General features: G+C 41.2%; 1 long non-coding RNA gene across 1 annotated transcript; it reads right to left on the minus strand.

The window, feature by feature from the left end:
- Positions 1–4,648: 4,648 nt before the first annotated feature.
- On the minus strand, positions 4,649–37,048 carry LOC310763907. Its single transcript, XR_014548908.1, has 3 exons — positions 36,886–37,048; positions 33,364–33,478; positions 4,649–4,704 (listed from the first exon to the last, which is right to left on the minus strand). It is a non-coding gene; the product is annotated as an uncharacterized lncRNA (long non-coding RNA).
- Between the last annotated feature and the right edge of the window lie 35,041 nt (positions 37,049–72,089).

Here is a 72,089-nt window from a genome sequence, read left to right on the forward strand (position 1 = left end):
TCTGCTTAAAAATAATAGAGCAGCGCTGCAGTCGGGTTTTCTATCTTTGACTTGTATATACAAACTTTATGAAAATAAGTCCCACTTGTGGTCTGGATTACACGAGTTAGCCAGAAAGGGGAAGGGGAGGCAGCTGGAGGGCCTGATCCTGCCTTGTGATGGTAGTTAGACTGGATGATCCTTTGATTCCTTCCAGTTCTGTGATTGTGATGATGGATCTGTCTGCAGAGAAGCAGCAAACGTAATGAAACGGAAAATTATCTAGCTTTGAACACAAAAACAAACATGTCCAACCATGTGATTTCTCAAATTACATGCAGGCATATCTCTGTAATTATTGCTCAAATTAGTGCAGAGATACATTTCAAGGACTTCATAGGACCACAGAATTGCTGAGTTGGAAGGTACCCCATAGGGTCATCTAGTCCAGCCCCCTGCAATGCAGGAATCACAGCTCATTTGTGATACTGTGCTTTGCTTCTCATTTGTTTTTAATCAGCATTTTCAAAAATTCCTTGCTGTCAGGCAATCTGGGACTTGGGCAATCTGGTAATGCTACCCCAGTTTCCCTCTAACCTCTTCAGAAGAAATGCTTACCTTTTATTTTATTTCATGTGGTTTTTTTACTAAATAATATATGGCGGTCACAAGCTCTGTTACCATTTTTGCCTGCGAAGCATGAATAATAGTATGGCTATCAAAGCATTTCGATTAAGGAAGGTATGGATTAATTCTTTTATATATCCAATTATGTCAGCTGTTTGTGCAACCAAAATCTACTATCGCAATGAGATGTCTGGTTCCTCTTCTCCTCCCTCCAGCTCCTCCACCTCCAATCTAGAGCAGATTTTGTGGGATATATCGGAGTTTTGCAGTGAGAAGGAGAGGAAGGAGAAAGCATGTTCCACTGGCAGGCACCCACTTGCATGACATTGGATCTCGCTCACTGTTTGCAGCAGGTGTTGGCATTTACAAGTTTGTAAGTTTATAAATTGCTCTTAACTACAGCATAACTTGATGGGCTCATAACTGACGACATGCAGAGGGCCGGGAGGCCAGCTGGATAGCCCCAGCTGGGCCTTCTCCTTCCAGCCATCCCACTGCGAAGACCCATCGCCTCTGCTGCGACGTAAATCAGCGACCTGGGCTTAAAAGCCAGGGCACACTATCAGCAGATCAGACTGCACACACAGAATAGGCGTGAAGCTTGTGGAAGCATACTACAACTACGGATTTATTAATCATAAATCAGGACAAAGAAACATGTTGTCTCTCTCTCTCTCTTGTTTTCTCAGAGAGAACAGGAAAAGCAAAAGCTATACACAATGGAAGTTCCCAGCAAGCTGTGCTTGAATGTACACAGACATGTGACACACAACAGTTCCACACGTCTGCTCCTTAAGGTGAAATGGAAATCTCAACATATGTTATTGAAAGGCTGATTAATAAGAATGTTGCCCGACCCTGAAAATGCCAGTTGCAGGAGGACCGAGATACAAGATTGTCTATTATTTATATTGGGATGGGGGCAGGGTTGAGATTGCATGAGTATTGCCTAGAAAGCTGCTGGGATTTGGGTCCTTTCTAGATCTTCAGGTGTCTTCAAATAAGGGTACCCATTTGCCCACCTACTTAAAAACGCACCACCAACGCAACGTGACGTCATGAGGTCACATTACAGCACGGGCGCCATTGGGCACCCATAACCTAGGGCCCAAGTCAGCGCCCCTGTCCTATGACATCTCACATGAAACAAACACACACGCACCAAGTGCATCATTTTTCAGCAGCAAAGAAAAGTCTCTATCGAACAGTGTTCTGGGCCACTGTGACATCAGCAGCAAAGCGACCAATACTCATTTTCTACCCTCCCCCCTATTTGCATGTTAGGATTTTTGTTTAAGGTTCAAAAATGGCAATCACATCTATTCTTCTTATAAATGTAATCTCTTGTACAAGCTCAAGGGTCTTCCCTGGGGTGAGAGTTTCCACCTTTTGGTAAAATGATACACTCACAGGACTGAACAAACATGACCCCTGATGGAGATAGAGTTATTAAAGTAAGGTGACTTTCTTGAAGCTGTATTCCAGAAATGGAGGCAATGAACCATTAAGATTTTTTTTTGTTAAATTCTGATTAACATTGTAAATTGTTTTAACTGATTTTTAATCTACTAATTGTCCTGGAAATGTATGGCAAAGGCAGGTAAGCAGTATCAACACCATCATCAAGATTCCCCATGAGAGACTGTGCCCTTTGGGTTGCAAAAGGTTGTCTACCCCCCCACCCCCCATTTATTTTGTGTTGCATTCAGAGCACCAAAAAAAATACTTCATTTTTATACATTCTGTAAAACTACAGATTGTGTGACTCTAGTTTCAAGTCTTATTTGTGTCTTGTACAAAACAGTGATATTGATACAGATAGTTGTGCACTCCCTTGAACTCCATTTTCCCCTCTATTTAATTCCACAGGCCAGTTGGGAGTTGTAATATTTTCAAGAGTTTGGCTTACAAAAGATCTAAAAATAAACCAACGTCCATGAAAGGTTTGGCCTCTCAGTCTCCAATTTCAGAGAGAAGGATACGTCTGGTCTTGGCTTTAAGCTGCCAGGAGGTTCAGAGCTAATATAAAGGAGTCACATTAGATTGGGTTGGGAAAAGACGAGAAGATAAAGTGAATTCAGCTTGAGCTAACAAAGCTTCTATTGAAAGTTTTAGTTTCATCTTTCAAGGCAGTGGAGGAAAGGAAAGATGTATTTAGATACAAGAACCCATTTCCCCAAACAACAATTCTACTTTGACATCATTGCAGCTCCACAGTACACCCACAACTTCTCTGCAAGTAGGAAAATACAACCTCTATATGTGTTTTAAGAGCACAGCCAATTAGCAAGTTTCCTTGATTTCAGCTGGATTTATAGACACACTTTTTGTGGTTAGAATTAAATACACCATGTTAAAACAGCCAGTTTGTTGCAGATGTTCACCATCAATATAACTTTGTTCACATATATAATGCTCAATCCCTAGTTGTGAGAGCAGACTATCATGTTCAGAAATATAAACATTTAGATACATAAGTAATCCATTCTAATGTCACTGAGAGCAAGAAGGCTGTCTTTGTGTTTTTTTGCATCCTGACAGCTTAAATTGGGTTGCGGAATAACTGGGTATAAAACACAATAGCAAACCTGTCACAAAAGCATGTTAATCACTGTGCAACTGATACTTGACATCCACTGGTGAAAGGCATTTTTTACAGTGTTTCATTAAAACTAACAGGAGGATTAAGAGCCTTCTCCTTGATTAATGTCTTCTATGACTGCAAGATGTGAGCTCTAGATATGACTGGAATATGGTGGATATGAAATTAAGTATCTGCCAGTGGAGCCTTCTAAGCACATACATGAGTAAGCACTAAAATAATTAGTTAATTCATCAAGGTATGAGAATTCTTTTTAAAGCCATACCTGCGGCACCACAATCTAACTTCCTCACCCACTGTGGAACCAAACAATCTTGTTGCATGACACAGAGTACAATTGGTACCCCACCACTACCCTCTCACTAAGGTCAACACCTTAAAAATAGAAGTGTTCATCCACTTTGAACAAAGCCAGCTACAAAGCTGACGCATGACACTTTGAAGATATTTGGGTCTCCTCCAAAAAGAAGTGGGTTTTGTCTGAAGCAAAGTAGGCTCTTCCCAAGGTTTCAGGAAAGTGTTGGGGAGGAGGTTCTGGTCAATACCTGAAGCTCCCCTAAGCTCCCCATAAAAGGAAAATGCCAGGCAGAAGGAAAGGACAACCACAGAATAACCTTATCAGGGCTCTCCAATCACTACATTTGGGAGGAACAGTGAAGAAAAACAACAAAAATTATTCCCGGGTTTCCAATACCCTTTTTCAAGTTGCGTCTCCCACGAGCAACAACATTGTGGCGGCTATGTTTGGGTTGTGTGACCTTATTGCAATCCAGGCCAATCCTAACCTAAAGCCCATCCTAAAATGCAATCCCTTGTATCCAAAGCCTTGTTTGCTCTTGCTACTCTTTGTGCTTGCTTTGAATCAGTTATCAGGTATGTCATTTCCCTTTGCTTGGCCCCCACCCCCACATTTGAGCCTTACTTGATAGTGGTGGGGATTACATTTATATTCCACTTTTCCTCCAAGGAGTTAAAAGATGACATACCTGGTTCTCCCCCTCTCATTGTGGGGAAGGTTCAGTTGCGAAATGTTGACTGGCCCAATATCACCCAGTAAACTTTATGGCTGAGGTAGGATTTGCTCTTAACTGGATACTATTTCCACTTAAGAACACAACTCTGCCACTCTCCAAGTCTATGGTCTCTTTAACATATTCTGGAAGGTCGTATGTGATTCCCCCCACCCAATATAATAAACTATAATAATCTGAGGTTAAGGACACATTTATTATTTCGCAAAGCTCTTTAAAATGTTAATCACTGTACACACACACACACACCATTAGCCACTGCAAAAACTACCTGCAAAATACAAGGTTCCAGGTTTTGTGGAGTGGTGGCACTGAAGTGAGAAAATTAATCACTTTGGTACCAGAAATGGAACATCCTAGGTTCATATAGATTAACAGGCTGTTTTGAAACTAGTGATATATATATAGCCAGTGCTCAGTCACAGATTCTTTCATGCTGTTTCTCCAACTCTGCATTGCAGTGACCTAATGGGTGAAAAGATTGAGGAGACAAATTGGAAAGAGAGGAGGTCAAGCAGGCTGAACACTGTCAGAAAAAGAAATAGTATGACAAAATAGTCTGTTTACCCCAGCTATTTATTTCCTATTTCCATCGCTACGATTCTTCTCTGCTCGCCACCCAGAAAATAAAACAGGGCTGCAAAGTGTTTTCAAACAGCAAAAGAAAAAGCAGCCTAAACTGATACAAAATTATCTAGACAAAAACATTATGAATGTTTTAAAGGGTTGGAAAAGAACACCGTGGTCAACCCCAGGGTGGGAGATCCATTTAGTGTTTTAGATGCTCTAAACCTCCATCTGTTGATGCAGTCACTATCCTCATACAGATGCAGAGGGGTTAAGGAAGGTCTCCACCAGCTATTACAGAAGATAATTGTGCATAACTTTTCCCCCCAGACTCACATCCTATATATGACTAGTGAATACTCTCCTAGTGCCTATCCCAGTATAGCCAAAATAACTTCTAATATATTTAAATAATTTTTCATGGATGGTCTTGATTTTTTTTAGGAGAGTTGTACAAGGTCCCCCCACTTCACTTCTGAGCACACTCAGTATTGGCCCCCTATTCACTTCTGATCATTTTGGGAGGCCCTTTCATCCAAAGCAAAATTGAGAAGAATAAAATGTCTGTGATCCCTTTGACTTGCATTGGGAAACCAAAACAGTCAGAGCTTTCTGGTTTCTTCATATAGGTGCATGAAACCTGCAGGTATAGTAGCCTCACAAGAGAGGATTAACCATACCAAATTCCAGACTGGTGCAGCCAGGGGTTTCTTTTCTTTTTTTTAAATACATATTTATTAAAGTTTTACAAAACAAAGAATTCATCATTTCAAAATGTATCATTTCCATACATAAAGCTCAAGAAAGACAACAATATGTAACAGAAAAAAGAAAAAGATGAAAGAAGAAAAATAGAAAAACAGAAAAAAGAAAAACACTCTTTCTTAAATTTATAAAGTTCCATGCCCCTCTGTCTTGACCTCCTCACATCCCCCTTTTTTGTGTTCCACTTTACTCCAATCAGATTCAGCAAATTCAAAACCTTGTTTCAACCATACTTAATATTATATTCTAATTATTATGTCCCCATTTTCGATTATTTTAGTCCGTACCTCATCTTATAAAATATGACATAATATTGTTCTGTTCATAACCCCTTATCCTTTTTTTTCTTAGATTCTTCTTTTCACACACCTTTGGCCAAAGTCACACAAACCCTATTACTTTTACTTCCCACATCCTATTGACACTCAAAGATTTTACAGTATTTTTGTAGATAGTCCTTAAACTTTTTCCAGTCCTGTTCCATCGATTCTTCTCCCTGGTCACGGATTCTGCCAGTCATTTCAGCCATCTCCATGTAGTCTATCACTTGCGTCTGCCATTCCTCCACGGTGGGTAGATCCTGTGTCTTCCAATATTTAGCTAAAAGTATTCTTGCTGCTGTTGTTGCATACATAAAGAATGTTCTATCTTTCTTTGGCACCCATTGGCCAACTATGCCCAAGAGAAAGGCCTCTGGTTTCTTGGGGAAGGTACTTTTAAGTACTTTCTTAAGTTCATTATATATCATTTCCCAGTAAGCCTTAACACTTGGGCAGGTCCACCAGAGGTGAAAGAATGTTCCCTCAGCTTCTTTACATTTCCAACATTTATTGTCAGGCAGGTGGTAAATTTTAGCAAGCTTGACTGGGGTCATGTACCACCTGTAAATCATTTTCATAATGTTCTCCTTTAAGGCAATACATGCCGTAAATTTCATACCGGTGGTCCACAACTGCTCCCAATCAGCAAACATAATATTATGACCTAGATCCTGTGCCCATTTGATCATTGCTGATTTGACCGTTTCATCCTGCGTGTTCCATTTCAACAGCAAGTTATACATCTTTGACAAAATCTTAGTTTTTGGTTCTAACAGTTCTGTTTCCAATTTCGATTTATCCACCTGGAAGCCAATTTTTCTATCCAAATTATAGGCCTCTCTTATTTGATAGTAATGAAGCCAATCTCGCACTTTGTCTTTTAATTTTTCAAAACTCTGCAGTTTCAATCTGTCACCTTCTTGTTCCAAAATTTCCCAATATTTTGGCCATTTAGCCTCCATATTGAGCTTTTTCTGAGCCTTAGCTTCCATAGGTGACAACCACCTTGGGGTTTTACTTTCCAGCAGGTCTTTATATCTTATCCAGACATTAAACAAAGATTTTCTGACAATATGGTTTTTGAATGCCTTATGAGCTTTAACCTTGTCGTACCAAAGATATGCATGCCACCCAAAAACATTATTAAAACCTTCCAAATCCAAAATGTCTGTATTTTCAAGAAGCAGCCAGTCTTTCAGCCAGCAGAATGCTGCTGATTCATAGTACAATTTAAGGTCTGGCAGGGCAAATCCACCTCTTTCTTTTGCATCAGTTAAAATTTTAAACTTAATTCTAGGTTTCTTGCCCTGCCAGACAAATCTAGAGATGTCTCTCTGCCACTTCTTGAAACAATCCATCTTGTCCAAAATTTGCAAGGATTGAAATAAAAATAGCATTTTAGGCAATACATTCATTTTTATAGCTGCAATTCGACCCAACAAGGAAAGCTTCAAGTTAGACCAGATTTCTAAGTCTTTTTTAACTTCTGCCCAACATTTCTCATAGTTCTCTTTAAATAAGTTCAAATTTTTCGCCGTCATATTAATCCCTAGGTATTTCACTTTCTTAACCACCATTAAACCTGTTTCATTCTGAAACCTATCCTTTTCCATTGGAGTTAAATTCTTCTCTAATACTTTAGTTTTTACCCTGTTTAGTCTAAATCCCGCCACATGACCAAATTCTTTAATCAATTCCAAAGCTCTTTTCGTACTGGATTCCGGCTCCTGTAAAGTTAGAACCAAATCATCTGCAAAGGCTTTCAATTTATATTGTTTGGCTCCGACCTGAATGCCTTTTACAAATCGGTCCCCTCTTATCATGTTTAGCAGCACCTCCAGGACCGAGATAAATAATAATGGAGAGATAGGGCAGCCCTGACGTGTTCCTTTTTCTATCCTAAAATCTTCAGTCACCACATTGTTTACAATCAATTTCGCTTTTTGTTCTGAATATATTGCTCCTATACCATTTTCGAACCCCTGACCCACTCCCATCCCTTTCAAATTTTTCTTCATAAAACTCCAAGAGATATTATCAAAGGCTTTCTCCGCATCAATAAAGACTAAAACAGCTTTCGTGTTGATATTCCTTTGCAACAACTCCAGAATGTCAATTATATTCCTTGTATTATCAGACAAGTGTCTGCCTGGGAGAAAGCCTGCCTGGTCCTTATGTATTACTTCCATTAATACTTTTTTAAGTCTGCTAGCTAAAATGTCTGCAAAGATTTTGTAATCCACATTCAAAAGGGAGATGGGACGGTAGTTCTTTAGTTGTGTCTTTTCAGCTTCTGTCTTGGGTATCAATGTGATGTATGCTTCTTTCCACGATTCAGGCGCCTTTTTCCCTTCCAAAATCTCATTACACACCTCCTTTAATGGTTGAATTAAGAGATCTTTCAAAGTTCTGTAGTATTTGGAGGTTAGTCCGTCCGGTCCTGGAGATTTGCCCAGTTGCATGTTCTGAATGGCACCTTCAATTTCTTGTTCTGTAATTTGCTGGTTCAATACTAATTTATTTTCTGAAGATATTTTTTGTAATCCATTGGTTCTTAAAAATTGGTCTATCTCAGTTTCTTTCTGCGGCCCTTGCGTATAAAGTTGTTTAAAATATCTCTGAAAGCACCTTCTAATCTCCTCGGGGTTCTGTATGTTTTTTCCGTTGATCTCAAGATTTGTGATCGTATTTAACTTCTGTCTTTTTTTCAGTTGCCACGCCAATAATTTCCCACATTTATTAGCTGACTCAAAAGTCTTTTGTCTCATTTGTTTAATTTTCCACTCTATTTCTTCATTAATCAATTTCATATATTGCACCTGATATAACTTAATCTCTCTTAGAATCTCTTTTGAGTTTGGTTTAACTCTTAACTTCTTCTCCCCTTGTTTTATTTTTTCCAAAATTTTCATTTTCTTCTCATTTTGAGATCTCTTTTTTATTGCATTCTGTTGAATCAAGAACCCTCTCATGACCGCTTTACTTGCGTCCCAAACCGTTCTTTTTTCAACCGTAGTTCTCATATTAATTTCAAAATAGTCTTTCAGAGTCTTTTGGGCCTTCCTTACGATATCTTGGTTTCTTAGTAAGGTGTCATTCATCCTCCATCTGAAGGAGCCGATAGGTGTTAGTTTCATTTCCATCTTTACCGCATTATGGTCGGAGCAGGTTTTTGGGCAGATTTCCACCTTTTTTATTTTAGGTGCCAGGCCTCTAGTTGTCCAAATTTGGTCGATCCTTGTCCATGTCATTTTGGCTTCAGAAAAGAATGTTCCCTCTCTACCTAGGGGATTTTTAGTCCTCCAAATATCAATCAAATCCATATTGTCAGTCAGTTCAAAAAAGGTTTTTGGTAGTCTGCCCTCTTTCGTTATGGTCTGTCTTTGTGCTTTATCCATGTTCGTGGACACCACTCCATTCATGTCTCCCATCATGATAATATTGTTATAGTCAATAAAGTCCATCAACGTCTCATGCAATTTCTTGTAAAACTCTGATTTCCCCTCATTTGGTGCATAAATTCCTAAGATCAGAAATTTCTCTCCTTGTGTTTGGATTTCTATTGCCAAAATTCTTCCTTGTTCATCTTTAAAAAGAAGCTTTGGTGATAGGCTTTCTTTTGCATAAATTGCCACACCTCTCTTTTTAACCTTGTCTGATGAGATAAATTCTTGGCCTAATTTTTTATTAATTAACACTTTTCTGTGCAGCCTAATCACATGTGTTTCCTGCAAGCAAATTATGTCCAATTGTTCCTTTTTTAATAAATGAAAAACCTTCTTCCTCTTTTCCGGGGAGTTTAGACCGCTGGTATTCCAACTTAGTAGTTGCAGAGACATGTTGAGATGGTGTTATTTTCCTCCTGTTGCTCCCGGAAGTGGCGTGTCTTTAGGATCTTTCAATTCCCCAGGTGCAGGTATTAGACTTGATGATCCCGATCCTGGATCGCTTGGCTCTTCAATCCCTTTCTGAAGGTCTTCTCCGTAGTCGTTCAAAAATTTGTCTTTATCTTCCACCGATTTGATTTTAACTTTTTTCCCTCTGAAGGTAAAGGAAATCCCTTGGGGGAATTCCCATCTGAAGATAATCCTGTTGTTTCTCAGAAGTTGCACCAGATCACCGTAATTCACTCTGAGCTCCAACAAATGCTTAGGAATATCCTTATAGATTTCCAACCTTGATTCTTGGATCTCTAATGGCGTCTTGAAGTGCGCACTCAGGATTTTGTCTCTTTCCTCCCTCGTTCTGAGGGAGATTAGACAGTCTCTCGACTTAATCTTCCTCCCTCCCTTTCCCAGTCTGAATGCGCTCACAATTTTAAAGTCCTTTTCTTCTTCCAAGGGCCAAGATTGTGTAAATTCCTTCGTGAGGTACTCAGTTAGATTTTCATTATCAATTTCCGGTACAGATCTGATCCTTAAATTGTTTTCCTTATTTTTCAGTTCGATCATAGACAGCAGTGCCTGGTGTTCTCCTATCTGTTTGCGCATAGGTTTAATTTCTCCCTGAACTTCTTCAACTTTCTGCTTTGCCTCTTCAGCAATTTTACGGTTTGCGGTAGTGTCTTCCACCAACTTTCCAATAGTTTGTGCATTTAAGTTTACTTGTTGAGTCAAGTTATTAATGCTTGCGGTGTTTTGGTCTATCTTATCTGACTGGTCAGAGACTTGTTTACTTAAACCTTCCAACTTTTCAAATATTTTATTTAACACTGAAGTAAAGTCCCCACCTGAGGCCATTCCTTCCGGCCTAGGTTGTTCTATATCTTCCACTTGTGCCACAGGGATTGTGGGGACAGAGGATCTGCGCAGCTGAGAAGTTAAAGTAGTTTGCAGTGTTTTGGCTTTGGCTGATCTTGTCCTTCCGCTCATAACCCTTCTTATCTATGCGTCAAGGTCGGTCTCACAGTCTGTCTTTCTCATGGAAATCCCCAAATCAACAGATGGAAAATTCCCCCAGTAGATTGCCAAACCAAATTATTCCACTAGAGGGATACTGTAGTCAGGAAAGCTCAGAAATGTCGCAGTTCATAAAAGTTAAAAGTTCCCTCTAGACGTTAAACAATATCCAATTTATATAAGACCTTCAGACTCCTCTTAAATTCCTTAAATTTCCACAGAGTTACTCTTTGGCAAAGATGAGTTGTCTCAGCAGAGTGCGAGATATAAAGTAACAGTTCCAAAGTAGCCTTCAAATTCCAAACCCTGGCAGCTCAGTAGCCAGGGATTCAATGTTCTACAGTCCCGAAGTTCAAAGGAATCGGCTGGAAAAAGCTGATTTTTCACCCCTCCTCCCCTCAATAAAATTGAGAGGGGGTCTTCAAAGCTTGATGTGAGAGTTTGCAACTTATTTATCCCAAAGTCTGGGGCTTGGGTTTTTAAAGAGTCTTTGCTTTGTTCTTGAAACAAAACCCGGGAGACGGACTTCCTGGTTGCGTCTCCCGCTTGTGTGCCAAATTCTTAAATTTATCTTCATAAATCAAATAAAGTCCCCCACTTACGGGTTGAAATTTGTAGCCGAATAGTCCCAGGAAAAGGGTCAGCGCTCACCGGCAGCAGCTTAGCGGCATCACTCCGCAAAAAGAGCGATCGACTCACAACGCCGCGCCACCCCCGACACGATCCGGAGCTCCTTACGGGGTCCCTTCACGTAGCGGAGGAGCGCTACAGGCGCCCGCCGAGTCCCACGACCACAGGCTATCCCCACCTGTGGGTTTCTAGCAGGGGTCTCCGCTTTGCCGTAGCGGACGACCCGTTTCTGCGGAGCTTCCCCTTCACGAGTGGAAGGAGACCGCCATTACCGTTCGCGCCGCCCCCGGAAGTCGGTGCAGCCAGGGGTTTCTGTCCTCCCTACCTTTACCACTTGTTGTTTTTTTTTTTTCCAAAAGTAAAAGGTCTATAACTTTCAGGTTCAGTGGTTCACAAAGCTACATGAAACCTGCAGACATAGCAAAGCGTTCTCACAAATATTGGCACAGGGGAGAAGTGACACAGCCTATGTAACTAAGAACTGAAGCCTAATAAGTGTGAGTGATTAAGAGGTATAAGTTGGTATTAAGGCACAGACAAGGGGCAACACACTATTTTATTTTTATAATTTATAAGTAGAGGCTGTGTTGGCTTAGGAAGGATGGGAAAAGATAGAAAAACAAACAGGTAATCTGCCTATAGCATGAAGGATAAGTGACCAGGATTGATTGGGAGAGGATACAGCTGTGAATAAAATGTAAAGCCTAAGACTATGGCCCAAAACTGGAGGTGGGAAAGGAAGATGACACTGCCTAAGTAACTAGTCTAATTAAACACTGATTCAGTCTGAATACACCCACCTCTCCTCAGTATTCAAATACAAAGTGGCTGGACAAAGTGGTTGCCTAGCCCTAGATTTTAGCAATTCACATTCTTTATAAAAACCTCAAATTCTTCTTTCTTTGCATCCATTATTGCCTGCTTCCATTTCTTTTGCCAGAGTTCCTTTTTATTCTCCTCTTTTGGACAAGACTTCCATCTTCTGAAAAACATCTTCTTGCATCTAATAGCGTCTTCCTTGAGTCGCTCATTAACCAAGCTGACATCCTCTTGGCCTGATCGGCAGCCTCCATTCTAGCTGAGCTTCTATTATTGTGATTTTGAATAGCCTCCGAGCATTCTGGAGAGATTTGACCCTCTTGACTTTCCCTTTCAACTTCCTACAGTTCCAGTCTACTACTTTTCCTACAGTTACAATCAACTGTAGCCATATTTGAGCATTATTTACTCCTGTGTACAGCAACTCAAGAGGAAGGAGTGGTATATGTATGATTGTTATTTTTCATTTATGATTAAATTTTTCATTTATGATTGCTGATTTAGGTGTAAAGCTTGCAAAAGATAATAGATTTTAAGAAGTTATGTTCCAGACAATTATCATATGTGCCCAGAATGGAAACCCAAGTACATATAAAATTTCAACAAAAATGTAAGCAGGCTCTTTGTATCACTCCTGTCATTTGGAACTCTTAGCCCACTCTGGTCCAGCACTCACATGCCTTTGTGGCATGGAGAAGCCAAGGCCAGAGTAAGAAGGAGTTGCTGGTTATGCATTTGCATCCCTTCAAAACGTTATCCAAACAAACCCATCTCATGCTACCTGCTCTTTATTTCCTCTCTTCGTTGTGAGAGAGGAGACAGAAATAAGCACTGTGAAACAGAGATGGAAATGACCTCCACCATTTTGTGCAACCGGCAAGATGTGCATTATGAAAAACAAATGTGATCTATGTTCTTAATTGCTGTTTGTGGTCCTTGAGAGTTGTCTTTCTTGCACAAATAAGACCCGGAAACACAAAAATCTCATTTCTTTCTCTATAAAGGAGATGGGCAAGCTGATCTTGCAGGCAACAGTTGTATCAACAGCCACTCCTTCATGGATAGTGCAGGTGTCTTAAACATGAACACAAGTTTCAGAGCTGGTTCCAGGTTTTTGCACATCTTTGGACCAGATGCTTCTGGTAGGGTCTTCTCCTTAAGTGAGCCACTAACCTCCTCCTTCTCCTTGCCAGTGGCCATTTGCTTGTCTCTGAGCCCAAGCTGCACCACCTCAGAGGGAGAAGACAAGGCATCAGGAGGTTAGAATTCCTTCTCCTCACTGTTTTCGTTGCTTTCAGTGAAATGTGAACGTACACCTGAATTTTGCAGCCTTGTTGATCTCTGTATTTAATTTTGTAATTGTTTTGAAAATTATATGGCAAAAAAACAATAAACCAAACTAATTTTCTTTCTTTTTCTCTCTTGAATATTCTTCCAAAGCAATCATATGAAATAAAAGATGCTACATTGAAAGTGATCGCAAGTCTTCATTTGCATCTGAAGTTGAGCAGAAGGACAGCAGATCTTTAAGGTGCTTTTGAAAACTTGATGATTTCCATTCATTGTGATTCCCTTCAGAACTTCATCAGCCCAGCTATGCAAACAGCAGCACAGCCAAAACAACCCACAAACTGTAGCACCCAAGTGCATTTCAGCTGGTATTGTTTTCACCTCTCAACCGCCGTAGATGGTTACAGCATGGGGAGTGGGAGGGACTTCTGTTTTCCTATAGACGGCATACATTTATCATCTGATTAAAAACATTTATTTATCTCTCTAGAAAAACATCCATCTCCTAACAAGCAGAGACATTTATAAATAACTTATGGTGCTCCAGTCGACTACTAAACATAATGATTTAGGATGAAAGAAGAAGCCTCTCTGATCATTGTCCTTTAGAGTTCCAAAGCCCATTTTTCATGTTGATCTGCTGTCGTCGATAAGTGATTGCCTGATGGTATATTGCATTTCCTCTGCCGTGCTAAGTTGTTTGCAAAAGGAACAAAGGACAACTTGTCACATCAAAGAAAGGACTGGAGCCCACTAGGAGGTGAAGCAAGAGTTTATACTCCCTTGCCCTGAGTTTTGACAGTTAATTAGTTCTCATCCAATTTATGTTCTTGTGACAGCTAGGCTAGGGTCAACAGAAAAAAACCTTCAAGGTTAGACCTGTGCAAAGTATACCTAAACGTCGCAGGTTTTTTCCTCCATCAGGATTGATGGAATAACTACCTTGTTTATTATTACCTGGTATGAAAAGAACATTCAGATCTCCCTCTATACAGTTATACATGACAGAAAGGTTTGTTTACACAATCAGGTGTGGTTATAAAGGCAGCTACTTGGAGATTAACAATCTCAAGCAAAACAGTTTGCTTCAGACTTGTTTACCTATACAGCGATACCTTGCTTCTCAAACTTAATCCGTTCCAAAACCAAAGCATTTCAAAACCAAGGCGCGCTTTCCCATAGAAAGTAATGCAAAATGGATTAATCCATTCCAGACTTTTAAAAACAACCCCTAAAACAGCAATTTATCATGAATTTTACTATCTAACAAGACCATTGATCCATAAAATGAAAGCAATAATCAATGTACTGTACTATAAAATAAATAAATCAGTACTGTAGATGAAGAAAATTAAAATTAATTTTTTTCTTACCTGTATTGATGATAGTCATTGTTTGGATGGGAGGCTTTTATCCATTTCTGCAGTCACACAATCAATCAATCAGTAGCTGAACTTGGTTCCACACAGTCACAAAAACAAATTAACCGAAAAAGCCTCAAAAAAGCAAAATAAATAGCAAAAACAAAAGCACCAAACTTAATCCATTCTGGAAGTCTGTTTGACTTCTGAAATGTTCGAAAACCAAGGTGCAGCTTCTGATTGGTGCAGGCGCCCCGGAAACAATAGCTGACAGCCGCATCGGGCATTCGGCATCCAAAAAACGTTCAAAAACCAGATCACGTTTGGGAACCAAAGAGTTTGAGAACCAAGGTACCCCTATATTGTGTGCTGGTGCCTCATATGCCAAGGTGGCAAGGAAGGACCGGGTGGACTGAACTGGGGGAACCTGGATTGGAAGAGGGAAAGTTCCACCTGTGCACCCCAACTTCAACCATTTTGAAAGGGTGAGCAGGGATGTCAACTCTGCCCTCTGACCTTCCTGTGAAGTGGAGAGGCTCAGGGGAGGTTTGAGAGAGCTTTGATCAGCTGAGAAGGGTGGCAGAAACTGAGCAGGAACCTGAACAGGGGGGTGCAGTCTTGTTGCCTCAAAGCAAGGGCCTCCACCAGAGATGGGAGCAGACCCACCCATCCCAATTAGCAATCCCAAAATTCCCACAAGAAGAGAGTCTTACAAGTGAGTGCATCACTCCTTGTCTGTAAAAGCTTAGTGGGTGAGGTGGGAAATATTTCTGTCCCATTAGGGATTTTCTTGGCCTGCTGTGGAACTCCTGAATTATGACTCTTGAGCACAGAGTCTGCTGTCAAGCTTGTACTTTTATTTGCCTGAATAAAGATATATTTCCTACTTCCAAGTAAGAACCTCTGTGGGTGTCAGGCTGGAGCCAGGAAAATATCACAACTGGGTGGGTAGAGGCCTATCAGGTGCATCTATCACATGCAATTAGCACCACTACCGAGACAAGCAGGCTAGCAAGCTATGAAGTAGAAAAGACCCAAGCAATTGGCCTCTCAGTTTTATTTATTTATTGTATTATTACATTTCTATCCCAGCTTTCTTTTAATGTGCTCAAGGTGGCATATGCGGTTCTCGCCATCTCATTTTTATCCTCACCAAAAACTCTGTGAGAAAGCGACTGGTCAAAAGTCATCCAGTGCGCTTCCTAGCTAGGTCAAGATTTGAACCCTGGCCTCCAAGTCCAACAATCTATCCACTACACTACACACACTTCCAGAAATGCAACTGGCCTACACAAAATTTGGGGCTCATCCAGACTTCCCTTTGTCCCACTGTTTCTCCCATTTGTCCCATGATTGTCCCAACAGATGTTTGTTCCGATTCAGCAGCAAATCACTGGTTTTCCTGGGGAAAGCAGCATAACAAAAGAAAATCATCTCAGACCCCCATGCCTAGAAATCATGGGACAAACCAAAGTGTGGAGCTTGATTGGGTTTGTTCCCCTCTCAGATTCCAGTACAATTCACCTTGATTGATAAGCCTCATTTTATATCTTTGTTTAAATGGGTGATTTACACAGCCATTGGTTAGCACCTCTTACTTTTATTAAAAACAGAGGCTTTTCTTACAGCAGCTTTGAGAAGCACATCCCCACACAGCGAATGCTCGTTGGTCACATGCTGGGAATTTGATGGAGAGCCAGGGACTGTTTCTCGCTGAAGAAATAAGCTATTTGCACTCATGATGGGTTACATTCTACTACTGTTCAGAAGTGGACTTTATGACAACCCGAAATCAACTCCAAAATAAAATATTTCCCCAGTGGCATGATGTATTTCAATGCTTGGCATCCATGTACCAAGATGGCAGCTTGATGATAATTACAGGAAGGCTTCAAGCAAATGCTGCAACATTCATTGTGACACTTTTGATCTCTATCAGGTGTTAGATTTCATCTCTTTCTTTCATCATCCACATTCTATAATTGGTTAATGGCTTCTGGTCTCTCTGCCTGCTTCTTATTTAAATTGTCTAATGCAGTGCTCTGACCCTCCCTCACTTCCCCCCATACAACTTAGCTCTTTTTGGCTTGTTAATTTCAGTAACCACCTTTCTCTAAAGGCAGTATGTAATGAGATGTGGTTCATTATTATTCAGCTCTTTGTGAGGAAATTTAGGGCACATTCAGGCCACTCTAATTTAGGGAATCAAGTGCACTATATCAGATCAGATCATCCCCAGCAAATAAACTGGTGGGCTGCTTCAAACTGTACTGGTTTCCAGCACAATCCAAGTTGCCTGTTCACTCAGATGTTTCATCTTTCTCAGTCAAATCTGGTGGTGGCTGGACCTCCTTGACAATTATTTCCACATACACATATGCTTGTCTTCACACTCCCATTTACTCTACATTCAGCCTATGTACACACAATATTATGTACACAATGTTAGGCACAAACCATATCTATCCTGTATCTACCTTCTTGGGGTTTTTAAATGCATTTTGATGTGTCCCCCCCCCCCAAAAAAAAATTACCTTCCATCAAGAAGAACACCCTGGCTGCATTTTAAGTCTACGTTGCATTTGATAGTGATGTAGAGACTGTTCCCAGTCGACTTGTGGGGACTTCATTCATCATATTTTTCTGAGGTAAAGTTTTGTATATTAGGAATGTCTAAGGGATTCACTATGTGTAATGAAAAGGGGTAAAGGTAAAGGTAAAGGGACCCACGTCTCCGCTCCTCCACATGCAGCTGCTGGATGACCTTGAGCCAGTAACACTTCTCTGAAGTCTCTCAGCCCCACTCACCTCACAGAGTGTTTGTTGTGGGGGGGGGAAGGAAAAGGAGAATGTTAGCCGCTTTGAGACTCCTTAGGGTAGTGATAAAGTGGGATATCAAATCCAAACACTGACCATTAGGTCCAGTCGTGGCCAACTCTGGGGTTGCGGTGCTCATCTTGCTTTACTGGCCGAGAGAGCTGGCGTACAGCTTCCTGGTCATGTGGCCAGCATGACTAAGCTGCTTCTGGCGAACCAGAGCAGTACACGGAAACACCATTTACCTTCCTGCCGGAGTGGTACCTATTTATCTACTTGCACTTTGACATGCTTTCGAACTGCTAGGTTGGCAGGAGCAGGGACCGAGCAACGGGAGCTCACCCTGTCGCAGGGATTCAAACCGCCGACCTTCTGATCAGCAAGGCCTAGGCTCTGTGGTTTAACCTACTGTGCCACCCGCATCCCAGAATGAAAAGGGTTAGCTGCATTTAAATTGCCTTGACAGTGTGTACAAGGTATCAGGGGGACAGCAAACGGTTGGTGGTCAGTGCAACTGTCAGCCACATGTTAACAGGGGAGCTTTGAGAAATGAGGTCCTGGTCATTTATACAGAGAAATCTGTTAGCTTTTATTGGTTAAGCAAGTGGACATTCTGCCTCACCCACACATGGCCTAATTGTTATGGCTTAATGAGGGCGGGAAATTCTATTCCGATTTAAAATGATTGGCAGGAGAGGAGACCCTGATGGAGCATTAAAAGCAAATCTCTACCTGCAGGAGAGGGAATCTGTGAGTGCCTGAAGGTGGGCAAAGAAGAGGGCAGAAGATTCAGCTGACTGCAAACCTGGAAGCTGAAGCCAGGTGAGGGGCGTCATATCCTGATGAAAAGTCAAAGATATGACATCACTGGTTAGAGCAGCAGAACAATGGGAAAGAGGAGAATTCTCATGAGAGGCTTTGGGGAGAGCTCAGAAGCCAGAAGCCGGCATAGAGTCCTGAGTTCCCAAGGCAGCAGAGAATTGCTGGACCAGAGAGGGAACTTCGGCAGGAGTTCTGAATCTGGGTGTCTCTTACAGCTTAAGAACTACTGCCCCATATCCTTGATTAATGTGGATTACAAAATTTTTGCTGATATTTTGGCTAGAAGACTTAAAAAAGTTTTAGCAGAAATGATACATAAGGACCAGGCCGGCTTTCTCCCTGGTAGACATCTATCGGATAATATGAGAAATGTAATTGACATTTTGGAAAAGTTACAAGTTAATATTAATACAAAAGCGGTGTTGATATTCGTAGATGCGGAGAAAGCCTTTGACAACATCTCTTGGCTTTTTATGAAGAAAAATTTGCAGGGGATGGGGGTTGGACAAAACTTTGAAAATGGTATAGGTGCGATTTATTCTGAACAAAAGGCGAAACTTATAGTCAACAACATAGTGACAGAAGAATTCAATATTGAGAAAGGGACACGACAAGGATGCCCAATTTCCCCATTGCTTTTTATTTCGGTCCTGGAGGTTTTGCTAACTATGATAAGAAGGGACCAGCTGATTCATGGTATTCAGGTCGGAGCAAAACAATATAAACTTAAAGCCTTTGCAGATGACCTTGTATTAACATTACAAGAGCCAGTACCTAGTACTAAGAGGGCTTTAGAATTAATCCAGGAGTTTGGTCATGTGGCAGGCTTTAAGCTAAATAAGTTAAAAACTAAAGTTTTGGAGAAAAATTTGACGCCGATGGAGAGAGAGAGGTTTCAGAAAGAGACAGACCTGACACTAGTTAAGAAGGTAAAATACTTGGGGGTGAATATGACAGCTAAGAATGCAAATTTATTTAAAGATAATTATGAGAAATGCGGGTCAGAAGTGAAGAAAGATTTAGAGATCTGGTCGAATTTGAAGCTTTCCTTGCTGGGTCGGATTGCTGTTATTAAGATGAATGTATTGCCGAGAATGTTGTTTTTGTTTCAATCATTACAAATTATTGACAAGATGGACTGTTTCAAGAGGTGGCAAAGAGATATTTCTAGATTTGTCTGGCAGGGCAAAAAGCCCAGAATAAAATTTAAGATACTTACTGATGCTAAAAGCAGAGGGGGGTTTGCCCTGCCGGACTTTAAACTTTATTATGAATCAGCAGCTTTTTGCTGGTTGAAGGAATGGCTACTTCTTGAGAACACTGACATCTTAGATCTTGAAGGTTACGATAATGTATTTGGGTGGCATGCATATTTGTGGTATGGCAAGGTTAAAGCGCATAAAGCATTTAAAAACCATATTGTCAGGAAAGTATTATTTAATGTCTGGACAAGATATAAAGATTTTTTAGAGAATAAAACCCCAAGGTGGTTATCACCTATGGAAGCGAAAGCTATGAAAAAACTTAACATGGAGGCAAAATGGCCAAAGTATTGTGAAATCTTGGAACAGGAAGGTGACAAGTTGAAATTGCAGAGTTATGATAAGCTCAAAGGGAAGGTGCGAGACTGGTTACACTATTTTCAAATAAGAGAGGCCTATAATCAAGATAAGAAAATTGGCTTTCAGGTGGAAAAATCAAAGTTGGAAACAGAACTGTTAGAACCCAATGCTAAGATATTATCAAGAATGTATAATCTGCTGTTGAAATGGAGTACTGAGGAAGAAACGGTAAAATCTGCCATGATTAAATGGGCACAAGATATAGGACATAACATTATGTTTGCTGACTGGGAACTGTTGTGGACCACTGGGATTAAATTTACGGCATGTAATGCCTTAAGAGAGAATATTATGAAAATGATGTATAGGTGGTACATGACCCCAGTCAAGCTTGCAAAAATCTACCATTTGCCTGAGAATAAATGTTGGAAATGTAATGAAATTGAAGGTACATTCTTTCACCTTTGGTGGACATGTCCGAAGATTAAGGCTTTCTGGGAAATGATTTATAATGAAATGAAAAAGGTGCTTAAATGCACATTTGTGAAGAAACCAGAGGCCTTTCTCCTAGGCATAGTTGGCCAATTGGTGCCAAAGAAGGACAGAACTTTCTTTATGTATGCTACAGCAGCAGCAAGAATACTTATTGCAAAGCATTGGAAGACGCAAGATCTACCCACCTTGGAAGAATGGCAGATGCAAGTAATTGACTATATGGAGATGGCTGAGATGACTGGCAGAATCCGAGACCAGGGAGAAGAGTTGGTGGAAGAAGATTGGAGGAAATTTAAAATTTATTTACAGAAGTACAGTAAAATGTATGAATGTGGATGATATTAAAATAAAAAGAAGAAGTTCTAGTAACAAGAGATAAAAATTGGAAACTATAAATTTGGGAGGTAAACATTTAAGGACAAAGTAGACGATATGAATTTGCTGAGCTAATTGTTAAAGAGGGATACAAAAAAGGGAGGTGCGAGGAAGTCAGGAAAATAAGTTAACCAAAGATGAAAAATTAGAAAAGAGTGATTTGTGTTTGTTATATGTTATTTATGTCATTTGTGGTGTTTTTGATTGTTTTTTTTTTCTTTTTTGTGAAAGATTGTATTGTTGTTTTTTACTTTTCTGTGTGTTTTATGTATCTCTTTATTGTTAAACTTAATAAAATATTATTATAAAAAAAATGAATCTGGGTGTCTCTTAGGGTTGCCACCTGTCCTGTATAGCACAAATTTGCCCTGTATTTTAGGTCCTCTCTCTCTATCTCTCTCTCCCAAGTTAGGGATGCTCACCAAATGCATGTATTTGAAAGACTGTGTGAAAGGTCATGTATTTAAGCTCTAGGTAGCCAAGCACAAACAGATTTACAAATTCATGTGTATGTGTGTGCACACGTGTGACAAATTCCAGAGGGGCACTTCAGCACCAGATGGCAGTAAATCTCCCCCAACCACCCTGCCCTGTCCTGTATTTTTCCAGAACAATGGTGGCAACCTGTACTCCAGAGGCAAGTGGCCAACTAGAAGACTTTGGGTATAGTCCTCATTGCTTGGATTGGTGGCAGTTAACTGGGGTGGAATGGCACAAGCTGGGTAATGGGCAACTGGTTCTGGATAGGGGCAAGAACTGAACCTTATCAGTGGCTATTAAACCCTGATGACCATGTTCTACCCCCACTGTCAGAGGTGGTATCCTCTTTAATGCCACATGCTGGACACCACAAGAGGGAAGAGTGCTGTTGCACTCCAGGGTCCTTCTTGCAAGCTTCCCATAGGCATCTGGTTGGCCTCTGGGGGGACAGGATGGTGGACTAAACAGGCTGCTGGCCAGATGCTCTTCCTGTGCCCTTTTAAAGCAACAGTTACCTGGTATAGTAACTATTTTTATTTAAAGCAACAGTAGCCAAATAGGTTTTATGTAAAGTAACCCTTAAAGCTAGCATTACCATTTGTTTCATTTATTTTTTATCTTAAAACAAAATTGCTTTAAATTACCGGTAGTCACTCTAAAAATGTGTCTGGATTGTTTTTACTCTTACAACACAGTTACTGGTGGGTGAATCAAGCTTAATAATTCAATAGTAATTTAAATACAGTCGTACCTTGGAAGTCGAATGGAATCCGTTCCAGAAGTCTGTTTGACTTCCGAAACATTCGAAAACCAAATCGCAGCTTCTGATTGGCTGCAGAAAGCTCCTGCTTCCAATCAGAAACCGTAGAAGTCCCATCGGACGTTCGACTTCCAAAAGAACATTCGCAAACTGGAACAATCACTTCCGGGTTTACGGCATTCGGGAGCCAAAATGTCTGAGTTCCAGGGTGTTCGACAACCAAGGTACGACTGTATATATATGTTGGCAGAGGGGAAACTGCTATAGTTCTGCAGACTCAGTAAGTGTCTAGACGCTTAAGGAATGCTACTGGTTTGAAGACGACGAAGCTGGAAAGATCCTCGGATACTGCTGCCCAACAACGATATAGAGGACATCCAAATTTTAGTGGTTTTCTAACAAGCTGATGTTTCCTGCTGTCGAATGTACTAAAACACAACATTGCTCCAGCAGCACTCTTTTCACATTTCTGATTCCTTTGTCTACACATCCATCAATGATGGGAGTTGCTGAATAAAAGCAACCACTCTGATCTCCAAGCCTAGCCAGCTAGACAACACTTGACACATATGCCTGCTAAGTGCTGCTGATGGATTTGAAAGGTGACAGGATTGTGTGATGCTTCTTTATTGTGCTCTTTAAGCTTTGGCTGAGATGCTCTGGGTGGATGAGCATCCTTCGGTGAGAAGGGTCTACTTTTTAAAAGCCCAAACAACAAAACATTACGTTAAATCGTGCAACAGATTAAGAGTGCCTTCGGGGGCTGTAAAAATGAACAGCATCTTACAATTCCATTAGAAGAAAGTCAACTGCACTTACTCTATTCACATTTTCCATTCCGCCCCCCAAAAGAAAAAAAAACCTCACCATTTAACACCACTGTTATCATAAGAGCTTCTTCTCTGGCAAAGCTCAAGCTGCCTGCAGAGATTCAACTTTCCTTGTCCTCTCTGATGAGAAACCCTGGGGAAGCCACCTACATTTGCCCTCTCCTCCTGCACATTCCAGTCTTTCAGCAATACAGCTCCATATAATGCTGCCAGATACTTAGGAAAGTAAATGAGAAGTTAAAGCATGCTAGCTGCATCCCTAGCCACCCCCCTGCAGTTCTTTGCGGAGAGCATGCCATATTAAAACAACGCCGGAGGCATTTAATAACTTTGATCAATGCTGAGCCTTTACCACCCTTTTGTTCCTAGTTATGACCTGATTTCTACAACTAGCTAAACACACTTATATACTCTCAGCCTTTCTGGTTGCTCCTTTTTTTTTTTTTTTTTTTTTGGCTTCACGTGTTCATCTTGGCCAGTAGCTCAGCTCAGGTCCAGGCTGTTATTGAAAAAGAAAGAGCCTTGTCACCAATGGTTAATTTCAAAAAAAACCAACAAGGTGAATCCAAAGGCCTTTTATTTCAAATGTGTTGGAACTAGGAATGGGAAAATATGTCAATTTCAGTTTCTTCCAGTTTCTCATGTTTCTATTCTCCACATTTCCATGTCAATTTGAGAGAGAGACAGATTTACAGATTTTTCCAAGGCAATTTTCCCTAATATAATGCTTTTTTTATATTATTTTCATGAATATATGCACACTGAGATCTCTTGATACAGGGTGATATAATTAATTAATTAATTAATTAATTAATAATTGCATACTTTGACTTCTGGCAACTTCGGAGGTCTGACAGAAGCTTTTTTCACCCCTGGGGTATTTATATGGTTTCATCCCTGCGTGGAATCTTTGATGTGCAATAAGGTTTGGCTTCCAGTTGAAGCTTCTCCCACATCATTCACATTTATGGGGTCTCTCTCTAGTGGGAATTCTGTGTGCCAAGTTCTGCTAGTGTATGCAGTTTTGTACACAACACTTGACCAGGAGCTGCATTGCAAAATTCAGGTAAGTACAAATTTTGAAGGTTGTCTGTGTTTTGGTTCACGTATTGTTTCAGAAAGTGTGAACTAGGTAAGTTTTCCTTTAAATGCAACCTGAACTGACTTTCTCCCCCATACCTGGTAGGAACCAAAGGTGGTTACGCTGCTGTGAAGGAGTAATGCTTCACACACGCTTGGATACCTCTTTTCTTTATCATCCATTTGTGTGTTCCAGGGTGAGTCCTCTGTTCAAGGCGGGTTCAGGGTCTGAGCTTTGGAGAGCTGTGGTTGAAATTCAGCTTGTCTCTGAGCCAGTCTTCAGAGCTGAATGTGCTGCCTGGTTCACTTCAGATACAGCCTAAATAAATTTGTAGACAGCTTCCTTTCTCCCAATTCCTGAAAAGTGATTTGGATTGTAGAATCATTACAGAGTTGTGTTTCTCAGAAAAGCCCAGGAAGTTCCAGGGAATTTCTTTCATGCTACCTGGAAAGCTGGGATCTTATGATGGTGCAAGGCAGCTGTTTGTGTCCCTCAGAGGTTTTGGGACTTGCAAGTGAGAACTGCACGTTTAACCCCCCAACTCATTATAAAACCCATCAGATAGCCAATAGACATCATTATCAGCCATCACCAACCTCACAAGGCTGTTGTGAGGCTGAATAATTTATTTTCCATTGCAGAAAAATAAGACGACAGACATAACTCATAACTAAATGAATTCATGTTGTGAGGGTTAAAAAAAATGAGTTGACCTGTGGCATTTATTATCAACATATTTATAAAATACAATGTCAAAGCAATGCAGGGCAATCTAATAACCAAAGCAAAATAAAACTAGTGTGAAGGTAAAGACCCTCAGTTTGCTTTACCCATTTTCTTTTTTTTTTTAATAAATATTGATTGAATTTTCCAATTTTATACAAACACAAAAGAAAAAAGAAAAAGAAAAATATTAAAAACAAATCAATTTCAACCACAGTTTTTCAATAACATGTTTCTTTGACTTCCTCATACCTCCCCTTCTTGTTTTCTAGTTCAAATTGTTAATCCAGCAAATCCTAATCTCTTAACATTCCTTTTAACTAACACCTTATTTTCCAATCAACTTTTTTAAATTTTATGACTTAAACAATTTTAATCCCAATTATTTTTATCATAACAGCTAGAGACCACATAAGCTCGATCCAGCATTTTCAAAGTTCATTAATTTTATAGTATTTCTGTAAATAGTCCTTGAATTTCTTCCAATCTTTTTCTGCCGACTCTTCTCCCTGGTCGCAGATTCTGCCAGTCATTTCTGCCAGTCCCATACAGTCAATCAACTTCATCTGCCATTCTTCCAGAGTGGGTAGATCTTGCGTCTTCCAGTGCTTTGCTATGAGTATTCTTGCTGCCGTTGTAGCATACATAAAAAAAGTTCTGTCCTTCTTTGGCACCAAATGGCCGACTATGCCCAAGAGAAAAGCCTCTGGTTTCTTCAAGAAGGTATACTTAAATACCTTTTTCATTTCATTATAAATCATTTCCCAGAAAGCCTTAATCTTTGGGCACGTCCACCAAAGGTGAAAGAATGTACCTTCAACCTCCTTACATTTCCAACATTTATTATCGGGCAAATGATATATTTTTGCAAGCTTGACTGGGGTCATGTACCACCTGTATATCATTTTCATAATATTCTCTCTTAAGGCATTACATGCCGTAAATTTCATACCGGTGGTCCATAACTGTTCCCAGTCAGCAAACATAATGTTATGTCCAACATCTTGTGCCCATTTAATCATAGTTGACTGCTTTACCCATTTTCATAAAAATACAGAGCAACAGCTTCACAAGCCTGTACCTGATTTCCAGATTCAACACACACACACACACACACACACACACACACACACACACACCCTGCATTATAAATACAGTCAAGGTCAAGCACTACAAATAGAGCAGATAATTAGGGGGCAACTTTGTGCTCTAGCGCAAACAGATCAGAGCATGGAAGATATTCTCCTTTAGGGAAAGAAGCTAAATTGCATGTAGAAAATCAACCAGTCATCTTTATTGGATTGTATATGCACACCTTCCAAAGCTCAGGAAACTCCCAGCTGAGGCAGTGCGGTGCAAGCACATTAGCAGCGCACATTTGTGGTTTTGGCAGCAACTGTTCCTCTTAATTATTCATTCAGGAAGCACAGATGTGAGTGAGGAGTGCTTTACAAACTTGAATGGCAACATTAGTGTACACAGCCTTCTGTGCCCTCTTCCTACCCCCCAGCCTTACCAGCAGAGAGCTAGGATTTCTTCAGGAACTTCATTTTGATGTAAATTTTACCATGATACCACTTGCCCTCTCCCAACATCTTCTGCTAAGCTATAAGGAAGCTGCATTTACACCCCCATTAGATTCTCACTCATAACTTAAAGATATCCCGGCCACATTGCTGCACCAGAATGGATGCTAGTGTCTCTGACAGGTTTATGAGGGACCAGTGCTCTTCCCTCTACAGCTTATCATGTATCTCAAAGCAGTGTGGCTGCTGGCAAACCACTTGGTATGTTGCAATGGCAGCAGGAGTTGAAGAAAATGACTAGCAGTGCAGCCCTGATGGTGAACCTGTGGCCCTCCTGGTCTTGTTGCCTCCAACTCCCATCAGCCTCTGCCAGCACTGCCAGCAGCCAGGGGTGATGGGAGCCAAAGTTCCTCAGGTTCCCCATTCCTACTATGCGTGTATACTCAGAAGTTGACAAGCAGGTCTGGGATAGCCTCAGAGTGTAACCCTATGCCCCCTTCCCTAGCAGAAATCCCAACTGAACTCAGGCTTGCTTCTGAGTGTCCTCGAAGGCTGCAAACAGGGGTGGACTTCAGTAATATAACGCTCTGAGCAAAGACAAAATTCAGTGCACCCCCCAGTTTTCTTTCTTACTTATTTTCACAAGAATTCCTTTTGGTACAGTTGCATTCTTAATGGAACTTCTCAGTAGGTACCTGTAATGGTTCTAGGGGTTGCTCGTGCGTAAATCGGCACCGCACCTGGCTGCGTTACCTGGGTGAACTCTTTCTGTCCGGACAGCCACTCACCCATGGCTGTCTCAATCGCTGGCAGAATCCATCAGTGGGCGTTTCTTGAACTTCTTCCAGCAAAGAAGCTCTTTGACGCCTAGTCGTCGCCTACTCTCCCTGCGCGGAAGCCTTCTGTGCAGGGAGGGTGTGGGCAGCGGAGGACCCGTGCTCTCCCCGCTGGTCTCCGGCGAGGAGTCATGGAGCCACCTCACCGATTCCCCCATCTGCCCCCCTTCTCCACTGGTGCTACGCTGATTTCCTTCCCCAGAAGATGGGCTGCTTCTCTCCCTCCCGGGACGCTCTCCGGAATCCCTCTGGAGCCCTCCCTCTCCCTCTGGCTCCGATGGCAGTTCCCTGACAGTACCCGTATAAATTGTTTTTGGTTTTGTTTTGTTTTGTTTGTTCATTTTAGGTTTTTAAAATTATTTTAATTATTTTGCACTCCCTCAGCTCGGCGTCCTGTGCAGGGGAACTGCTTGAACCACCCTAAATCTGACGCTGCTGTAAACATATATGCACTTACCTGGGAGTAAGTGTAATTGATCTCAGTGGGACTTATATGATTTGAGTAGGTATGCATAGGATTATAGACAATAATCTGCCTTCTCACCCCACTTTTGCTGTGGTGACTAATTGTGTAAGTGCCTATTGACTCTTAATGGTGGATTGTAACAACACAATACAGTGGTACCTCGGGTTACATATGCTTCAGGTTACATACGCTTCAGGTTACAGACTCCGCTAACCCAGAAATAGTACCACTATTGCTTCAGGATGAGAACAGAAATCGTGCTCCGGCGGCGCAGTGGCAGCGGGAGGCCCCATTAGCTAAAGTGGTGCTTCAGGTTAAGAACAGTTTCAGGTTAAGAACGGACCTCCGGAACGAATTAAGTACTTAACCCGAGGTACCACTGTACAACCAAACCATATGAGTGGAAGGTTTTTGCATGTTACTGGAGCTAAGGAAGGACTACAATGGTTAGTAGGTTAACTCAAAGAATCTTGGCACCTTGACTACCAAATGAGGCTAGTATCCAATGCCCACCATTAGCCAACTTTGTCTCCTAGTCAGAATCTAGATTAATTGCCAACTCTTATTGTTCTGGATGCAGATGAATCAGCAAGGGATACACTCTGGACATGCTCAGTGGTAGTGTGACTGCTCTTTGTCCTTGTTTGGACTGGAGAGGTAATGTTTTGATACGTCTCTAGCAAAATGAATTCTACACTTGAGTACAGGCACTGGCCAATTTGAGTATTTGAAATCAGATGTCAGACAACTCGGCCGCGGTGCCACAATGTGTTAGTGCATGTTACCAGAAATGGCCAAAGATTATTCCTACATTTGTGGGCGAGTGGGAGCACACAAACACACACACAAAAGCCCAGCAGAAAAGAATTTTAAAAATGCAAAGCCAGTGTTAAATATGAATGCTCTCTGAATGATCTTCAGCAGGAAGGCAAAGAGTCTCACAGAAAACAAGAGTAAAATCTCTTTGTGCTGTTATGAACGACCAATGTTTTTAACATTTTTAAACCCTTTATCTAGCATTAAATGAAATTTAAGCAAATATTCTTCAGTGTTATAATAGCTGGAACAAAACCCATTAGCCAAGCTAAATGAATTCTGCTTCCAGGCATTGTGATACATTATCAGTTACTTCCTTCATCCCAGGGGAAATATTTCACTATAGCTGTCAGTCAATTGCATGAATGCTTCGACTTGTACCAACTGCATCACATATATTGATTTTTGACGAATGACGTCTCTCTTTCTGGGCTATTATGGTTTTGTTTCCAAACCTTATTTAATTGTTTGACTTTTTTTTTCCCCAAGAAAAAAAAGGCAAAATGTTTATTCTCCAAAGGCTGTAAACAGAGATCTCGGGTCTAGTTACTATGACAACCCCACTTGATACAGCAAGCCTAGATTATCTCTAATGACAGACATGAAGTTTAAATTGCATATTCTGAACAAACAGTGCACTGTTGACCTTTTATTGAAAAATGGAATACAGCATGATTAACATAATGTGGCTGATAAAAAAAGTTGTAAAATAACGTGCTTTAATCATTACCTGCAATACTAATCTTTAGCAACCTGTTCATCTGTACATAAAACTCTAAAAAAAATCAATTTCAGTACCATTTTCAAATCTTGGTAGTAATGTAATTTTGCAAAATAGACTTTAAGAAGCACTTGTGGCTCTTGCACTTCCACCCTCCATTGTTTCTTTCAACAGGGGAATAAAAATAGATGCGGAAATATAGCTATTTTGGATGAGGATGATGATTATGATGATGGTTAAGATAAAGAAGAATAAACTGTGAAAACTTCTTATGTTTATATCTCTGATGGTTAGAGGAAGTGCAGGTTTTCTTTTTGTCAAGTGCCATCACTTGAAATATGCTTGCTTCAGTAAGATGAGAATTTGCATTGTTATTGTGTCAGCTTCATCCATCAAATCCGTAATGGTGTTTGAGTGATTTATTTCAGAAGTCCCTTTCTGAATCAACTCACTGCTGACAAAGTGGAGATTTTAAGATGGCACTACCAAGAGTTTGTGGAATGAAAATTTCAGAGGTATTCACAATCTGAAATGTCGCCACGAACTACATGCCACAAAGCTAAGTTCCGGAATGCATCCACCATTAAAATGCTTGCCATCTTTTTACCATTGCTGTTTCTCATTCTCATACACTCCTAGGTGGAGCACTCCATAGCCTTTCTTAGCCCATGTGATTTTTTGTAAAAAAAAATCATCAGAAATAACCCCTTGAGTCAAATCTGCTCTCTCAATAAGGTTTCACCTAGTCCCAGGGTTGCCAGCTGAGATCAGAAGTGGAGAGCTAGAAAAACGTACTGAAGTTTATGGCACAGTGGAGAAGGGGGTCTTACTGGGCAACATAGTAGCCTTGGGCAAGCAGAGAAAACAGTTGTGGAAATGTCCCATTTTTAGAAGGTCAGAAAGTGCTTTGGTCCATCACCAGCCCCACTATTCATGCACAGAGTGGCTCTCTGACAGTACTAATTCCAACAGAAGCCCTTTCACAGACCTAAAGAAGTTCTCTGTCCCGTACAGTGGTAGTTCAGGTTACAAACACTTCGGGTTACAGACTCCACTAACCCGGAAGTAGTACCTCGGGTTAAGAACTCTGCCCCAGGATGAGAACAGAAATCGTGCGGCAGCAGCAGGAGGCCCCATTAGCTAAAGTGGTACCTCAGGTTAAGAACGGTTTCAGGTTAAGAACGGACCTCAGGAACGAATTAAGTTCGTAACCAGAGGTACCACAGTATAAGCAACTCTTCTTCCCTTGTCTCTTAATCAGAAGATAGTATGCTGTTAAACTACACAGCACCTATCACAGTTGCAAATTTCATCAGGTAAATACATTAGCAGATACATTAGCACTCAGAGTTGTGTCTGCAGTGTTTTTTCAGAATGTTAATACATAGAAAAGCTGGCACACACATGAAGGTTTCTATTACACTAATAAGAGCTACATTGCCTTAAGGGGATAACAAAGCGCTGAAGTGTTTTGATTTTCCTAACTCTGTGGCATACCTTTAATTTCATTCCTTCAGCATTCATAAAACAACAACTGGAAACATTTGTGGCACCTAATGAGATGTCATCTGCATTTTGTTTTCATTTTAATTCCATCAGTGTAACTGCCTAGAGGATGTGGGCTCATGCAATGCCAAATTAAAACACAGCTTCGGGAGAATGGCTAAAGCATTTGGAAACCAACATCATGTTCTGGTCATAGGCTGTGTACACGCTAACCCATTTGTAGCACAAAAGTGTGCAATCCATGAATTGTTCGTGTTCATCCTCAACTTGCTGCTTTCTATCTAGGTCCTGCCATCCATAAATGAAGCATCATCTGTAGAAACTGCTTCACTGCCCTTATACTTTGTTCTGACTTTGATGGTCCCTTTAGCCTGCAGAATTTATTAACCTTGCAACAGGTCTTATTGAACGATAGTGATAACATTTTCTTTCTACACCTGATTGTCTCATTACCATGTGAATGCGTTTTTGCTGTCTCACCAGAAAGACCAGGACAATAGGAAAATTCAACAAGGTTATACCTAGAAACCTAACCTAGAAGCCTAGTTAAGCAAGTTTTTCTCCTTCCAGTAAACTAAAGTGTCGAGAGTTCAAATTCACAAGAACAATGACCCCCCCCTTTTTTTTTTACACAATACCTTCAGGAAGTCAGGCAGTTGATCCTCCTTTGGTTGAAAAAATGTCTTTGACTCTAGACAAGTGCTCACTTAATTTGCTATGTGTTTATTCTTAGAGATGTAACTAGTTTTATAAATATCAGAAAGTTAAGACAAGATTTAGTTGCCAGAAATTGAAATCTGTTTTTACCTTGAACGATCAAGACCTATTTAACACTGCCTACATACAACTCAGGCTTTCTGTAAGACTGACAAGCTAATCACAGAACTAATCTAAACAATCAGTGATACCACAGAAGCTGGAGGCTTGTCTAGCCATTACAGAGACTGCCACAATGGCTCGTGACAAGGAGTCCCCAAGATAATCGCAATTTTCACTACACAGCTGCATACTTCCCATGCCTTTCTCAGAAGAGTTATTCCCCTTCTGAGTGTTTTCACAGATTATCACATAGCAAGGCTACTCATGAACAAAGGGTCTGTGAAGAGACAGTCACATTCCCTAAAACAACCCCAGGTTCCACGCATAGGTTGGCTGTGCAAATCTGTTTTCCGGTCCTTGTACTGATGTGGCCAGCAATACTGGCATAAGGTTTGGAGCACACAATACAGTTGTATGACAGGCATGCGGGTGATTCCATCTCAGTCTACAAGTGTTTAAAGACAATTGCCACATGGAGCTTGGCTGTCCAGTTTTGATAGTCAAGCTCTTTCTGGCAGGGTTCATGGATGAAGTGGAAGCATGGAGAATCCATGGCTGATCTCCACAATCTTGTGGGTATCACTTACCATGGAGAAATTTTTTTGGGCAACATTTCCATGACAACTGTAACATGTCTCTGGTCCTTGGTTTTATATTGAGTAAGGAGGTGGGTAATGCAGGGAAGGATTTGGACAGAAGCCGGAGGAACATTTATATTTTTGTTATCTGTAGATTTATCAAAGCAATCAAGCAGTCATTCACCATACACACACACACACACACACACACACACACACACACAAAGCCCCCCTATGGCATCTTTACCACACATCAGTTACCATCTCAGCTGTTCATCTTAAACCCTAAGACTTGCTTTGTGCTTCAGATATTACTCACAAGGGTATGATCCTTGTATAAGAAATGGAAACACAAGTGTCCTTTTGGTTACAGGTATTTTGAATGCAGAGAGTTCAACCAAACACATTCCTCTGACTATTCATAAATCACAAGATAGTAACAGAAGAAAAACTAGTGGGATCAGGCCCATGGCTCATCAGGTGCAGCATCCTCTTCTCACAGTGGCTGACCAGATTCCTATGGGATGCTTACAAGTGGGACCTGAGAACAACAGCCTCCCCTCCTGCAGTTTCCATACTCAATGAATACTGAATGAATATCTACTCAACCCACTGAGTGCAGCAGAAGATGGCCCAGACTCCAAGAAGACTGAAATCTTATTTCCTCTATAGATTTAGGAGCACTCCGCTCCATTTTATTATTACCCAGCCTGTGAAAAGCAAACGAGACACCCCCAAGCTGCCTGGCATGATAAGAATGTCAGGCAAAGGTGTCTGTAAACTTCTGCTGACCCTCGACATCAGCCAGGTCAAGAGCTCTTTCATTAACTCTAATGGTTTGCATATTAGAACTCCACATAAAAGAATCTTATTGACTACCAGGGTCAGGAAGTTCACAAGATGTCTTGGTTGCTTCAACAATGTGTTGGTGATTCTTTCTGACATGAAGCCTTTGCTAATGAAGCACTGTTAGTACAGGGCTTCAGAATCAAGACAACAGTGTGTATGGATTCAGACAGCCCATTATGTAGTCGAACAACCTGGGATTATTTAAATAATTAGAAGTCTCTTCTATTATTTGTGGGAACAACCATAGCGAAATACTAAGCAGAGGAAGCTCGATGGCCACCTATCAGGAATGCTGTAGCTGTAAATGACTTTTTTAGTTCCTTCCAAATCTCATGACTCTGTAGTTCATCTGAATGGTCAAAAGAGCAAATGCACATAATTAGATATTGGACTTAACATTAGAGTTTCTCACCTACAGACTGACCGGCAAGCTGCTACAGAAGAGTTTGTGTAGATTTAACTAGTCAGGCAAGACATCCTAGAAGTCACACGAGTTGACAGTGAGTTCAGCATTGTGCCCTGGTTCCCTGCAATAGGGAAGGTAAATGATTAGAGATGGCAAAAAAATCCATTAAACAAATTGCGTAAAGTTTTTAAAAAATGTAGTTGAGAAATGCCCAGTTGATATCACAGGAGGGCAGATGCAGAAACAGGATAACTAGGCAGGACAAATCATCAAGGCTTAGCTGCAGTTCTACTGTAAGCATCCAAACCTGGCTGTCTTTGAGCAAAATCTGATCCCTCCGATGGGTGCACAATTTCCAAGGATGTGGGGCAAATTGGAGTGATTCAGGAAAGGTTCTCTTATTTATGGTGCACCATTAAAGGGCATCTTGAGGCTGATCAAAAACTCCCTAAGATTCTGAGTGGCTCCAGCTCTCTAAAAACACACAATCAGATTTTTTTGCTTGAAAAACAAAATTTGACTGGGGAATACTCAGACCTGAAGATGGGAGATGGTACACAACGTCTTTCATTTTGACTGACAGATCTAGCTGTTAATCATAGTGAATTATTTCAGCAGGGCACACCAATCACAGTGATTTGGGAGAGGCATTAACAACTGTGTGTGTTTTTCATTGACCTGTGCCTCCCCCTGTGCAAGTCAATAAAGAGATCTTCATTGTATTCCCCAAAATACTAGGGAGGCAGAAGCATTGGGGTAGCGGGGCTCCTGCTGTGGAAGTGGCATTTTCTCCACCCCAATCTTCTCTAAGAATTTCAGCTATTTTTCCACCATCGCCCTATGCAAATTGGTCAACAAATTTCTCCCCCAGGGAGAAGAGGCTGTATTCTCCAAAAGCCATGGAGGGGCATAAGCATCCCCCCCCATCTATATCATACACCTTAGACAACTCTGGATAATAAAAGCATGATAATAGAAAAGAACTGCAGCCATTGGAAGGAAAGGAGAATGGGAGAATGGGAAGCAGAACAAGCAGCAGCTACCCCCCAAAAATATTTTCCTTTCCTGCTGTGAACAAATTCATTCTTGTTTTAATTGAAATTGATGTAAAGGGTTGCTAAGGGCTTGTGCCTTGGTTTAATCCTGGTTGTAGTATAGTTAAAACACGCATGCAGGCCCCATTTATGAGACATACATGAGCAATGGGATATACATTTTAAAGTGTTAATTGGTGCCATTTGTGGTAGTAAATGTTGACTCATTTCCTACACGCTAAAATCCAGTCTAAAGCAGTTCAACTTTAGACATCAGGCACAAATGACATTAAAAGTCACTTTACAAGCTGATCCATAGTGAAAAGCACAGCAATGAAATGAGCAATCATATAGCCAATTATTGGCACATATAGTGTTCAAAATTACTGCATTGGTATCAAGGGGAGTGTTGCTGTAATTTGTGTTCTATTTCTGGGAAGAAATTACTGAAATGAAAATTTACTTCATTAGCAATAATTTCTCAAAAAAATAATAATCTTTAGGCTCACATTTGGCTGCATGGCGACAAGTTCATAACCGATTCTCTCTCTCCTTCCCTCCCTCTCTCTCATCTCACTGTAGCATGACAGATGTAATCAACTTAGCCTTAAGTAGACTCTACCCATTCTCATTGCTCTTTTTTTAGCCCATGACCGCTCCCCTCCCCTCCTGTCTTATCAATCTAATATAGACTGTACATTACACTGGACAAAAGAGCTGGCCTCAATTAATTCTGTGTAAAAGGAGTAGGTGCACAATGTGTATGTTGTTCAATGTGTACTTTTGGGTGCGCATTTTAATGAGCACAATGTAAAGAAAAATAGATTTTAATCCATGGGGGGGGAAGTTCTATTTGCATGCAAAACCTAGCAATGAAGACTTACATATTAATATTTCAATCAGGTGCTGAAGGTCCTCTTGTTCACTCTTTTCTATCTACCCTTCCTCTGAGCCAGTATAATTAAAGGATTTTTAGTTTACATTATTTGGTTCTGTATCTCTCATACCAATAAGTAAAAAAACCTCTTCATGCATCTCAAGACTTTCCACTGGAGCCATACAGACATGCAGAGATAGGACAATTTCCCATATTATTTTTCTGTAACTAATGAAAAACAAAATAAATACACTTGCCAAGAACTGTGATCAGCCTAATGAATTATCTCTGCTTGGTTAATTCTCCAGCATTATTAATCAGACTAGAAGCATAAACTGTGGACTTCATTAGTAAGATCATAAAAGAGTCATAATGACAACGATCATTTGACTTGTGTTAGGAAGGTCAGTTGTCTATTCAAGCGAAGTGGGAGAGATTAGTTTGCCTGACATTTTCTCAACTAAAAGAATGTGTCTTAGGTCTAAAACAGACCAAACTATTCTGCTGATAGAGAGTAAATTTGTCATAAGTCTGTGTTGGAGTTTATGCCCATGGAAAGAAACAGTTTTCTCATATTCATATATATATATAATTTCTGGAGGTTGTGGGTGATTTTTTATGATCAGAGGAAATAAAGCAGTGTTTCTTATTCTCTGTTGAGGCACAGCCAACACAGAGAAAGCTGTACATTATACATTTCCCCACAATGCTTATCATCTACCTCAAGTCAACAAAGCTCTTTTCTTTAAGTAAAAAATCTGCAGCCTTTTGCTTCTCATGAGGTGTTTCCTGAGCCAAGAATGTTTTCAATAGAATTTCAGAGCTTGTGAATATCTTTGGGAGGAGATCTGACATAGTTTGTAACTTTCTGTTTATATTAGTCTTTATTTGAATTCTGCTTTTCCTTCAAAGGGAAACCCAAAGTGGCTAACAAACTACTGAAAATGATTCCAATGACATCAAAATATTGGCCAAACAACACGGCAAAGTGAACAATTTAAAAAATGCTCCAATAAACCTATAGCGTTAAAGAGAAACCAATTCAATACAAAATTCATAAACATTGAACCATTAAACAACAAGAGGGCAGTACACAATAAGTTGGCTATTTGAGGTAGATGCTGGCAATCAGGGGTGCCAATTTGAATAAAATATGGCAGGAGGCAAGTCTTGTCCCACATAATCACAAAAAGTGGCACATGCACACCAGTTGAATGGCAATGCCCATCAACTGGGGGGGGGGGCCTTCCTCAAATGTTTTATTATGTGGGCCGAAGGGACCTCAGTCCCTAGGAGTTGGCTCTTATGCTGGCAATAAAACACTGAAAATCCTTTGTTCTTTTTTCACTATTTTATTCTTTCATGTAATATAAATATATATTATATACAATGAGGAAGAAAGGAAAAAGTGAATCAATGAACAATAATAAAGGAGCAGAATAATTATAATGCATATTTTCCTTTCGCATTCTATACTAAACCTCTATATAACTGGTTCAAAGAAAATAATTGATTGCATTATACCTAATAAAGTATATGGATCTGCATTTTCCTGCACCTTGTTACATCAGTACACTATGAACACATTCCACTCCCCCACAAAATGGTCATAAAAACCTTGAAGCATATGATGTGGGCATCCTATGGTGTTTTTTTGCTGGTCAGAAATGATTGTTCACATCAACTTTGTTTTGGAGGAGTCCTTGTTATCTGTGGATGTTCACATGCTCTTAAACTATATTCCTGTGTTGTGGGGACTAAGAAATGGACAACAGAAGTGGATTCTGCGAGCCCTTGTGGTGGCAAGGAAGCTCTTTCCCTCTGAAAAACAGAGAAATGTTTTAAAGAAGGAAAGCAGCTGTAGCAGATAATCCATGTAGCATGCAAGTTCCCCAGGATTCCCTGGAACAGCACAGAAGATACTTGGAGACAATTCCTGCTCCCATGCTCAGCATATTGTCTGTTCTCTCTATGTATAAAACAGTCTCCAGTGCTTCCCTGGGTAGTTTCAGCTGTGCACCACAGACTTCATATATTAGGCTTGATTTGGCAGTAGTTATGCCACCAATGAGAAAGTCCAGTGAAGTTGTATTAGGCATTGATTTTGCGTCTGTGTTTATGTATTTCAGCTTGTGTTTATAATATTTGCGGTTGTGCTTTGGCACTGGAGTTTCCTAGGTTGAAATAATTAGTTAGATTCATCCCAGTTTTGGCTTCTGCCTGGATTTGGAAATGAAACTGTCTTGGTTTCCCTGCTGGATAATCTGCATGGAAATGTGGACAGAGAGGGTGTGCAACTCTCCTGGACCTCTTAGCATCATTAGGCCTCCTGGCAGGGATGGACCAAGATGGCACTACTGTCCATGGTTCTGGCCTGATTATTCCTGGAGTGTCAGTCTGGAATAATAGTGATAGCAAGCCACTTTTCCATTACATGACATGCTTCTCCCATGCTTTCCTACATCTGCTACATCTGAATTGGTATCCCACATCAGTTTTCTGCCGAACAAAACTCTCTTGACCGCTTTTTGCACCAGAAAGTATTGCTTGAAAACAGCACCTTTGCCATCATTCAGAGGAAAGTAACAGCCAGATACAGGGTAATTTTCAGCAGAAAATCAAGATAGGAACCCAGTCCTAATGGGGAAGACGTTCCAGATCAGATTATGTGGCAGGAGTTCCTCCAATATAAAAGTGGGCAGTTTGGCCCTCAGTAATTCAAGTTCGTGTTATTTCTTCACAACAGAACATGACAATAATGGGGGGAAAGCAAGAACGTAATAAGAGATAATGATCCACAACGCATTAAAACAATCTGATTAGCACAGTACTTCTGACAAGCAAAAGTTCAGCATGCCAGCAGTTCAACTGATCAAAAAAAATATTCTCACATTTTGTTCAAATGCTCCAACATAGCTGCCAAAAGGAAAAATAAAATGGGAATTCTCACTAAAATTGAATAAATTCATTCAGCTATTCCTGAAAGTACTGTGTTTATTTTCTTATTCATTTATTGGATATCATGAAAACATATCAATTGATCAATAACAAATAATTAGATAAGCTGTGCTAAGGAATGGCTGAAGGAATGTATAATAAGAAAAAGGCACTGTGTGCTGTATTTCTTTATGATTATCTAACTTCCCTGAAATGCCATCAGGGAAAAGTTTTGATTCAATAATCATAATAAAAAAGAGAAAGGGGGAGACTTTCAAATTAAACCCTCATAATGCAATAACTTCTTAGATCATTAAAACATGCTGGGGAGTTGCATCAGAAATTGTTTAGAGCACATAATACAGTTTTAATATTTAACTGTGTCCCATGGCTGGGATCTTTATACTTCCTAGATTGACGAAGGCTGTACAGCTATTAGCTCTCTATACATTTCATCTTCAATTTCTCTTCACAGTAGGAGGAACATAAAAATGGAGGTCAAAGCCTGGTCATTACATTACCTCTGGCTGAGAAATGTATTTTGTAGAAATGGAAGAAATAGCGTAGAAATGACAAAAGGCAGAGCCCCAAAGTATGAAGAATTATAATGATAACATAACAGAGATTTCATAAAAAACAACATTAAAATAATACACAGCATACCTCTAGTATTCTTATCAAAGTGAAACTCATTGCTATCTTTCCCCCTCCTCTTTTTTTTTTTTTTTTTAGGGCCATTAGCAAAACTCCTGCAAATGAATTGCTCAAGGTCGCAATGAAACCGAATGAGAAGGCCTGAGCAATAATTCAAAAGCGTTAAACCGTTTACAGCTTTTGAGTGGAAAGAAACAGAGGAAATCAAACCCCAAAATCCTTCATGTAGATTCTGTAATAACACCCTGGTCTGGAATAATAGACTTTCTGTCGAAAATAGTTCACCATCCTATTATACTTGAGCATAATAATGCAGTTTAACTCCCAAGTATACATCTATGAAATTTGGGGAGGAATTGAAAGAAAGGACTATTCTGTTCTTTTTTTGCAGAGGCTGCCTTTCTTCTGTGACTGCCCACAGTGGATACTTGATGAGCAAGTCGTTTGAGCTGTTTACCATTAGCAGAAACTATACTATTGCATGCCACCAGGCAACATTGCACACTGAGGAAGTTGTATGCAATTACCTCTTTTATGTCTACTCCTGGCAAATGAATGAGATGACCTGATTGCCCATTATCTAGTGGTCTCCTTGGAGACATGGAAAAGATCAGCCCAAGCAGTATAGTCATGGTTTGAGCCAGGGTTGTCAATGAACAGAAGAAATAGTTATTATTTCACAAGTACTTTATCCATTCTTAAGGAAATCAGCCCTGAGTGCTCGCTGGAAGGACAGATCGTGAAGCTGAGGCTCCAATACTTTGGCCACCTCATGAGAAGAGAAGACTCCCTGGAAAAGACCCTGATGTTGGGAAAGATGGAGGGCACAAGGAGAAGGGAACGACAGAGGACGAGATGGTTGGACAGTGTTCTCGAAGCCACCAGCATGAGTTTGACCAAACTGCGGGAGGCAGTGGAAGACAGGAGTGCCTGGCGTGCTCTGGTCCATGGGGTCACGAGGAGTCGGACACGACTAAACAACAACTTCATATTTGGTGTGGGTGTGGTGCCATTTTCTTTTAACACACACACACCATAATTGGTATTAGGTATATTTTCATAACCAGTGACAGTTAGCAGTGGCAACTAGGTATGGATGAACAGTTTATTTCCAGCCCATGTTAATTTTGCAAGGATTCATTCCTAAGTTCATTCTGTACCATTTCCACATTAAGCTGTGAAACTTTGTTTTAAAATGCACAAAAAATCATATTAAAGTATGCATTTGTGAACACATTTTCCTCAAAAAGTATACATTTCTAAATGTCTTTTTAATTCAAAGTTTGCATTTCTAAATATATTTCATTGTGTTTTGGTACATTTACCCCACCTAACCCGGCTCAAGAACTGCATCACAACATTCAGCGAACTGAGAGATCTGAAGGTATATTTGCATTTTGATCTGCACATTGGCCTGGGAGGTGGGTCAGGTCAGCTCCCACTGCATCTCACAAAGATAGAATTGCTCAAGCATCCCACGTGACAAAGGGAAAGCTCTTCCATGTCCTTGATGGATCAAATCAAACGTCCTTCTAGTTCAACATTCTTTTTCCAGAACAGGCCATTCAAAATCTCTGGGAACCCACAAACAGGACACTTACTCAAATCAGCATGGCTGACTTTGTTGCCAGCTGCACATTTAATTCATTCTAAGTTGGCAATAATAAGCCATTTTACACTCATACAAATTTAAATTAAATGAGAAGGTGTGCCGTAAAGTAATGGCTTGTGTTTCTGGGGTTGGGGTTTTTTTGTTTTTGTTTTAGAGCAAATTGACAAGGCACTCTCATGCCCTCAGAATAGGAAATGGAATAAAATACACTGTTTAAAAATTGGTGGTGAACACAGGCCAAAGCAACAGATTCTAGTTGCTCTTGGGATTTTTCAAAATCTCCTACAAATCCATTCCTTTGCTGCCAATGGTACTTGAGTGTATGATTCTCTGTGTATACTTCTTTCCTCCGTGGTACTGTCAACCATTGTAAGAAATCTTATGTCTATCCAGCACCACTATCATTTCATCACCACTTCACTCTAACATATGCATTCTAATGAAACAGCTGTAAGTCTTTGCTACAGTTCCTCTTGTTCCCATGGAAACCACCAGTGTCATTTACATCTGCCTGGGCTTTGCCACAGGAGTGCAGCACTTCTCATTTTAGGCTCGTCAAGGTGCCCAGAAGAAGCATTATCCCAGGAGCCAGCATGGGACGATGTGCCTCATGAACAGGTGCTCAAATCTCACCTTGGCCACGGTTTCGCTGGATGGCTTTGAGCAAAGTCATTGCCTCTGCCAAACTGGACACTCAAAACTATCGGCCTGAATCTTTATGGAGTTATTTTGTCTAGAAAATAAACCCACCATTCCACAGTAAAAGCAGTGTTCAGGGCAGCTAACGTCATCTAAAAACAAATAGCAGTACACCATCCAAAACAAAAGTCAGTAGCAGTAAAAGAGATGACTGAGGGACATGAAAACTCATGAAAATAGTAGGACATGCCATTTCAAAATCCTAACCTGTCAAGCATAAACCTTGTCAAGCTGAAACCAGGTGACTGGAGGAAAAGCAGAAAGAAAGCCTCAGGAAGGGAGTGCTACAAAGAAGGTTTTCTCACAGGCCCCAAGAGATCTAGATTCTCTCATTGTCAGGATGCACAGAGAAGCTGCCACCTCAGATCTTAATACAAATACAAGTGTGATTTAGACTTGCACTGGAACAGCTTCCGTTCCACACCTCCAAAAGCAAAATGAATGTATTTTGCTGCAGCTCTTAGTACCAGGTGGTAAGGGCACTATTTAGTGAGGCATAGGGCTAGTTTTCACACATACACACACACACACACAGAGGGGGGGGGAGGGAGAGGTGTCAGGCAAAGTATTGTTCTTCAGAAGCACCTATGAGAATGTGAAGGAATTAAACCACTGCACCATTTTATGTTCTGTTCAAGGCCGGCTCTGCCATTAGGCAAAGTGTGGAAGCCATCTCAGGCAATGTATACTGTCTGTCCTACAAGCTTGAAGCTAGCTTGCTGCCCTTCCATGCAGTGGAAGATGTTGTTCTGCCAACAACTGCCAGTTTTTCTATGTGGAATGAGGGTGCCATCTTGTCCTTCGCCTCAGGCAGCAAAATGTCTTGGGCCAGCCCCAGTTCTACTCCTTGTTTTTAAATGGGGCAGAAAGCCTGTTCTAACCAGAAAAGGTTAAAAGTGACATTTTCAGTTTGTTCCTTAAGGGGCAAATGAAACCTTTAGGCAAAAAAAAGGTGGGGGGAGAAAAAAATGTAACAAAATAGGGGAACTGGAAACTTTTTAAGGATTCTCCTTTCAATTAGCCATGAGTTGGAATATCATACATAAGGGGAAAGTTAATGTAAAAGCAAGAGAAGGAGCTGAAACGTTGTAAAAGGAGCTGGAACACTCTGGATGTCAGAAAGCACACTAGAAGCACTGTAGAAGAAAGAATCCTAGAGAAAAGGCTGCAAGTGGAACCTGAGGGATGGAAATTGTTAAGTGTTGCTTTGGTTACAGAAACAGTCTGGTCTAACTAGATGCATTTTCTTCTGTTATTTTTATTTTGCTCTAATGGGGGAAGCTGTTAAAACTTTTTTTAAAGTAAGTTTAAAACTTCTTTTTGAGAACTGTCAGCTTGTTACCACAGAAAACCCTTAAATATAAACTGAGTATGAATGAGTTTAAAGTATGTCTGGGGTCTTATTATTCACCCCATTCCTGTATTACTGCTCTACTCAGTATAGAGGGTTGGCTGGGTCACAGTGAAGGCTGCAGCCCATGCCATCACAGTGATATTTAAAAAAATATCCACATCACATCCTTCACTGCAGGCCTTCAAAATTTGTTGTTTCCCACTGCTACCTCCCCTGGTTCCAGAGGGTGGTGTAATTGGGCATTTACCACAAGATCTTCAAAGCACATATCACCCAAATATTGCAGCTATTCTTTTTGTGCACAGTGTAGCTTTTGGAAAGAACATTTACCCCACATGTTGGAGAGAACTGATCTGGGACAGCTCCATTCGTAGAGCTGGTTATTGGCTATATGTTGCCAATAAACAGGTCACCTGGAAGTGCTCTGAGGCAGCTTGGGACAATTATCAGCATTCTACATCATTTTTTCAAGTTAAGGACACCCAGTGTGAGGACCTTGATTAAGGGTCCCAAAATGGTGGTGGTGGTGGAACTGTGCCCCCCTACGTCTCTTTTCTTCCACCCAAAATAATCCCCAAATGGCACACAAGCCAGTGTGTGCTAAGATTAAGACTACTCAACAGCGAAAGCCTGCATTCGCTCCATAGGACGCACACACATTTCCCCTTCATTTTTGGAGGGGGAAAAGTGTGTCCCATAGAGCAAAAAATATGGTAATTTTATATTTCACAACCTATGATGAATTAATTCAAAATCTGAAAGCTTTTAAAAAACAACAACTCTGTTTTGCTTCCTTGTATGAATGGAGGCAATTGTTGAAATAGCATGGCATTCATGCAACTGCTACACCATGGGGGTAAAGAATGTCAGGATATGACCCTTTGCCTTTTGTCCTTCACTTTCCCTCCCACACACACACAGCACATGACAGTAGCTGCAATAGTATTTCTGGAGAGATGAAGTCTGTAGCAAGACTGGCAGTGGCAAGTAACCACCAACCATTTTATCTTCACCTTACTGAAGAAAGAGACAAGCATTTAGATTTAAGTACTTCCCATATGTGATACTTCGCTGTTTTACCGTAAGCACATGATCTAGTCTTCAACACTTCAGAAATATTAATATATAAATTTATTTATTTCTGGAGGAAGCATGTAATTTAGGGCTGTTTCACACTTTACCAGCAGACAGGGTTGCACCATGAGTCTCCAGGCAATTGCTGCAAAATGTAAAGCCAATTAGCTGTTATTAACCAGGGCTTCCTTGTGCATGTCCAGAGGTGCACATCTGCACTTTAAACTTCATGCTGCTCATTGTAGCACATGCAATGTTAATTCACTTTTTTCCCCTTGCACTTTGTTGTTGTTTAGTTGTTTAGTGGTGTCCGACTCTTTGTGACCCCATAGACCAGAGACACTCCAGAGATGCACAGCAGAAACTAAGAATCTCTCTCTCTCTCTCTCTCTTTCTTTCTTTCTTTCTTTCTCTCTCTCTTTCTCTTTCTCTTTTTCTTTCTCTTTCTCTCTCTCTCTCTCTCTCTCTCTCTCTGCCTTCAACATTTGGATTTGATTTATGAAAGATGCTTTGAAAACACCTTCAGAAACCACACCGAGTTTTGTGAAGAAGTTTTAGATGGGCTCTCATATCACTTAGGCTATATGGATGAAAAGTAGCCCAATTCAAACATGGGTGGTTGTGAGCTCCTATGACATCCCTGAGATTGCAAAAAAACATTCTGAACCACCTACAACCTTCGAAGTACCTTCAAGGTCAGCCCTAATTTGGACTCCACAAGATAGCAAAAATAAAGATTGTTGTTTAATCTGCTTCCATTTAGTTGAGTACAGGGCAAAACTCAAAGCAAAAGGTCTTAGCTGAATTTGCCCACTGAATCAAATCCTTTCTTTTCTTTTCTTTTTGAAAGGCTATGTATAAAAACAGATTACACATTAAATAACTTGTAAATGGAAGGCATTCACATTGTGTACTGGTAACTGCAGGACAGCTCACTTGGAACTAGATTTATTGATGCTTGAAATGGATTACCTTTCATTTACTGCCTGAGTGTGGATGTAAGGGGTGGGGGAAAGAGATTTTTGTTAGCAGTTCCATTAATGTCTTGCACCTGGCTGTGATAGACTGCTGTTTGAAAAAAGAAACAGCACAAAGAACAGAAATTCCTGCAAAACAGAACCACGCTTCTCTGACTGAATGTTTGGTTCACCAGGCTTGAATCAGCAGAATATTGGGGAAAACATCATTCTGTTTACAGTTAAGATTACAGCCTATTTTTCAATGCGCTGTATGTAGTCTGCTCAACAGACTGCTTTATTGACTGAACACAAGTAGTTAGGATTAAAATGAGCACTAAAGATATGCAACACAGGGAGAGGATACACACAAGCAATCACATTAGAGTGAAAAGGCTTTCATTATTATTGAGAAGTTTATTGATAATATTGAGGCAGAAGTGCTTCTGAAATCCTAAACAGGGTGGGCTCAAGAGTATCTGCATGAAAGCCTTGTGTTGTATGCCCTGAAGTCATCTGCATAAACCATAAGCCTGGTGTTTTTGTATAGATTAGTTAATCTGAAGATCCCACTAGCCATAATGTTAAATTCATCTTTGCAGGTGGTTTTTTTAAAAAAATAGCAAACGGCAAAGAGATCTGCATTCTGGGACATGGATGCAACTTGGTGTGCAACTGTAGACATAGGATTCCCCAATGTCTTCACCATGTATGCCCAGGGTTGGGTTTTCATCCCAAGAGCAATTTCTGCTGTGGTGGGTGTTAAGTTGTGGGTGAACATATCAGACGACACAGCGATTCTTCAAACAGCTCTTGTCTATTCACAGGCCAGGACAGAACTGAACTGAAGGGTTCAGTCAGCCTGCTTATATAGAGCTCCAGTACAACGTTACTTTAACAACTTTCTTAAACAATCCAATCACTGAACATCACTTTCGATCCCTTATTTGCATAACTATCTACAGTATCCCCCTGCTGGCCCAGGGTGAGAACTTCAGTACATAACAGTGGGTAAGGCTGGAGGCCGGAATGTGTGTTTGAAGCCTGTATTTGACTCCTGGAAAGATGGAAGCGCTTTGGGTTGGGTGGTTCCCATGTCTGGGAGATAAGCAGATTCCCATGGTTCTTTGGGGAAAGCCACATGCTTTGAACGTATGGTGTGAATGTGGGGCCCTTGGCCTCCCCAGGATGCTACCCCCCTGAGTAGAAATGTATCCTACCCTGTGCAGAAATAAATGGTATTCTTTAGTTCCCGTAAATGTTTTGGGGTGCTACTTCAGGATTTGATACCACTAATTTATATTAATCTTATGGACACTGATTTTAGAATTATGAATAGGCAGATCACAAGATGTTCACATACTCATAGAGTTTTTCATATTTAAGCATATGCTGTGCTCTCCTACTGTGTTAACCCTCTTAATGGGTTTAGAAAATACAGTCATATCCTCATTTTTATTTTTGCTTCTTTTTAAACTAAGTGTTATTTGTAATCCATGTGATCTTCAAAATGTGGGGTTTTTTTAAAATCCAGACTCTATGAATATGTACTTTACTCTTTGCATTTACAACCCATTTACATATTTTTGATAAAAGCATGCAGTAATTTAAATTTCCAAATAATAGTGCATTCTATGTGATCTAGTGAGGATGAAAAACTGTTACTTATGCCAGAGCTTCCCAAAATATCACTCACTGAAATACTGCACTATTGATTTTTTATATAAAAATCTCTCTTGTTCACTTAATTACTTAGCTACAAAAAGGCAGTTATTCCATTAAAAATCCTTTTCATGACGCTAATACAAACATATATCTTGATATGCCATTATGCAAATGGGTTTCCTAACACGCTTTGCAGTTTCTTCAAGATATGTTTCTCTGATAGAAACCTTTCTCTGAAATATTTGGTAATCTATAATAGTATAATACTATAATGGAGACGGGATTTTGGGGGGATACAATCCTATACACAAGATATACCAGCTGAGGAACTACAGTGGTACCTCGGGTTAAGAACTTAATCCGTTCTGGAGGTCCATTCTTAACCTGAAACTGTTCTTAACCTGAGTTACCACTTTAGCTAATGGGGCCTCCCGCTGCTGCCATGCGATTTCTGTTCTCATCCTGAAGCAAAGTTCTTAACCCGAGGTACTATTTCTGGGTTAGCGGAGTCTGTAACCTGAAGCATCTGTAACCCGAGGTACCACTGTATAGGGTTTGGTAGAAGCTCTGCTACACTGGCAAAGCACCAGATATGCTGCATAACAGATATCTCAGTGGTACACCTCAGGTATGCTGGTGATAATGGGGCAGTATCATGGGTGGCACAGGAGAGGAGGAACACACTTATGCCACATCTTATGGCCCTTCAGTCTACAGCCTCATTGATGACACAACTTTGGCATTTTAAAAAAATGTCCTTTTGATTGAGAAGAGAGCTGAAACGGGCAGAGCTGCAGCAGACTGCACAAAGGCACAGTCAATGATTGCTTGGGGAAAGCCCTGGAGAGGAGGGGACTTAGACAGCTGTAGGGAGGGGGGACTTGGCAATTGATTCATGGAGCCAGACCTACTGAGGATCAGCTGCTGTGCTCATTAGGCCTAACACTCAGCCAAGCCTTTGAAGATCTTGTTTCTGCTAATAAAGAGTTAACTGCAATTCTGAACGGTGTGATTTACTGCGAGCAAGCTCTTTGACAGTATGTAGCACCGTTTGTGTACATGGAGCTTTGCAAAGGGCACGCTCCTGCTCCATAGATCTTGCAACCTAAAATCCAACATAGGAAGTGAGGGGAAAGAAGTACAGTGGTACCTCGGGTTACAAACACCTTGGGTTACAAACACCTTGGGTTACACTTTGGGTTACAAACTTCACTTGGGAGTTACACTTTGGGTTACAAACTCCACTAACCTGGAAGTAGTACCTCGGGTTAAGAACTTTGCCCCAGGATAAGAACAGAAATCATGTGGTGGCAGCGGGAGGCCCCATTAGCTAAAGTGGTACCTCAGGTTAAGAACAGTTTCAGGTTAAGAACGGACTTCCGGAATGAATTAAGTTCGTAACCAGAGGTACCACTGTAGAGGCGTTGGTAAACAGAAGTTGTCATTGTTCCACTTGCACATGCTTAGGTTTGACTATGGGTGTAATGTTGCAGAAGTGGATAGGAAACTAGAGGCTGAGTCAAAAAAACAACTTCACAGAAAAGGTGGGATTTGAGGAAAGGAAGAGAAGAAGAAGCATGCAGGATTTCCACCTGGACAAAATTACACCAGACTGGCAGGATGCCTAATGAATGGCTGAAACGGAGACAGTGGGGACAGAAATATTTCCCCCCTCAATAATGCCTCCTGGGCATAGCATATTATTAGAATACAAACATTTTACTCAGTGTAACTAATATGCTCTTTACCAAAACTGGCTTTAAAGAAGGAGATGTTTATATAAATGCTCTTAATTTAATAACCATAATAAGATGCAGTTTCTTCCAGGTAATTTCTGTAATACAAACAACGCAGAATCTTCCCCCATCCCTGCCAGAGGAAGTGAGGCTTATTAAACATTGCACTGAAAGGCAAAGGAATGTTTCTATTGACATGTGAAAAGATCGTGTGGAAATGCCGGCTGCTCCAGCGCACATTTCATGTGCTCCAGATTCAAATCTGTGGTACATCCCCAGAATAAGTTTCCTAAGCATTGCTGCCTCTGCATTTTAATTATGAGGAAACCAGTGCAATTTAGAAAATGCATCTGTGAAGAAAGAAAGGGTTTGCTTCCAAGGAAGATGTGTGTGTGCTTTGCCTCAGCCTGGAGGACCAATATGACTGGAAAGACATCTTGAAAATATTTGCGGCAATGTTTTGCTGGGTCAGTACCAAAAACATACTTGCTTCACATTGATGTGGTTACTAGCTAGGAGGCATTGAGGAAGTAAAGGATTTCCCCCTTAGTTTTATTACTGAATGCTCAAAATGTTTCCTTTAGTAAACAACATGAAAGGCGTCTGAATTTTTCCAAAACAAAAAATGGGAAAATAAGAAGGCAACGGGTGAATGGGACAGTACAGGTTTATAGACAGATAATGGGCCCTGCTTTCATCTAAGCAGAATGCATTTATATTCCTGACACACACTCTAAACAGCATTAGAAGAGTTCAAATGTTTGATTTCTGGCCTGGTAGAGTCTGCCTAATGAATAAGAGAAATAATGACCAAGCTGCCAGCCAGCTCATTAAAGACTAATTTTTTGCCATGAAAAATAGCAGTTTCCAAAGTTTTTTAACACCACAAGTACAACCTGTTGATGTAATAGCTCCAATCAGTTTCTCCCTTGCAAAAAGAAGCAAAGGCAAGGCAATGGGGCCACAAAAATATTTCTACTTCAACATATCTGTATGGGACAGCTGCATATTCCTGCATTGCAAGAGGTTGGACTAGATAATCCTCATGGTCCCTTTCAGCTCTAGAATTCTATGATTCTAAGTGCACAAAAAATCCTGCCCATACTTTCCTCACACTTTTATGCTTGCTCTAAGGGCCTGTTCATCTGTGGCGTTGTGATGCGGTTGCTCCCATGCTTCCATCATTATACTTGAACTAATCTGATCATGTGGGTAGGGCCAATGAAGGGGGTATTCACAGAGAGATAAGCAAATATATTCTTACGGCAAATACAGATGTGGTCATGAAGTTGTGAAGTGATACATGACATGGAATACATGTTCCAAAACACACAGTGATTGCTGGTGAGTAGCCAGAGTTAGATCACAAATTAGTCCCTCTGAATACACCAAAACACTGATAAGATTTTTTTAAAAATCTGCACTTCTTGAAAACCTTGTTTCTCATGAACAGTACTGATTTGTGCCAGGGGAAGGGGTTCAGACAACCATGGCCCAAATGGTACACAAATCTGTAAGTTATCGTTGCTAAGCCTATCTGGGGTTCTTGGCTGCTAAATCTCTTCCAAGGACACTAATCCTGAATTTTGCTACTATGATAGGTGGTGGGGGGGAGGGTAGTACTATCTTATGAGGTGTCTTCCCTGTTGACTCATATTAATATAGCCCATGTATTTTATTAAGATATATTCCTACAGAGCAGTCTCAGGGCATTCTGTTCTCTCCTTTACTCTCCTCCAGTTTCCTCCTCCACACTTCTTGTTTCTCCTTCCCTGTCATTGCTGATTTTATTTCTGAGCTCCATGTATATCACTACATACTTCCATCTTCTTGTCTCACAGCAGAGATAGAGCAACCTGCACAGTTATGTAAATCTATCCATCAGTGTGTGATTACAACTATTCAGCTTCTTTCCCTTTCCATTAGATTTCCAGCAAATCTAATATAAACAAGGCAGATTTCATTTGTATATCTGAGCTTTACGAGAAGCCTTTGCCAGATAGGAAGCAATACTCCAGCAGGACTATTGTTTAAGAGGACAGAAACACCTGGCCGGCTGTTTTGAGCTGATGAAGTTCCCACTCTTAGAAAATCATCACCACTGGCTTTCTCCTTATAATTAGGTAGCATTAATACCCTCAGCTAGCCTGTGAAAAAGTCTGAAACATCACTCTTGTGACCAGCCAGGCACAGGAGACATAATGTCACTATGCCAAGCTGTCAGCCGATTCATCTCTGGCATAAGTCAAACCAGGCCATAAACCAGGAGTTCTTTATCTCGGGGCAGCAGACTCAGCTTTGCTTTAATTACTCAGCTATGCTAATAAGCCTAATTTGTGACCTCAGGTGTGTTGTGGTGGTTCGGTTTGGAAACAAGAGAAACGCAGGTCTCCAAATCAGCTTTAAACAAAAAACAAAACAAAACACAGGATTTACTGGCTACAGAAAAGAATTCTTGCCCTTGCCCTTTCAAAGAAGCACATTATCAAAAGGCATCAATTAGCAGCTGCTTCATGATGCAATCCAGTTGCTTTGAAAGCAAATACATTTGGAAACATGACCAATGAATCAGGAACAGAGAGAGAGCACGGAGATACATGCAAATATACTTTGGGTAACAACATCAGGTTTTTTTTAAATTCCTGTTTTGAATACTTTGCTGCTGATTGATTCACACATAAAAGCTGAACTTCAAACAATTTATTTTAACAGCCATTTTGAGATGCCGTTATTCTCAGGTATCATAGCTGTTCTGTGCTGCCCTCAGGAAACTGAGATTCTTTCCTGCTTGAGTTCCTGGCATGGGGAAAGTGAACTTCTTTGCTAGGCTGGGATCATGGCTGGGATCAGCTCCAGGTTTTAGGAAGTCCTTAGCTTAAGTGTTCGCTGGTGAGCCATCTCCTCTGCCCATAGACCCTTGTAGGTTTACTTGGCTGTGGTGGCTTAACTACGAGAGGTGCTGAGCAGCTGGGTGTAATTACATTTTTAATTTCCCACAATACCCAAGAGTGTTGCTAAATCAGAGGCATTGTGGGAAATTTAAAGAGTGTCTAGATCCAACTGTTTGGCCCTGTCTCCAGTGCTGTGAAATTTAAGGGTGGCAGGTCAGGCATCAGCAATAGACCCTGCCAAGGTGCTAGGGCCCTGGTATCTGCCCAGGGATTCCAAGTGTTAATGCCAGTTCTGTTTTCCTATACAGATAAGTGAGAACAATAGGGTACAAGAACCTTCCTCCGAGTCAGCTCAGCATGTGGGATATATGGATAGATGAGGTAATACTAGCAATACTACCAATATTGATGTTATCAGTCCTACTTGAGATGCTTATACCAATGACTGGAAAAATTAGTGGAGCTCTTGGTCACTCTTACTTTTGAAGCATTAGTCCATTGCCCTCCTGCATTTTTAATATAACCAGTTTTCTCTTCAAAATGCACATAAATTAGCTGCATTTACAGTCATACTGGACGGATAAAAAATGTTTCCGATCTCAAAGTCCAGGACTGCTTTGAAAGTCATCCTGAATGCAAAGTTGTTCTGCTCATGTTGTTCTCTCAAAATACTAGAACCTGGCAGGGCCACCCAGTGAAACTGAATGCTGGAGGGTTTGGGTCAGACAAAAGAAAGTACGTCTTCACACAATACATAGCTGAACTATGGAATTTGTTTCCCCATAGGAGGTCATGATGGCCAACCACCTGGATGCCTTTAAAAGAGAATTGGACAAATTCATAAGCGTAATCCTATCGATGACTACTAGCCTATGGTAGTATTGAGGATGCATCACAGAGCAACTAATACAGCAGAATAAATCCACCAGTATCACACTATTATTGTGTCAATAACATGTTACAGAATATTCCTGCCATAAACACCAATCTGGAGGGGCCTTCGGAAAATCAGGGTGGACTGATGAAAGTAAGCATGATTCAGAGCAGGTCTGGGCATGATTCAGACTCAGGAAATTAATGGGATACAGGATGCAGCATGTCTGTCAAATGAAGCATTCACTATGTCTGTCAAACCTGTCAAGGGATGCAGCCTAATGTAAGAGACAAGACAGTGCATGGAGAAGGAGAAATGAAGGAAGAAAACAGACAGGGACACAGAACACAGGAAAGCACAGCAAAGAAAGCAGGTCCAGTTGTGAGTTGTTGACTTGTCAGACAGCAATCTCTTCTTGTTTTCTTTTAAACGGTCTGATTGACCGGCTGCAGCCATTTTGGCCAGGGTTGAGAAATGAGTCCCAGGTGAGCTTAACAGAAAACTAACAGGGCAGAAGCAAAGAGGAATGATTCCTGTGCAAACATTTGCAGTCATCAGATTTAGGCCTCTGGTTTTAGGCAACAAAGGAAAGCACTCCAGTCTGGTCCTGTTTCTTTCACACCAAGTTAGCCAATGTTCAGTTGAACGAAACCATGATTAATAAGCATTAATTCAGGAACATTGCAGATAATGGCATTGATGCAGTTATTAAAACCGAGTAATAGTACTGAGTGGTATTTGCTCCCACCATCCATTCAGTGTAATAACATTATAGCCCTGTTGGTATTTAAAATTGAGACTGGACAGATTTGACATTGCAGTCTGAGAATTTTGATCCTCCAGTGCTCTGGCTTTTCTCTTTGTGCTAATGCATGCCACATGAGAACATCCACTGTCATCTTGCTGCTATGAGGAGCAGAAGTAAACCACCTCCTTGTTAAGGGCTCTACAATCCATCACCCGTTTTTTTTACGTTAACCTACCACATGTTCTTAGACTGTCATGAGCAATTTCTAGGTGAGTTAAAGACATTGCACAACCAACAAATGTAGCTGGCATTACCAAAGTAGACAATGTGACTATATACAGGTGGCACAATATATTCCTGAAGGCTTGTTGAATCAACTGGAGATTTGCAGCCTTTAAATAACAAGTATGCTGTAATGCTGTGGCTAGGATAAACAGCATAGTGAAAGTATTTTAATAAGAAATTTTAGTCTTTCCAACTGCTTCAGGTCCTTCAGATGCTTTACCTCTGCAACCCTTACAAAAGTTCTGAAATATTGACCAGTGAAATATTGACCCCTATCTTGCAGATGTGAAGACTGTGGCTGAAAAACAGCTCTCTGTCTAAAGGCATCCAGTGAGTTAATAGCTTAACTGAGATTTGAACTAGGGATATCTTAGGTGTTTATATTATCCTATATACTGATTGTATGGGTATGCATTGCACTGAATGAAGTATAGCTTTATTTTTATAATCATTCATAGGTTATTCAAGGAGTTTAATGGGTTTTTGTGTTGCTATTGTAAGCTATCCTAGGAGTCCACTGGATCATAAGGCAAATTTCCATCTAAGCATTATTAATAACAAACAGAGGGCAGGCTTCAACCAACAAGTCCTGCTAGTGGAAGCCTGTGCTACTGCAATGGGGATTCCCCCCTCCTTCCACCTTGAGCCGCCTACACCCCCAAAATTGGCTTGAGGGAGTCAGGAGAACACCCAGAACAGCGTGCAAGAGGAGGGGGCATCATTCCATCCGACAAAATGGAATTACTGCACTGCATTTCTCCCATAATTCACACAAGGCATAAACTACGGAATTCATCCCCACAAGATGTAGTGATAGCCACCAATTTGGATGGTTTTAAAAGGGAATTAGACAAATTCATGGATGAAAACTGTGGCTACTATCCACAATGGTTATGCTCTGCTTCCACTGTCAGAGACAGTATGCCTAGGAATCACAGGTGGGGAGAGTATTGTTTGCATTCAAGTCCTGTTTGTGGGTTCCCCATGGGCATCTGCTGGCCCCTGTGAGAACAGAATGCTAAAATAGATGGGCCTCTGGCCTGATCCAGCACAGTTCTTAAAATCTTCCATCCTATATTATCGCTCCTCTCCTGACTCCCATTTAGACCACAGTGGCAGTGGCTGTTACTTGAGTGTTAGTAAGAGATCCTTATTAAGGCAAAGTACAGACTCAGCAACAGGTCGTGAGACACAGAAGTCTTCACACGCAGACTAGGTGACAGGAAAGATTAGACTAGCTGGGCAAGAAGCAGCTACGTAGTCCAAGATCAGGGCAAGGAGCTCAGAACATCATGGAAGCAATAGAACTGTCACCCACCTGAGAAGCTTCTAAAGATGGGCAAGCCAAGTTTACTTGAGAAACCCTTGTGCCTTATGAGATATGGAGACACTCACTTTGTCAGAACATGGGTGTATTGTCAGTAATGGGACCACTGCCCAGTCTTGGGCAACCAGGCTGTGCCCTCCCCTTCTTACTCTGGTTCCTCCACCCAGGTGCCCTCCCTGGATTCCACTGCTGTGCTCCTCCACTGAGGTGGGAAGAAGGGTGGTGGTAGTCCTGTTTCCCCACTCAGGGCAGTTATATCCTGGGAAATAGAAGTACCTGCTTCCTCCAGCTCTGTTCCCCGGTTTCAGCTCCTGACCTCACTGTCATTACCTTGCTCCTCCTCATCTGTCTCAGCCTGCCACCCAACACACCTGAGCCCAGTGATGCCTCTGGAATTATTACAGTCCCAGGTGGTCCCTTTTTAAATATGCCATTTCCAGCATGAGGTATCCTGAGAGCACAGAACAACTATCTGGAGTAATTATGTGAGTGGCTCTATATGGAAAGATTACATGGGGGATTAGGCACCCATGCAATTTTTCCAGAGCTGAACCAGTGAACAGCATCTAACAGAAATCCAGAATCCTCTTTGTGAATCCATGAGTGAAATGGTGCAAACCCACCCATGTAATTCTCCTATTCAGAGTTGCCTGATGTTTTCTTTCAAAAACTATTTGTAGCCTAGTGCTGATTATCCTGGAAGCAGTCTTGTGTGGCTTAGGCTGGAGATGGACAATTATTTTATGAGAGCTGAAGGTGGAATGATAGAGCAATAATTGTGGTGTGTGTGTGTGTACATACCCATTCTTTTGTCTGTTCTCAACTCTGGTCAAAAAAGGTATTGTGGGTCTCCAAAGAAGACCATAAGTTTTGCAACCTATGAACAGAGATGACCATTGGATAAATATGACCACCAGAGATAACAATGGCTCTGTAATACCACCTTCAACTGCCATCTCTCTCCAGCGTTAGTTTGAGTTTAAAGCTATGACGTCACTTGCATAACTGGATAATGTGCAATTGGGCTATGCAGAGCATCTGCTTCTAGGAACTGGAATGTGGGAGTGGTGATTAATTTACCTCCATTTTTCATAAAATATCACAATATGGTTTTGATCATTTTAGCACTTGAGGCCGTACGTTTCAAATGACATGATGCATATAGGAACTACAGGACTCTACTAGAAAGTAATGATGTCACAAATGTTCTCTCTAATTTTCTAATATTACAACATTATTTCACTTTCCTTCTTTCTTTTTTTAAGCAACTCAAAATTATCTGTATCAGTCTTTGCTCTTTGGAAGAAAAATATTGGTCAACATTTCTGCTGTGAAGTTACAGCTGTTGAGTCCCCGTAGAAGACTTTATTTCTGTGCCTAAATATTGTATTATTGCTTAATAGGTTTTGTTGGTGGCAGCTGTGCCCTTGAAGTGGTCTTGTTGTGCTTTTTCTTTTGATGAAATAAGCTAAGAATGGTAAAATGAGCCCAACGTGAATTTTCAGCATGATTTGTGACACATAAAAATAAAAGCAAAGGACAACTGCACAATCGGTTGGTAGATGGATAGATGTGGTTCTGTTTGGAAAAACAGAAGCATCTACACACCATTAAATTGTATCGTATTGTTATGGGTCTTTTTAATTGACTTTGCTATGGCATGGTTAACCTATCGATTCTTAAGGAAATCAGCCCTGAGTGCTCACTGAAAGGACAGATCCTGAAGCTGAGGCTCCAATACTTTGGCCACCTCATGAGAAGAGAAGAATCCCTGGAAAAGACCCTGATGTAGGGAAAGATTGAGGGCACAAGGAGAAGGGGACGGCAGAGGATGAGATGGTTGGACAGTGTTCTCGAAGCTACCAGCATGAGTTTAACCAAACTGCGGGAGGCAGTGGAAGACAGGAGTGCCTGGTGTGCTCTGGTCCATGGGGTCACGAAGAGTCGGACACGACTAAACAACTAAACAACAACAATGGCATGGTTAGAACTCTCCCATGGAATCCAAATGTTGAATTCAAATGCACTAGCAGTCCCTTGCTATAGTTCAGTTTACCCCTCATTGTCCCAGTACGTATTAGTTTTCACACCTTTCATCTGCAGTGAGGTGCCAATACTCATATCTTGTTAAAAATGCAATGGGTGCCAACGCATTTCTGGATTCATGCAAACTGGGTTTGTGCACCCATATGCATACTAATCTCTTTGATACAGTCTGACAAAATCACGGGTGAGAGAGAGTAACCAGGATAAGACAGGATGATAAAGTAGTGAGAGCCTACCCCAATACACTAACACAGGAAATCAGCAAGATTTCTATGGTGAATAGGTATTTGTGCAAAATTAATTGTACATGGGAAAGGTGGAAGGAGGTATGTCAACGCTTCCAGTCATGAAGGGAAGACAGCGGCCAGGAAAAGGAGGAGCATATGAAGCAAGTGGAAGCATCAGCCCTGCAGAATGTGCACATTGCTTCAATTGTTGAATTTGAATTGAATTTGCATTTTGCTTCAGCTCTTCGGCGATTTCCCTATTCACCTGTTTTTCTAAGTCTCCGTGTGCAATTAATGCCCTTAAGTTTAGAAACTGGCTTTCGATGCTTGGAAAAAATTCAAGTATCAGTGTACCTGACGGCCAAACAAGACATATTTGTTCTGTAGGTTGCCATTGCATAGTTGCTTTTTTTCTGTAGCAAATAGCTGACATGCAGTGAAGGAGTGAGGGGCAGGAGCTGGATTTGGACCATTGCGTGAGACATTGGAGAGGGCATTAACCCTTGGTCTAGATCAGAATTTCTCATCCTCCCTGAACCATGATCATTTGTACTCAATGGGTATTTGCTTTTTGCTGAGAAAATCGTAAGTTCCCTTCTAAACAAAAGCACAGGCAGTGGCGTAGCGTGGGGGGTGCAGGGGGGGCCGGCCGCACCGGGCGCAACATCTGGGGGGGGCGTGCTCGCACTCGCAGCTCTCTGCCCCCTAAAATCCACGGATTAGGGGGCGCAAATTACTTGCCTTGCCCTGGGTGCTGACAACCCACGCTACGCCACTGAGCACAGGTCAAAAGCAAAACATCCTTTAAAGCGTCATTTTGTTTCCACAATCTCATATTCATATAATATATGACCTCTATCAACTGCTCAAAGGAGAATGCTCCTCTGGAGACCTGTTATCTGCCCAGGTGAAAACCTGCTGTAATAACTCATTAGTACATAAGGAAACATTACATTTGCAGTGATGCTTTTTCTCATTCTGACTGTAATAATATTTTCTAACCAGACAGCATTTTCTAGTGAATGGAAAGACAGAGGAGGGCAACATATCCTCTGCAAATTGCTGATACGGTTGTAGGTTTCTTTGTGTGGGGGGGGAGGGGGAATGGCAGGATTAAATGGCAAAAGTCAGCCCAATCTGACAAAGAATGAGGAACTAGCACATTTCGTGCCTGGAAGTCTACTGTGTACAGTATTGTTATATTTTTAAAAATAACCTGTATTCCCAGTGGTGAGAAAACTTTCTTCTTTTCCTTTTCACATATTTTTCCTCCCAGTTACAGAATTAAAAAAAACACCAAACATATCCATATCCATTTGACACAAAAATGAACCCCTCAGTCCCAGCTCAATTGCTGTAATGCTATAAAAATTAAAGTCAGAAAGCATTTTGTTCTGAAATAACATGTAAGTACTAGTAAGTGAAAGGACACAATTCACTAGAGAGGACCTCCAAAATCAGATGACGGGGGAAAATGTTTTCATAGTGCAGAACCAAATTTCAAACAATTCAAGTTCAATAAGCAAAATTGGTACAAAGTGCTCTCTTTTCTCTCTTTACATATTTCCTCCTGTAAGCATATTATGTTATTTTCAGATGGCACGTTATATTGGGTAAGCGCAAGTGCATGTTTATTAATACAAAAGAAATGGGTGCAATGATTTATCCCTCCTGTGAGGCTGAAAGCTTGCACAACAGCAGTGAATCGAAAGACCAATATCCATTTAGCAAAATGCACGTTGTTAAGATGTGATTTATTTATTTTTTGACAGTTCAGTTATTTTTTTCCTCTGTGCCCTATAATTATAACCCTGGTTACCATATTGCTCCTAGCGTTTTGGCTAGGTTTACATATATGTCCCCAGTTTTACTCTTCACAGCCCTTAAATATACAAAGCTTTTCTATGTATGAATATAACTCTGCACACTGGATCAGGGCTGTAGCTCAGCGGAAGGGCACATGCATGTAGAGAGTCAAAGGTGAAACCCTGGCATCTTCAGCTGGGTGAGGAAGGACTGCTGCCTGAGATCCTGGAGAACACAATACCAAACTATGATGCTGCATAAGTAAGCTTCTATGATCCTAAAAGGCGGGTGGCATCAACAAGACACTCAAACGTGGCCCACTACAACATAACAATTCAATGTTGTGCAGTGCAACCTATTTTGCTTTAAAATGGGGAGGAAAGGGTGATTGTTCTGCCTGGCAAGCTGAAACGCTTGCAGATGGAACTAACATAGTTCAGCAGTGAATGCCATCCATGGTGTTGAAACGTCAACGCACAGTGGACTGGTACACGTGAACACGCAAAAGCCACACAGGAACCTGCAAATCCATTTGCTGGTTGCTTTTAGTCCACTGCAGTGGCACAGTCCAAGTCAGCAACGTTGCATCCCCAGACATAAAACATTGTGGCCTTCTGCCATAGAACACTGGCAGGTGATGAAATCTTTGTCTCTTCCAATGGTGAGCTTTAAAAGCCTGCTACGTTGTTTTGGGAAACGAATTAATTTAATACTTTCATCTTAGTTAAGGACTAAAATATTCTATTTCCACCTACTAGCAGACACGGTAAACATCATTGCTTATAATGAATCAGAGCTGCAGGAAAATATAGCCAGGTGAGCTTCTTAAACACCCTCATTAGCTCCTTGCTTATTCTGTCAAAGAGTAAACATTGGTTGTATAGATAAAATACTGATGGCTGGTCAAATAATAAACATTCTCGTTTGCTGAAATCTGGAAGGGGTGTTTGTGTGTGATGACAATGGACTTGTATTTATTCATATTAAAGAATAAGAAGAGTCCTGCTAAGACCAAAACCCATCTGGTCCAGCATCCTATTCTCACAGTGGCCAACCAGATGCTAATGGAAAGACCAGGAGTAGAACCTGAGGGCGACAATGCTCTGTCTACTTGGGATTCCCAGCAAATAAACGGTCTCCAAAGGCATACTGTCTAGTAGCCACTGAGAGCCTTATCCATACATTTTTCTAATCCACTTTTAAAGCCATCCAAATTGGTGGCTGCCACTACATCTTGTGAGAGTGGGTTCCATAGTTTAAAATGTGCACTGAGTGAAAAAGCACTTTCTTTTGTCTCTCAGGAACCTTCCAACGTTCACCTCTACAATCTCCTTTTTGAGGTTTGACAGTTTTGTGTGCATGCTCACCCAAATCCTTTACCAAGTTAAGACTATTGTACTAATGAAGACTTAGTTTAACTGAAGTCAAACAGAATCTTTGTCCTGCACTTGGACGAGTTTGTAGCCTGCCAGGTCCTTGTGAAAATAAGAGCCTCCAAAGAATGTTACATTGCTTATCTGAGACGTGTACAAAGTTTTGGATACATGCAAATTCTTTCACCATCCCAGTGTGGTTATCTAGCTTGAATCAACTCATTATGACAACTGAGTTATTCCACCTCCCATAAGTCAACATTTCACTTCCCAGTGAATAATCACAATGCTTGAAAAATTGGCTTGGCACTTAAATGGGAGCATGTGACTACTTAATGCAATAGGTCTACAAACTGAGGCGTGAAAGCTGTGAGTCACACTGGTGGTGGTGTGTTAGGAATTCAGATTCCTCTGAGGGAGGAAGGAGGGTCTTGTGATTAAAGTGTTAGAAATAACTGTTTCTTCGATGCAGTTTTACCAGTTATCTGTGTGGCTTTCAGTGGTTATGCTGTGCTTTCTTCATGCCAAACTCCTGGTTAGAAGTAAGTATTGCAGGAATCCAACAGCTGATTTCCAAAGAAAAGTATGCTATGGCTCACAACTAGATTATGCCATGTTCCCTCATTCTGGAAGGGTGTATTGTTGAAAGAGTAATGCTGCTGAAAGCAAAACAGGCATTCTTTTTTTTTTCAAGACTGAGGCCTGGCATTCAAACCAGGGTCCGTGACTCAGCATTGGTGAGTCCCAGCTCTGAGGAAATCAGTGTAAGATACTCAGGGGGGACATACATGAAAAAAACTCCCTTGGCACATCATTGGCAGTTTCAGCCATAGTTTGCTTTCCCTTCAGCAGAAGACCTCTAATGCTGCTGTGAAATGGAAGTAAGGGGTGTGGTGATAGATGGCAGCCATCGAAACATCAACACACACATGCAAAAACCAATCCCCCTGCCCTCAGTGAGCTTCAGTGTGTCAGGCAACATACAATTTTATGCTGGATTTTCTTCCCTTATCAGATAGCCCACAGATTGGAAAATCTGAATTTACAGGAAGTGCCACTTGGCAAGCAGGGAGATAGGCACTGTGTGTAATACTAGGGGCTGCATCCTTGCTCACTTGTCTTGCTATAATAATTTATAACAATAATTTATTTTTTTCCACCCTGCCCATCTGGCTGGGTTTCCCAAGCCACTCTGGGCAGCTCCCAACAAATTAAAAGCACGATAAAGCATCCAACATTAAAAACCTCCCTAAACAGAGCTGCCTTCAGATGTCTTCTAAAAGTCGGATAGTTGTTTATTTCCTTGACATCTGATGGGAGGGCATTCTACAGGGCGGGTGCCACTACCAAGAAGGACCTCTGCTTGGTTCCCTGTAACCTCACTTCTCGCAGTGAGGGAACCGCCAGAAGGCCCTCAGCGCTGGACCTCAGTGTCCGGGCTGAACAATGGATCTGGAGACACTCTTTCAGGGCTACCCCAACTACCCCCACCCAATGCCATCCTCCTCTCCTTAGACCTCACCAACCAACCAACCCCCCCCCCCCATTAAGATTCATCAAACCTTTCAACTCGCCTTAAACCTCAGCATCAGCATCATCATACTGCCTGCCTCACACCAAAAATGTTTCAGCCTCAGGGTGAGGGCAAGGAGGAGGGAATTGGCAGGCTGATGCAGAGCAGGATCGTGTCAGGGGAGTTGCCCCAACCTGTCCTAAAATTGCTCATCCACAGCTCACCTGGACTGCCCACCTGCTTCCATCTCTCTCCTCTGCTTCCATTGTGCCAGCCCTAGGCACTGCTGAGGCCAAAGCAGCAGCATCAATGTGAGGTGGGCAATGGCGGCGGCAGAGCAGGATGGTTGCTAGGGAGTTGCCCCAGTCTGTCCTGACAGCTCCTCCTCATCTTGCCTGGGCTGTCCGCTTGCCTCCATCTCTTTTGTCTGCTTCCATTCCCACCCTCCAGTGCTACTGTGATTGCCTTGCAGCTCTCAAAAGTCTGTAATCACAGTGCCACCTGTTGGAGGCCAAGTGAACTGCAGCATGATGACAGCATTGCATTTTAACTCTATATTAAGATATATAGTGCTGCATGCCACCCCAATCTCTGAGCGGTGCAAGATTCCGGGGTTCTAGGGGTTCTCGGCTTTGTCTTTCTGCCTACCAGCCTGTTGAGGGAGCAGGGTCCACCCATTTGCAGTATAGCATAGAGCAACTTCCTTTGCTTCCTTTCATCGGGAAGCTAGCCTGGCTATTCCAGGAATTAGAAGGGGGGCCAGGCATACCCTAATGCCCCTCCCCCACAGCTCAAATCATAACAATAGGGTGGAATTGATGCAAAAGCCCTGAACAAGGAATTCCACTTGCACAGCAGGGCTTCCCTCCCATGTCCCCTGCATGCACACCCCAAATTGGCGGGAGGGGTCAGGAGAATTCCCAGAACACATGTCAGGGAGGGGAGGAGGATTGTTCCACCTGGCAAGTTGAAATGCCTGTGCAGGCAAAATGAGTGAAAGAGCACAATTCGACCCATAATTTTTACAGAAGTGAATGAGGCCGGAAGAATGCATAGTTCTTGAATGAGCTAACTCAAATCTCTCTGGTTATTAATTTCCAGTCCATCTGTTCTTCTGCAGATACTTCCTTAACCTTCCTACTTGGTTAACTTTTATTCTCAGACCTCAGTGGCTTCATAGTTATCTCCCACTATGAAAGTTGTCCATATTGTTCCAAAGCCAAATTGAAAAGCAAAAAATGCATCTGTGGATTTTCTTCCTATCATGTAACCATTATAGGCAGGGAGGCTGCCTTGGGGAAGGATTTCACTAAATTCCAACTTCTCCAAACAAAGACTACGATGCTAGGAAAGACCAGTTATTTAAAACTAAATCCATTAACCTGTCACTTTGAATAATAGACACTGACTCTCTTACTGTATTTTATTTTATTTTTAATGTGCTGGAGCTTTTCACTTAAGAATGTTAATCATTAGCCATCTTTTTCTTACTCTGTCCTGCAGGGAAGCTTATAATCCAAACCTTGTGATATCTCAAACATGCAACTAATCTAGGCCTCCGTTTTGAAATGAAAGTCCAGCTTCACTATAGAATCAAAAGACTATTCAACAAACCCCCTCAGTTATAAACAAGTTTGCATTAAAATGTCTCTCAATAAAGATACTTATTATGAGTAAGATATCTAAAACCACAATTCTAGCTCCTTCAATTATCACTATTTTTGTGAATTTCAGGATTTGGGAAGGACTGCACCTCATCTTTGGAGCACATGCTCTGTATGCAGAAAGGCTCAGTTTCAATTGCTATCATCTCTAGTGAGAAAGGGTGACTGGAAAACCTCTGAGACCCTTGATTGCAGGAGATAAGAAACTAGGGCCTCTCTAGATGTTATTGGACTCCAGCTCGTGGCCAGCAGTCAGGGCTGATGAGAGTTAAGGCTGCAGCCACACTATAGCTTTAACACACATTTGAAGCATGCTTTCTGCCTCAAAGAATTTTCGGCACTGTAGTCCACCCCATGTAGAGCTATCATTCCCAGTGACTCAGAATTGTTTGAGGGGGGAAATGTGCTTTGACTGTACTTTAAAGGTTTGGTGTGTATGCAGCTGTAGTCTACAACATCTTGGTTGCAACAAGTTCCCCAACCCTGCAGCAGAATCACTGCCACTCCCAGAAGGCAATGACAAGCTGGACAGACCATTTGCAAGTTTGATTAGTAACAGCTTCCCTTCGCTCATGCTTTTAAAATGTTATAAAGTATGTAGCTTACTAGCAGGCAGACTGGATGGATAAAATAGTACAGGTGTCAAAGTAAGCAAATGCATTCTTCATTTAGCCTAATTTTAGAGTCTGCAACTCACCTAGGGATCCTTCGTGGAGCTTAAAACCTGGAGGAGAGGCAGCTGTGACTTCTCCCACTTGTTTTCTCCACTGTTTCCTCAGTCTACCTGCTCTGCAGCACACCTGGAGTCCTGATTGCTATGTCAGCTGAGGAAGTGGAGGGGGAAGGGCCAGGTGGAAACGGGATGGGGGCAGTCGGGTGGGAGAAAACTGCTGCCACTGATTCATCTGCTGATTCAGTTCATTCAGAAGCAACCTGACAACCTGACAGCCATAAGCTATATAGTGCTTTAACCAGACTAGAAAGTTTCATGTCTCCAGCTACTGACATTTAGCTGCAGTACCAGAAGAATGCAGCTTATCCTGAGAACATTTTGATAGGATTCTTACTGACAGAAGAATTTTAGGTGTCAGGCATGCTGATTTGACGCAACCCATGATGGCAGTGTCTGTGCTGATGATCCCTGGCAGCTGAATTGACTAGTCCTGCCTCCCTTCATTTACTGGAGCATTGTACAGACCTCCACTGTAAATCTTGGCAAGCAGGGAGAGAAAGCACCTGTAGCAGCACCAAGAATAGGACCTCATACCTGCACAGGTATTAGTGCTATCAGCCTTTGTGCTTTGAATGCTACTATTACTAACAGAGGAGCCAAGTCCTAGGGGTGAAGGTCCCTTTGGCTCCAATAAAATAATTGAGGGGGTGCGCCCCCAGGTTGGTGGGCATTGCCATTCAAATGGTGTGTGTGTGGTCTTGTGGTCAGTTTTTCAGGGGAAGGGCTTATCTGCCCTCCCCCCAATGTTTTATTCAAGTTGGCACCCTTGTTCACTAATCATTATACGTAAAGCCCACCTTCGTCCAAGTATCTCAGAAAAGTATACATGGTTCTTGTCACCCAATTTTATCCTCACAACAGTCCTGTGAGGTAGGCTAGGGTGAGAGATAGACTGGCCCATAGACACTTTGTGGCCAAGTGGGGATTTGACTCTGGGTCTCCTTCATCCTAGTCTACTGCTTAAGCCACTATACTACATTGGCTCTTTATGGTTTATTGTGGCTATAGATATCTTAACAATGCCATGAACTTCTCTGTGATGGACAATGATCATCCCAACTGGGTTAAGGCAATCTCTAGTGTCAAAAACTAGGATTATAGGATTATCTTCAGTATAAGTCAAAAGCTGTATGACGTCAGTGCCAGAGGCACCTCTGTGGGAAGGGAGTTCCACAACTTCATGACTGATCAGAGATGTGAAGCCAGATCTCCCCAGCCACAACACCCCAACCACTGCACCATCCTTTACCATCCCATGCTTCTTCATCTTCATCATCACTCTCCCTGTAGGTGTGGGTACAGACTCTCTTTTTGGTGTGTGGCCCTAGGAAATGTAATGACAAACTCCAGCCCTTCAAAATTCACCACTACAGCACTGGGTGCAGGTACCAATGGAACAGAACCATCCAAACCTGAAGGGCTCACATTTATATTAGGTTTAATTTGCCCCGTTTATCTCTGGGTTAATTTCCTCCTCCTCCTCCCATCTATTTAGGCAGGAACATAGCAAGCTACCTTACACCAGTTCAGATCATATGCTTGTTTAACCCAGCATTAGCCAGCATGGTACCCTCCAGATGTTGTTGGACACCAGTTCCTATCAGCCCCAACTAGCACAGTCAATGATGGGGGTCATGGAAGTTGTAGTCCATGAACATCTGGAGGGCACTGCACTGGCTACTTGAAGTTGCTTTCCATGGTCTCAGGGACATGGTCTTTTATATCACCTGCTCCTGGAAATGTCAGGAATTTAACCCCAGAGACCTTCTGCATGCAAAGCCTTAACCCCTTATTAATACTCGGAAACTACAACTAATCCAGAATGCAGCAGCTAGACTGGAAACTGGGGGCAGCCACCGAGACCACATAACACCGGTCTTGAAAGACCTACATTGGCTCCCAGTACGTTTCTGAGCACAATTCAAAGTGTTGGTGTTGACCTCGGCCCAGTATACCTGGGTGTTGGTGTTGGCCTCGGCCCAGTATACCTGAAGGAGCATTTCCTCCCCCATTGTTCTGCCCGGACACTGAGGTCCAGCTCCGAGGGCCTTCTGGCAGTTCCCTCACTGCGAGAGGCCAAGTTACAGGGAACCAGGCAGAGGGCCTTCTCAGTAGTATTGCCCGCCCTGTGGAATGTCCTCCCACCAGATGTCAAAGAGATAAACAACTACCTGACATTTAGAAGACATCTGAAGGCAGCCCTGTTCAGGGAAGTTTTTAATGTGTGACATTTTAATGTATTTTTAATCTTTGTTGGAAGCCGCCCAGAGTGGCTGGAGAAACCCAGTCAGATGGGCGGGGTACAAATAAATTATTATTATTATTATTATTATTATTATTATTATTATTATTATTATGCAGCCTGCTGCTGCCCTGTGCATGGGTAGCATGCAGTATATGCCAAGTATAAAGTACTGTGAGAGCAGGCATTTACTCTGGGAGCTCACTTGTGCTGATGATTCCTCCTGGGCCATTTTCCATTTAAAAGATTTAGATGGCCCTTTGTTTTCAGACATTAGTCGGTACGTGAAGCAAGGAAAGACCTCTCCAGAGAAACACTAGAGAATGGCCTAGATTATGACAGTCACATGTTTTTGTGCCATTGAGAATGGCTCAGTTGAACAGTAATTGCAATACACCAACACAGCCTGTAGACCTTCCTTTTAAAAGTGTTTACATTTTTAAAAAAACAACAACAATCCAGTTTGGTGATCCCTTTGAAGCCGTGATATAATATTTTGGTGCCTTTCTTGTCTCTTCTCTCGTTCAGCAGTTTTTCCCCTTCACTTGCTCTGGTTTTTTTCTATAGAACAAAGAGCCAACACGGATTTTCTTTGTTTTACTTTTTTCTGTTTTCATAAGCCGCTTGGGAGCTGTCACAGACCTAGGATTAGGGCTGTGAGTTGACCAGGGTCTTTCTTTTACAGGCCGTTTCCGAGGCAAGAAAACCAAAATGTAATGGTTGGACTATACAGAAGTTTACAGAGCACAGCTCTTCTTAGCATTTTGGAGGGTATAGTTAGGCTACTGAAAACACCTATAAGTATATGAAGTTGTGTTATACTGAGGTGAATTTAACACAGCATTGGCCCTATACAGACATTTGCTGGGATAGTGGGATTCTTCATGTGGAAGAAGAAAATGTGTGCCTTCATCATGCAAAATTATGGAAGTGTTCCAGTGTATTGAGGAAGGAGACAGTCATGGGCTCAATTTTAAGATCTACAGTAATTAGGTTCGATTTGTTAAGTTATAATTTTAAATGAGTATTTTAAACAGGATATAACTGAATATTAAAACACTGGTATGCGAAATATCCCATGTTCTGCTGGCATTGAGTTATGAAGCTTACAATACTTTCAGAGCCTCAAAATATTTGACACAAAGAGAGAGTCTATGTACAGTCAGACTCCGGAGCGGCTGTTCAGTTCACAGGTCTTCCATATGAGATTGTTGTGTGTATTCTCTATTTACATTCAGAATTACATTCAGCTCAGCTTAATTTATTATTACAGTTGACAGACCAAAGCTGAAAACATTTCAGATTCAGTCACGGTTTCTAAAAGAACAAAACGCAGAAGCGATACACTGTATGGATCTATGGTGATGTCATCACCCTACAAGGGCGATTTCCAGGTGAGGAAGTTCTAGCTGTCAGATATGACTTGTAAAACCTGACATAGCAAGTGTTTAAGATGGTTGCATGAAAAACAACCTTGAGAGCTGGGGTGGGGGATTTTTTCCATTTTTGTTCTGTGTTTCTTTTACTCCCTTGCCCTCCAGCAATCTTGAATTCAGCTCTTCATATTTCTGCAGCAATTTGTGGATTAAAAAAAAAAAAAACTTCATGAAACTGCAGCAACATTTTAGTGCAAATTTATCCAGATAAACACATTTTTGTATGCATTTTTGACTGATCTTTGCAAGCAATTTCCCTGGATATAATTCACTTTTGTGCATTATTTTCACTAAAATATATACACATTTTGTAAACGTTGGCTGGTTGGAAAACTATTTTGCTATATTCGGATAAGTGCGAAGTTTGGAGGGTGGTTCTGTGTTTCAGTGTGAATTTGATAGATTCAGTTTTAAATGTGAACTGAACTGAATTTCTCTTCCCCCCCCCATCCCTCCTTGAGAGGCTCCTTCTGCTTTACAAAAGCACCCAATGTTAATGTATTCTTTCTAAATGACGACCTAAATTACATATTCTTTGAGAAATTTGCCACACATCAGTTTTAGTGAGCCAGGCTTACCAGCTCTATCTCCTTCAATGTAGCCTTGGGACAATTTTTCTTTTCTTCTATATGTGGGTCATTTTAATTATGATTTCTTTTAGCTTAACCTACTTGACAAATGTCCCTAAAGAATCTGCAGTGCTTTCCACTGAGCTTTAATTCTGAAAATGTTCTCTTTGGTTGCATATACTGTATTTCTCTTGGGTGGGATTTATGAATTGAGGCCTCCCCAGTCCTGCTCTGGCACTCTGATCACTAGGGCATACTGCCTTTCACTATCAGCTTGCATTGAATTCACCATGTAAACAGCAGCCATGTGAACTAATTCGCCATACTTTTCTATCATAGAGGGGGCTCCAAACTGTTCGCAGTGGCTTGCAGCATGTCCACATTAAATAATCGTATAGATTTGTAATTCTATTTTTATTGCTTATTTTATTTCTTATATTGTATTTTATTGGGTTACACTTTAAATTCTATATCGTTTGTGTGCTCAGGTATTTATAGCCAACCTTTTGTAGTAAGTCCCAGGTAAAGAACATCTTAAGAGCAGGACAAGATATGATAGTTCAGTGTGAAGGCTTTCATTCATTTGGTATATTTCAAGAAGAATTAATTAAATCCCATTTGTTTCCTTTCAGCAATAACTCTGACCTTCAGAGATTATGAGACTTCAAATGATCAGAACGTACCATAAAATAACTTTACATCTTTCAATTTCCTTGCCACACTCTGTTGTGATATTTCCCAAGACTGTGCCTAGATTCATCATTCATGCTCTGTTAATGGCTGAGTTGGCAGCTTTTATTAAGTCTTCACAAAGAGAGCTAACACTGTAGTACAGCAGTATGTCACAAAGGTCTTTCAGGTGCTCCTCCAGTATCAATGGCATGGTATATGTTTCAGCTAGTTCCTTTTATGAAGACACAAGCATACATTTAGTGTTATGGTGTACAATACAATACCAATTTAAAATATGACGTTTGCTGCAACTTCGCAGCATGAACATCACAATTGTTGTGTTATGGTTGCCTAATGTTATTGCTTATGTCACTGTGATGCTAGGGCATTCAGGACGCTGCATATTGTATGTGCTGGTGGTGCAAGTCTTAAGAATGGCTTTGGCAGCATAGCCTTAATGACACAAAGCGTCTCCATTAAAATATCACACAGGTCAATTCCTAATGCCACTGAAAAGCCTCCTCTTTGTATGTGTAAATAATATCTGCACAATGCTAATTGTTTTGACAATATATATGTGGGCTGAGCCTTGACCTACCAAATCATCTCAGTCCAGGCATCATGCCAAACAATGGTCAGGGAAACATAATTTGCAGTCTCTAGTTGAACACAGGCACCCAAGTTTTAAGTATGCACAGCTATATGAGGAGCTGGTCCTCTAAAACAAAGACATTGGTTGAACATGTGGAGTGCTTTAAATATTCAAAAAACTTTTTTTTTTCTATTTATATCTCACTCCTTGGTTTCCTGTCCAAGGCTGCTCAGTTTCAGCCATGCTGCACCATCAGATGCTCCCAGGCCATTAACTGGGCTCCATGTTGAAATGTTCACCATGTAGGCATGTGTTGCAAATGACTGGCTAGACATTCCCAACAGATGGATGTCCAACCTGCTTGAAGACCTTCAGCCCAATGGCCTCTAGGCTATTGGTGCTATTGTTGAACTTTTCTGAATTCTACCCTCCTGTCGCTTAAGCCCATAGCATCTAGTACTTCCCTCTAAAGCAATAGACATATCTTTGCCTTCTTCTCTTTGAACATCCCAGGTGAGATCTACTGTAACTAGTGCAGCATAAAGAAGAACTTCTACTCCTTGTGACTTAGAAACCATGGTTCTGTTAAGACAGCATAAAATTGAATTTCCTTTTTCCTTTTTTCCTTTGCCACCTTCACATTGCTTACACGGTCAGCTTGTAACCAGCTGTAATCCTGAAATCCTTTTCATTTGTACTACTGCCAAGATGGGTATCCTCATTCCTATAATTGTGCATTTTATTTTTGGTTTGGGGGATAAATGTCAAATTTTCCCTTTGTCTCTGACTCTCTAATATTGTTTCGTTTGACCCCTGTATTTATTTATATTCACATACTACTACTACTATTACTACTACTACTACTACTACTACTACTACTTATCATCATCATCATCATCATCATCATCATCATCATCATCATCATCCTGCCCTTCCTTCCAAAGAAATATATGTCATGCACATTAACAGGACTTCTGCTTTCTGGAACTCTACTCATATGTGTTTTCTTTCTTTCTTTTAGAAACGAAACTCAACTCTCCTTACTTCCTGACATCCTTTACCTTCACTGGTTCCGCTTGGAGCACTGCAGCAGCCCCCACCCCCTGCCCCGGGGGGCTTAAAAAGTCATGCTAAGCTCAGAAAATCTGTGCAATAGTCCCAGCAGGCACAGGAAATGTGCATTAGCATTCACAAAGGTCTGAAACGAGCAGCAGCAATAACTCCCAATTTAAGCATTAATCCTCCCAGAAATTCTCCAAGGGCCTCATTTTCATAGAGGACAGATCAATAAAATGAATTTGGAGTTTATTGCCCAATTTCTTTTTCAACTACACTTTGGGAAGAACACTTCCAAAGACTTTTAAAAATCACAAACTCCCCCAACATAAACAGCTTAACTGGAGCCGCACAAAAGGTCGACATGAAGAGCTTGATAATGCAGACCTGCCCGGGTCATTGCAAGGATTGCTGAGAGAATTGCTTTGAATACCCTGAAACTAAAACACAATACGAATTATCTTCTATAAACGTTATTATTTTTCTAAGCTAGAGTGCATCCCTGTGATACATAATGGCCGGGAATTTCAGACTCCATACAGAAAACAATTGTTCGTCATTGAATGACCACAGACAATCCCCAGTAAAGTCAGAGTGCATGTGACTTACAGACAAAACCTCTCTATTTAAAGAGGACCCACATCTGGTAGACTTACTGTTCAGCGCCGTGTGGCTCAAGTGGCAAGTACACCCTCAGGTGTGGTGGAACATACTGTCTCTTTGAACTGTTGATTCATCTGTCGTCTGTATTGTGAAGTGGGAGAGGGGGCTGCCTTGTCCTTCACTTCTGGCACCAACATTTATTAGGGCCAGCCCTCATGCCAGCAGTGAAGTATACGAGCACCAGATGTATGGGATGGAAGAAAAGAGTGATAGTCTAGGAACTTGTTCTCCACCTAAAGTTTTAGTGCTGGCTTTCCCCATCCAACCCCTTAATTTGTTACTCACATTAGCATCCATTACCAGTGGTCTCAAACATTACCAGTTCCTTGCAGTACTTGCTATATCCATTATGGACACACACCTTTCTAGTAATTTATATATATATATATATATATATATATATATATATATATATATGGCTATCTACATTTCTAGGGGGTTTCCCCATAAAGCAGGCATAGGCAAACTTGGCCCTCCAGATGTTTTGGGACTACAACTCCCATCATCCCTAGTTAATAGGACCAGTGGTCAAGGATGATGGAAATTGTAGTCCCAAAACATATGGAGGGCTGAGTTTACCTATGCCTGCCATAAAGGCAGAAAAATCTGCAGTGCCCATGGCATTCAACCCAGAGGCAGATCTTCCCTTTACTCAGCATGCAGCCAGTGTTGGATTAGGTCCTAGGAGATCAGGGTTCAAATCCCCACTCAGCCATGAAGCTTACTGGACCAGTCTTGATCTCTCAACCTAAGTTACCATCAAAGGGTTATTGTGAGGGTAAGAAGGGTGAGAACCATGTACAGTGCTTTGATCTCTTTGGAGGGAAGGTGGGATCTCAATGTGTTTTCAAAAACACAGCAGCCTCAACTCAGAACAAATGGGCCTCTAGTGGGGAGTTCTTATCACATCTCTGTCAGATGCTCCAATCGGTTTTCTGGTAAAAAGGACAATCCCTTTCCTGATTTGGGGAGTGACATCCATATAGAATTTGTCATCTAGCTACTCTTCTGCTATACTTGCAAAATAGATCCACACAAACTGCTCTTAAATAAAAGATGCCTTTGGATTTTCAATTTTTTTAAAGGCTGCTTAGTTTTCATCTAAAAAGAATATATGAATATCTATGACATTTTCACTTTACCCCCCAAGCTATCTGAGTTATAATATCCTCTAGGATTTTTTAAAAAGTGTTTTCATGACAAACATTAGCTCCTCGGCTGCAGTCATATTCATAGCAATGTAGCTCCATCCAATAAGATGAAATTCTATTACCCTTTCAAAACTTATGTTTGTGTCTTTCATTTCACAGCAAGCTGAATATACGATAAAATGACACACTAGCTGCTTGTTGACAAAAATACATCGTCTTTCTAGGATGTTTGTTGCTACCTAGATTTGCCAGAAAGCTTATTAAAA

The sequence above is a fragment of the Podarcis filfolensis genome (genome assembly GCF_964270895.1).
Source record: "Podarcis filfolensis genome assembly, chromosome: 5".
Lineage (NCBI taxonomy): Eukaryota > Metazoa > Chordata > Lepidosauria > Squamata > Lacertidae > Podarcis > Podarcis filfolensis.